The following is a 63,724-nucleotide window of genomic DNA, read 5'->3' as shown; positions in this document are numbered from 1 at the left end:
CGATTCTTGTGGCGAGTAAAGCTTGTTTCCATCACTAAAAAAGCATTACAGTCATTTCGTACCAGGAGTGCTTATCAATATGTTTTTATGTCAGAATTATGTTCAAGGTGCTCTCAACAGCTTCTTGCGGCCTGTAAAGCTTGTTTTGATCACTAAAATAGCATTACAGTCATTTCCTTCAAGAATCTCTTGTAAAGGAAGTTTCTATGGCAGAATCATGTGTAAGTTGCTCCAAACGTCTTCTTGGGGCGTGTAATGCTTGTTTTCATCGCTAAAATAGCTTTACAGTCATTTCATTGAAGAATCTCTTAAAAAGGAAGTTTTTATGTCAGAATCATGTTCAAGGTGCTCTAAACAGCATCTTGCGGCGTGTAAAGCTTGTTTCCATCACTAAATTAGCTTTACAGTCATTTACTTCAAGAATCTCTTATAAAGGAAGTTTCTATGTCAGAATCATGTGTAAGGTGCTCCATACTGCTTCTTGTGGCGTGTAAAGCTTGTTTCCATCACTAAAATAGCTTTACAGTCATTTCCTTCAAGAATCTCTTATAGAGATGTTTCTGTTTCAGAATCATGTTCAAGGTGCTGTAAACAGATTCTTGTGGCGAGTAAAGCTTGTTTCCATCACAATAAAAGCATTACAGTCATTTCGTACCATGAGTGCTTATCAAGATGTTTTTATGTCAGAATCATGTTTAGATTCTTGTGGCGAGTAAAGCTTGTTTCCGTCACTAAAAAAGCATTACAGTCATTTCGTACCATGAGTGCTTATCAAGATGTTTTTATGTCAGAATCATGTTCAGATTCTTGTGGCGAGTAGAGCTTCTTTCCATCACTAAAAAAGCATTACAGTCATTTCGTACCATGAGTGCTTATCAAGCTGTTTTTATGTCAGAATCATGTTCAAGGTGCTCTAAACAGCTTCTTGCGGCCTGTAAAGTTTGTTTCCATATCTGAAATAGCTTGTCCGTCATTTAGCAGAAGTGCTTATCAAGATGTTTTTATGTCAGAATCATGTTCAGATTCTTGTGGCGAGTAGAGCTTGTTTCCATCACTAAAAAAGCATTACAGTCATTTCGTACCATGAGTGCTTATCAAGATGTTTTTATGTCAGAATCATGTTCAAGGTGCTCTAAACAGCTTCTTGCGGCCTGTAAAGCTTGTTTTCATCACTAAAATAGCATTACAGTCATTTCCTTCAAGAATCTCTTGTAAAGAAAGTTTCTATGGCAGAATCATGTGTAAGGTGCTCCAAACGTCTTCTTGTGGCGTGTAATGCTTGTTTTCATCACTAAAATAGCTTTACAGTCATTTCATTGAAGAATCTCTTATAAAGGAAGTTTTTATGTCAGAATCATGTTCAAGGTGCTCTAAACAGCATCTTGCGGCGTGTAAAGCTTGTTTCCATCACTAAAATAGCTTTAAATTCATTTCCTTCAAGAATCTCTTATAAAGAAGTTTCTATGTCAGAATCATGTGTAACCTTACACACCTTACACACGCTCCAAATTGCTTCTTGTGGCGTGTAATGCTTGTTTCCATCGCTAAAAAAGCTTTACAGTCATTTTCTTCAAAAAACTCCTCTAAAGATGTTTCTGTTTCAGAATCATGTTCAAGGTGCTGTAAACAGCTTCTTGCGGCGAGTAAAGCTTTGTTTCCATCACTAAAATAGCTTTACAGTAATTTTCTTCAAGAATCTCTTATAATGGAAGTTTCTGTTTCAGAATCATGTCCAAGGTGCTCTAAACAGCTTCTTGCGGCGAGTAAAGCTTGTTTCCATCACTAAATCAGCTTTACAGTCATTTTCTTAAAGAATCTCTTATAAAGATAGTTTTTATGTCAGAATCATGTTCAAGGTGCTCTAAATAGCTTCTTGTGGCGTGTAAAGCTTGTTTCTATCACTAAAATAGCTTTAAATTCATTTCCTTCAAGAATCTCTTGTAAAGAAAGTTTCTATGGCAGAATCATGTGTAAGGTGCTCCAAACGTCTTCTTGTGGCGTGTAATGCTTGTTTCCATCGCTAAAAAAGCTTTACAGTCATTTTCTTCAAAAAACTCCTATAAAGATGTTTCTGTTTCAGAATCATGTTCAAGGTGCTCTAAACAGCTTCTTGCGGCGAGTAAAGCTTTGTTTCCATCACTAAAATAGCTTTACAGTAATTTCCTTCAAGAATCTCTTGTAAAGAAAGTTTCTATGGCAGAATCATGTGTAAGGTGCTCCAAACGTCTTCTTGTGGCGTGTAATGCTTGTTTCCATCGCTAAAAAAGCTTTACAGTCATTTTCTTCAAAAAACTCCTCTAAAGATGTTTCTGTTTCAGAATCATGTTCAAGGTGCTCTAAACAGCTTCTTGCGGCGAGTAAAGCTTTGTTTCCATCACTAAATAGCTTTACAGTAATTTTCTTCAAGAATCTCTTATAATGGAAGTTTCTGTTTCAGAATCATGTCCAAGGTGCTCTAAACAGCTTCTTGCGGCGAGTAAAGCTTGTTTCCATCACTAAATCAGCTTTACAGTCATTTTCTTAAAGAATCTCTTATAAAGATAGTTTTTATGTCAGAATCATGTTCAAGGTGCTCTAAATAGCTTCTTGCGGCGTGTAAAGCTTTTTTCTATCACTAAAATAGCTTTAAATTCATTTCCTTCAAGAATCTCTTGTAAAGAAAGTTTCTATGGCAGAATCATGTGTAAGGTGCTCCAAACGTCTTCTTGTGGCGTGTAATGCTTGTTTCCATCGCTAAAAAAGCTTTACAGTCATTTTCTTCAAAAAACTCCTCTAAAGATGTTTCTGTTTCAGAATCATGTTCAAGGTGCTCTAAACAGCTTCTTGCGGCGAGTAAAGCTTTGTTTCCATCACTAAAATAGCTTTACAGTAATTTCCTTCAAGAATCTCTTATAATGGAAGTTTCTGTTTCAGAATCATGTCCAAGGTGCTCTAAACAGCTTCTTGCGGCGAGTAAAGCTTGTTTCCATCACTAAATCAGCTTTACAGTCATTTTCTTAAAGAATCTCTTATAAAGATAGTTTTTATGTCAGAATCATGTTCAAGGTGCTCTAAACAACTTTTTGCGGCGTGTAAGCTGGTTTCCATCACTAAAATAGCTTTACAGTCATTTCCTTAAAGAATCTCTTATAAAATAGTTTTATGTCAGAATCATGTTCAAGGTGCTCTAAACAGCTTCTTGCGGCGTATAAAGCTTGTTTCCATTGCTAAAAAAGCTTTACAGTAATGTCCTTCAAGAAACTCCTATAACATGTTTATCCATCCATCTTCGTCAGCTTATCTGGTGTCGGGTCGCGGGGGGAGCATCTCCAGCAGGGGACCCCAAACTTCCCTTTCCCGAGCAACATTAACCAGCTCCGACTGGGGGATCCCGAGGCGTTCCCAGGCCAGGTTGGAGATATAATCCCTCCACCTAGTCCTGGGTCTTCCCCGAGGCCTCCTCCCAGCTGGACGTGCCTGGAACACCTCCCTAGGGAGGCGCCCAGGTGGCATCCTTACCAGATGCCCGAACCACCTCAACTGGCTCCTTTCGACGCAAAGGAGTAGCGGCTCTACTCCGAGCTCCTCACGGATGACTGAGCTTCTCACCCTATCTCTAAGGGAGACGCCAGCCACCCTCCTGAGGAAACCCATTTCAGCCGCTTGTACCCTGGATCTCGTTCTTTCGGTCATGACCCAGCCTTCATGACCATAGGTGAGGGTAGGAACGAAAACTGACCGGTAGATCGAGAGCTTTGCCTTCTGGCTCAGCTCTCTTTTCGTCACAACGGTGCGATAGATTGAATGTAATACCACACCCGCTGCGCCGATTCTCCGACCAATCTCCCGCTCCATTGTCCCCTCACTCGCGAACAAAACCCCAAGGTACTTGAACTCCTTCACTTGGGGTAAGGACTCATTCCCTACCTGGAGAAGGCATTCCATCGGTTTCCTGCTGAGAACCATGGCCTCCGATTTAGAGGTGCTGATCCTCATCCCAACCGCTTCACTTTCGGCTGCGAACCGACCCAGTGAGTGCTGAAAGTCACAGGTCGATGATGCCATCAGGACCACATCATCTGCAAAGAGCAGCGATGAGATCCCCAGCCCACCGAACTGCAACCCCTCCCCACCCCGACTACGCCTCGATATCCTGTCCATAAATATTACAAACAGGATTGGTGACAAAGCGCAGCCCTGGCGGAGGCCAACCCTCACCGAAACGAGTCCGACTTACTGCAGAGAACCCGGACACAGCTCTCGCTTTGGTCGTACAGAGATTGGATGGCCCTGAGTAGAGACCCCCTCACCCCATACTCCTGCAGCACCTCCCACAGTATCTCCCGGGGGACCCGGTCATACGCCTTCTCCAAATCCACAAAACACATGTAGACCCGGTTGGGCATACTCCCAGGCTCCCTCCAGGATCCTTGCGAGTGAAGAGCTGGTCCGTTGTTCCACGACCAGGACGGAATCCGCATTGCTCCTCCTCAACCCGAGGTTCGACTATCGGCCGAACCCTCCTTTCCAGCACCTTGGAGTAGACTTTACCAGGGAGGCTGAGAAGTGTGATACCCCTGTAATTGGCACACACCCTCTGGTCCACCTTTTTAAAAAGGGGAACCACCACCCCAGTCTGCCACTCCCTTGGCACTGCTCCAGACTTCCACGCAATGTTGAAGAGTCGTGTCAACCAGGACAGCCCCTCCACACCCAGAGCCTTGAGCATTTCTGGACGGATCTCTTCAATCCCCGGGGCTTTGCCACTGTGGAGTTGTTTGACTACATCAGTGACTTCCGCTTGGGAAATCGACGACAATCGCCAGTCATCCTCCAGCTCTGCCTCTAACATAGAGGGCGTATTAGTCGGATTCAGGAGTTCCTCAAAGTGCTCCTTCCACCGCCCTATTACCTCCTCAGTTGAGGTCAACAGTGTCCCATCCTTACTGTACACAGCTTGGATGGTTCCCCGCCCCTCCTGAGGTGGCGAACAGTTTTCCAGAAGCACTTTGGTGCCGACCGAAAGTCCTTCTCCATGTCTTCTCCAAACTTCTCCCACACCCGCTGCTTTGCCTCTTTCACGGCAGAGGCTGCAGCCCTTCGGACCCTTTGGTACCCTGCAACTGCCTCCGGAGTCCTCCGAGATAACATATCCCGGAAAGACGCCTTCAGTCGGACGGCTTCCCTGACCACCGGTGTCCACCACGGTGTTCGTGGGTTACCGCCCCTTGAGGCACCTAAGACCCTAAGACCACAGCTCCTCGCCGCAGCTTCAGCAATGGAAACTTTGAACATTGTCCACTCGGGTTCAATGCCCCCAGCCTCCACAGGGATGCACGAAAAGCTCCGCCGGAGGTGTGAGTTGAAAGTCTGTCGGACAGGGGCCTCCTCCAGACGTTCCCAATTTACCCGCATTACACGTTTGGACTTACCAGGTCTGTCCAGAGTCTTCCCCCACCCCCTGACCCAACTCACCACCAGATGGTGATCGGTTGACAGCTCTGCCCCTCTCTTCACCCGAGTGTCCAAAACATATGGCCTCAGATCAGATGAAACGATTACAAAATCGATCATTGACCTTCGGCATAGGGTGCTCTGGTACCAGGTACACTTATGAGCATCCCTATGTTCGAACATGGTGTTCGTTATAGACATGACTAGCACAGAAGTCCAACAACAAACAACCACTCTGGTTTAGATCAGGGAGGCCGTTCTTCCCAATCACGCCTCTCCAGTTGTCTCCATCATTGCCCACGTGTGCGTTGAAGTCCCCCAGCAGAACAATGGAGTCCCCCACTGGCGCCCCATGCAGGACTCCATTCAAGATCTCCAAGAAGGCAGAATACTCCGAACTCCTGTTTGGTGCATATGCACAAACAACAGTCAGAGTCTTCCCCCCCTCAACCCGCAGGCGTAGGGAGGCGACCCTCTCGTCCACCGGGGTAAACTCCAACGTAGCGGCGCTCAGTCGGGGGCTTGTTAGTATCCCCACACCGGCCCGGCGCCTCACACCCTGGGCAACTCCAGAGAAGAAAAGAGTCCAACCCCTATCCAGGAGTACGGTTCCAGAACCGAGACTGTGCGTAGAGGTAAGGCCCACCAGATCTAACCGGTAGCGCTCCACCTCCCGCACTAGTTCCGGCTCCTTCCCCCACAGAGAGGTGACGTTCCACGTCCCCAGAGCCAGCGTCTGCTGCCCGGGTCTGGTCCGTCGAGGCCCCTGACCTTCACTGCCACCCATGTGGCAGCGCACCCGACCCCAGCGGTTCCTCCGAGCTCCGAGCATGCAAACGTAGCAGCTATCAGTGTTACTCGCTCCTCATTCACGCGTTCAACCAGCAAGGTGAATGACAGCCCGCCAACCGAAGTTCTAAAAGCGTTCAGTACAAAATAAATAACGAGTTTACAGCAAAAATGAATGAGTGTGGAGGCAACCAAGCCGCTACCCTACGTGTAGCACAGCAGAGCACCTACACGGAGTGAGCGACGCGGAAGTATGATGCACTTCCGTCACCAGCAGGCAAGAGAGGGTGGAAGGGGGAAACTAGCAGTTTTTATACGGGGCCCTGAGGCAGTAGCCGTTTCTCAATGTCAAGGATCCTTCCTTGGTAGGACTAGTCCTTCCAAGGAAGGATCCTTCAGAGGCTTGGCCAGGCTCCTCCTGAGCATTCGGAGAGCATGTACATTGGAACAGGCTAGCAAGTGCACGTCATTGCGTGCTTGCGTCATTGAAAATGTTTCGCCGCCTTCACTTCCGCGCTGCATTTCAAAACAGTGGACAAAATGTCAATGCAAAATGGATGTGGAACTGTGAAGTTAAATTTTTTTGTTGAGAAGGTGAATCAGCGTCAGTCTGCTTGCAGGAGGAGAATATTCTGTCGGCAACTTTGCCGCAACGTGCCAAGGTAGGTAACGTTACAATACAACGTGGTAATAGTCGTTTTCTCTTATTTATCACATGTCAATAAAATAAAAAATTCGTGGGAGTTCATGTTTGTAGTTGTCATAACACTTAACTGGTAAGGAGAATTGCATTAATGAATCTTAATTACATTAAGCTTACAGTAGTTGTTTACAATAGCTTGTAGTTTACTGCATGTAACATTAGCTCATTGTCCAGTAGCTTCTAGCTTTCAAACAAATGCAGTGCAAAATATGATCAGGCATTTAATTTTTTTAAACAAGCTGGCAAAGCCGCGCGCAAAGGATTGTGGGTGATATGGGAGCGCGAAGGATACACATATGCATCCTTTGCCGTCTATGGGGATTTCTCCGAACGAAGGACTCAGTCCTTGGTAGAATTCGGCGGATCCTCGACATCGGAACGGTCCTTTGACGGACGTCGATGACGTAGCATCCTCGAAATTCTGGCTTCGAAGGATCCTTCCTTGACATTGAGAAACACCTTGTGATTGGTCAACAGAGCACCAGGTAGTTAGGAGTTCAACTCATACTGCTACAATCGTTTCCATATCTGAAATAGCTTGTCAGTCATTTCCTAGCAGAAGTGCTTATAAAGATAGTTTCTATGTCAGATTCATAATCAAGGTGCTCTGAACATCTTCTTGCGGCGTGGCGTGTAAAGCTTGTTTCCATCGCTAAAATAGCTTTACAGTCATTTCCTTCCAGAAACTCCTATAAAGATGTTTCTGTTTCAGAATCATGTTCAAGTTGCTCTAAACAGCTTCTTGCGGTGTGTAAAGCTTGTTTCCATATCTGAAATAGCTTGTCAGTCATTTCCTAGCAGAAGTGCTTATCAAGATGTTTTTATGTCAGAATCATGTTCAAGGTGCTCTAAACAGCTTGTTGCGTGTAAAGCTTGTTTCCATCCCTAAAAAATCTTTACAGTAATTTCCTTCGAGAAACTCCTATAACGTGTTTCTGTTTTCAGAATCATGTAAACAGCTTCTTGCGGCTTGGAAGAAAGTTTCCATCGCTAAAATAGCATTACAGTAATTTCCTTCAAGAATCTCTTATAAAGGAACTTTCTATGTCCGAATCATGTTCAAGGTGTTCTGAACAGCTTCTTGCGGCGTGTAAAGCTTGTTTCCATCGCTAAAAAAGCTTTACAGTAATTTCCTTCAAGAAACTCTATAAAGATGTTTCTGTTTCAGAATCATGTTCAAGGTGCTCTAAACAGCTTCTTGCGGCTTGGAAAAAAATTTCCATCGCTAAAAAAAGCTTTACAGTAATTTCCTTCAAGAAACTCCTACAAAGGAAGTTTCTATGTCAGAATCATGTGTAAGTTGCTGTAAACAGCTTCTTGCGCCGTGTAAAGCTTTTTTCCATCACTAAAATAGCTTTACAGTCATGTCCTTCAAGAAACTCCTATAACATGTTTCTGTTTCAGAATCATGTTCAAGGTGCTCTAAACAACTTCTTGCGGCTTGGAAAAAAGTTTCCATCGCTAAAATAGCATTACAGTAATTTCCTTCAAGAACCTCTTATAAAGGAAGTTTCTATGTCCGAATCATGTTCAAGGTGCTCTGAACAGCTTCTTGCGGCGTGTAAAGCTTGTTTCCATCGCTAAAAAAGCTTTACAGTAATTTCCTTGATGAATCTCTTATAAAGATAGTTTCTATGTCAGATTCATAATCAAGGTGCTCTGAACAGCTTCTTGCGGCATGGCGTGTAAAGCTTGTTTTCATCACTAAAATAGCTTTACAGTCATGTCCTTCAAGAAACTCCTATAAAGATGTTTCTGTTTCAGAATCATGTTCAAGGTGCTCTAAACAGCTTCTTGCGGCTTGGAAAAAAATTTCCATCGCTAAAAAAAGCTTTACAGTAATTTCCTTCAAGAAACTCCTATAAAGGAAGTTTCTATGTCAGAATCATGTGTAAGTTGCTGTAAACAGCTTCTTGCGGCGTGTAAAGCTTGTTTCCATCGCTAAAAAAGCTTTACAGTAATTTCCTTCAAGAAACTCCTATAAAGATGTTTCTGTTTCAGAATCATGTTTAAGGTGCTCTAAACAGCTTCTTGCGGCTTGAAAAAATAATTTCCATCGCTAAAAAAAGCTTTACAGTAATTTCCTTCAAGAAACTCCTATAAAGGAAGTTTCTATGTCAGAATCATGTGTAAGTTGCTCTAAACAGCTTCTTGTGGCGTGTAAAGCTTGTTTCCATCAGTAAAATAGCTTTACAGTGATGTCCTTCAAGAATCTCTTATAAAGATAGTTTCTATGTCAGAATCATCTTCACTTTGCTCTAAACAGCTTCTTGCGGCGTGTAAAGCTGTTCCATCGCTAAAAAAGCTTTACAGTCATTTCCTTCAATAATCTCTTATAAAGGAAGTTTCTATGTCAGAATCATGTTCAAGGTGCTCTAAAGAGGTTCTTGCGGCTTGTAAAGCTTGTGTGGCGGCACGAGAGCGGACAAAACCAAACACCGACAACGCCACCCTGGGAATTTCACTTACTAATGAATGATTTTTCTTCCAATTGCAAAATTATTGATATATTTAAGGTCACACAGGTCAGTATACAAAGGCGCCAAATACGAGGTTCAACTTACAAAAAGGATACAATTTTATTTCAATTAAAATCAATAAAGTTAAAAACAATCAATTTAAAACACATTCACACCAAAAATGGGGGAAAAATAATTGTTCTGAGGCTTACCAGTGGCGAAGAAGGGGGTACGAGGGGGTAAGGTGGATCCCAGGGAAAGTCACCCGTGAACACACAAAAAAAAAACACAACAGTGAACACAGCAAATGAAAACGGGGAAACACAGCACACCGGGAAGGAGATACCACCACCCGGACACCAACACCACCACCTTCGGCTCTCAGTCAACTAAAAATGGGGAAAGAAATGGGACACACACACACACACACAAAATTAAAGGGTTTCACTCCAAAAAAAGAAATATCAAAAATCAATAACAGATTATAAAGAAACAAATTGAAAGGAATCAAACACAATATAAATACAATATAATGGCCAGAACTAAAATAGCTGGTTCCAGAAAGCCATACAAAGCAAGAAACAAAACAAAACAAAACACTTATAATTGACACAACATAACCAAGAAAAATCAATGTTTAAATAAAAAAAAAAGACTAACTAAAGAAAACTAAACAAAATATAAGTACAACTTTTAATTAAATTGAAAACAAAATAGAAAGAAAATAAAGAAAGAAACAACTAAATCAACCAAATTAAAGTAGGGAGTTAAACCCCTCAAATATAAAACAATGGCTTGATAAAACAGGTGACTCATTTTGGCCCAATAGCCGTGAAGTCCGCTACGATATTCAATTTTCAATAACAGCGGCAGCCTCGGCAAAACAGCAGTGTCAGCAAAACAGCAGTCTCTCAGCAAAACAGCAGCGTCAGCAAAACAGCAGCGTCTCGGCAAAACAGCAGCCAGTAGTGGAAGTACTAAGCAGCTACAAGGATCTCCGGTGGCTTCAGCCCAGTTCCTAGCATTTACAGAAAATAATAATTAACACCAAATAAATTTAAAGAATAAATCCGACCCCATTTAGCCCACATACCGCTCAAGCAGAGTTTTGGTAAGCCCAGAGGGAGGAAGCTCCGAGCATGCAAACGTAGCAGCTATCAGTGTTACTCGCTCCTCATTCACGCGTTCAACCAGCAAGGTGAATGACAGCCCGCCAACCGAAGTTCTAAAAGCGTTCAGTACAAAATAAATAACGAGTTTACAGCAAAAATGAATGAGTGTGGAGGCAACCAAGCCGCTACCCTCACGTAGCACACAGCAGAGCACCTACACGGAGTGAGCGACGCGGAAGTATGATGCACTTCCGTCACCAGCAGGCAAGAGAGGGTGGAAGGGGGAAACTAGCAGTTTTTATACGGGGCCCTGAGGCAGTAGCCGTTTCTCAATGTCAAGGATCCTTCCTTGGTAGGACTAGTCCTTCCAAGGAAGGATCCTTCAGAGGCTTGGCCAGGCTCCTCCTGAGCATTCGGAGAGCATGTACATTGGAACAGGCTAGCAAGTGCACGTCATTGCGTGCTTGCGTCATTGAAAATGTTTCGCCGCCTTCACTTCCGCGCTGCATTTCAAAACAGGGGACAAAATGTCAATGCAAAATGGATGTGGAACTGTGAAGTTAAATTTTTTTGTTGAGAAGGTGAATCAGCGTCAGTCTGCTTGCAGGAGGAGAATATTCTGTCGGCAACTTTGCCGCAACGTGCCAAGGTAGGTAACGTTACAATACAACGTGGTAATAGTCGTTTTCTCTTATTTATCACATGTCAATAAAATAAAAAATTCGTGGGAGTTCATGTTTGTAGTTGTCATAACACTTAACTGGTAAGGAGAATTGCATTAATGAATCTTAATTACATTAAGCTTACAGTAGTTGTTTACAATAGCTTGTAGTTTACTGCATGTAACATTAGCTCATTGTCCAGTAGCTTCTAGCTTTCAAACAAATGCAGAGCAAAATATGATCAGGCATTTAATTTTTTTAAACAAGCTGGCAAAGCCGCGCGCAAAGGATTGTGGGTGATATGGGAGCGCGAAGGATACACATATGCATCCTTTGCCGTCTATGGGGATTTCTCCGAACGAAGGACTCAGTCCTTGGTAGAATTCGGCGGATCCTCGACATCGGAACGGTCCTTTGACGGACGTCGATGACGTAGCATCCTCGAAATTCTGGCTTCGAAGGATCCTTCCTTGACATTGAGAAACACCTTGTGATTGGTCAACAGAGCACCAGGTAGTTAGGAGTTCAACTCATACTGCTACAATCGTTTCCATATCTGAAATAGCTTGTCAGTCATTTCCTAGCAGAAGTGCTTATCAAGATGTTTTTATGTCAGAATCATGTTCAAGGTGCTCTAAACAGCTTCTTGCGGCATGTAGAGCTTGTTTCCATCACTAAAATAGCTTTACAGTCATTTCCTTGAAGAAACTCCTATAAAGATGTTTCTATTTCAGAATCATGTTCAAGGTACTCTAAACAGCTTTTTGCTTGCCTGTTTCCATTACTAAAATAGCTTAACAGTCATTTCCTTAAAGAATCTCTTTTAAAGGAAGTTTCTATGTCAGAATCATGTGTAAGGTGCTCTAAACAGCTTCTTGCGGCGTGTAAAGCTTGTTTCCATCGCTAAAAAAGCTTTACAGTAATTTCCTTCAAGAAACTCCTATAAAGATGTTTCTGTTTCAGAATCATGTTCAAGGTACTCTAAACAGCTTCTTGGGGCATGTAAAGTTGTTTCCATCGCTAAAATAGCATTACAGTAATTTCCTTCAAGAAACTCCTTAAAGGAAGTTTCTATGTCAGAATCATTTTCAAGGCGCTCTGAACAGCTTCTTGCGGCGTGTAAAGCTTGTTTCCATCGCTAAAAAAGCTTTACAGTAATTTCCTTCAAGAAACTCCTATAAAGATGTTTCTGTTTCAGAATCATGTTCAAGGTGCTCTAAACAGCTTCTTGCGGCTTGGAAAAAAGTTTCCATCGCTAAAATAGCATTACAGTAATTTCCTTCAAGAATCTCTTATAAAGGAAGTTTCTATGTCAGAATCATGTGTAATGTGCTCTAAACAGCTTCTTGCGGCGTGTCAAGCTTGTTTCCATCACTAAAATACCTTTACAGTCATTTCCTTCAAGAAACTCCTATAAAGATGTTTCTATTTCAGAATCATGTTCAAGGTTCTCTAAACAGCTTTTTGCACATGTAAAGTTGTTTCCATCGCTAAAAAAGCTTTACAGTAATTTCCTTCAAGAAACTCCTATAAAGATGTTTCTGTTTCAGAATCATGTTCAAGGCGCTCTAAACAACTTCTTGCGGCTTGGAAAAAAGTTTCCATCGCTAAAATAGCATTACAGTAATTTCCTTCAAGAATCTCTTATAAAGGAAGTTTCTATGTCAGAATCATGTGTTATGTGCTCTAAACAGCTTCTTGCTTGTTTCCATGTCTGAAATAGCTTGTCAGTCATTTCCTAGCAGAAGTGCTTATCAAGATGTTTTTATGTCAGAATCAAGTTCAAGGTGCTCTAAACAGCTTCTTGCGGCGTGTAAAGCTTGTTTCCATCGCTAAAATAGCTTTACAGTCATTTCCTTCAAGAATCTCTTGCAAAAAAGTTTATATGTCAGAATCCTGTTCAAGGTGCTCTAAACAGCTTCTTGCGGCGTGTAAAGCTTGTTTCCATCGCTAAAATAGCTTGTCAGTCATTTCCTACCAGAAGTGCTTATCAAGATGTTTTTATGTCAGAATTATCATGTTCAAGGTGATCAAAATAGCTTCGTTTGGGGATAGAAACCTCGTTTCCATCACTAAAATAGTTTTACAGTAATCTCCTTCAAGAATCTCTTATAAAGAAATGTCTATGTCAGAATCATGTTCAAGGTGCTCTACACAGCTTCTTGCGGTGTGTAAAGCTTGTTTCCATATCTGAATTAGCTTGTCAGTCATTTCCTACCAGAAGTGTTTATCAATATGTTTTTATGTCAGAATCATGTTCAAGGTGCTCAACACAGCTTCTTGCGGCGTGTAAAGCTTGTTTCCATCGCTAAAATAGCTTTACAGTCATTTCCTTCAAGAATCTTTTATAAAGAAATTTCTATGTCAGAATCATGTTCAAGGTGCTCCAAACAGCTTCGTGTGGCGATGGAAACCTTGTTTCCATCACTAAAACAGCTTTACTGCAACAGCTTCTTATGGTGTGTAAAGCTTGATTCCATTACTAAGGCAAGCAAAAGCAAGAAGCTTTTTAGAGCACCTTGTAAAGCTGACTGTAAAGACTGTAAAGCTATTGTAGGGATGGAAACAAGCTTTACACGCTGCAAGAAGCTGTTTAGAACACCTCACACATGATCTTGACATAGAAACTTCTTTATAAGAGATTCTTGAAGGAAATGACTGTAAAGCTATTTTAGCAATGGAAACAAACTTAACACGCCACAATAAGCTGTTTAGAGCACCTTGAACATGATTCCTAAACAGAAACATCTTTATAGGAGTTTCTTTAAGGAAATTACCGTAAAGCTTTTTTAGTGATGGAAACAAGGTTGCTATCCCCAAAAGAAGCTGTTTTAAGCACCTTTCACATGATTCTGACATAGAAACTTTTATAAGAGATTCTGGTAGGAATTGACTGTAAAGCCTTAGTAATAGAATCAAGCTTTACACGCCATAAGAAGCTGTTCCAAACAGCTTCTTGCGGCTTGTAAAGCTAGTTTCCATCACTAAAACAGCTGTTGGATTCCCTTAGGGTACAGATTTGAACATTGGCAAATTATCAAAAGATGTTTTATCAATATTAATAAAGTTATGAATATGGTTATTAATAACTGTATCAAATCAACAAACAATCAAAACGGGGCACCACCCTGCAAGTCAGGGACCAATAGTCAAACTGTGGAACAGTCTCATTTCTGTGAAAATCCTTTAAAAGGAAACAAAGGAAGGGGTGATTTCGAGCACGGACCTTTTTAACCAGCAATTATTACAACAAGTACACAAATAATCACAAGCAACTGCTAATTAAGTACAATAAGATTTATTAACGTCACAATTATCAGTAGCTAATCAATAATCCTTCAATAATAAACTTCTATACCTTTTTACAATATCACAACCAAAAAACAAAGCAAAAACAAGGCAGCATGGACATGTCTGTGTCCGTGTGTGTGTGTGTGTGCGTGTGTGTGAGAGAGTGAGTGAAAGAAGAGGGGCGGTGTTGAAATGTAGTTCTAACACAAAAGTACAAAATGGCTGCTCTGGTGAGCTGCACATAACTATTCAGCCTCAAGAGGGCGGTAGCGTACATAAAAAGAAGACTGGCCATGAGCTCCAGAAAGCTTGGCCGAACACGAGTAGCAGTTAAAATGATGAGAGATTTAATGATGGCACGGAGAGGGGCTGAAGAAGCCGAGGTGGGGGTTGCTAGGCAACGCGCACGTTTATACCATATGCTAGATTACCTATTAGCTCTATACAGACTCCACGTGGTTAAAGTAGCAGCGTTAGCTCGGGAGCTACGTGGCTAGCTTATATGTCCGTGTGTGTGTTAGTAAAAGGAACAGAATAAAGAGGAAAAGAAAAGAAACACTCTGATCTTAGATATTGATAACGGCCAGCTCAGTGGCTAACAGCTGATTCATCGCGATTATCTCGCGGACAGTAACTAAACTCCGTGAAAGGAGTGATTTAGCAGGTAGCGATTACAGTTATACCCAGCTACTTAACACAACATAATCAACGGTATCATGATCTATTGATACATTCACAGAAAACAGATTCATATATGGACCATTACATGATTACAATCAGATCACATTAATGATTTGGGATTCACATGTAGGCCAAGATCCTTTGTCTCTGCAGTTAGCTCAGTCTGAGCCATTTTTGGTTAAGAGCTTCTTGGTCCCCAACACAGCTTGACAGTCATTTCCTTCCTACGTCTCTGGCTTTGTGCAAAAGTCGAACCTGTGTGCTTTCTGTATTTGGTGGTTTAACTATTGAGCTAGTCAAAGCCTATTCTCGGGGTGAAATTCCCCGGGTGGCGTTGCCGGTGTTTTCCTTGGGTCTGGGCGTTGAGCGGGCCAAAAAGGCGCTCCACACCAAAAAGTCACACTCGCCACACAGTGTTGGTTGTAGGCGAAAAGTACCCATCTCTATGGCCGAGGTTAAAGCTTGTAAAATGATAGGTCCTAATATGTCAAAGTACTGTAGGATGGATGGAATCCCATCCAACCCCGTAACTGTTTTTAATGCTGATTTAAGTTCCTCTAACGTTATAAGTTGTTATAGATAGTTATATAAGATCGTTTGATCGGCCTGTTTAGCCCCAACCAACTGACCTTCCTGAATGAGACACAAAAGGGGACATATATACTGACTTGGCCAAACCAAATAACACACGGGGGGAGAAACCAAAATGGCCATAATTGCAACTAATACAAATAAACCCAAACTAAACCTAAATCCCTCCTCCAGCATGGTATCTGATGTTACGGCCCAATTGGCAGGCCATAGTCCTTTTCTCCACTGGGAAGGACCTCAGCACCAGCATGGTAACAAAGATGGAAGATAATGATTAATATAACAGAAAACCTTACAATGTAGAAAAGAGTGCATTCCATCCATGTAAAGTTGAAGGAAATAAACATGGATTATGAATTAACCAAACAGTGTAATGTGTTTATTATGGTGCCTGAATTGTTTGGGGTGTGGCTGACTGCACAATAAATTAATATGTACTAAAAAGCATGGGGTGAAATTGTGTACCATATTACCATTGCTGGCTGTTTTTAACCTGTGTGGTTTAGGCCATCACAGGGTCCCTACAGGTAAACCGAAGCATTGAGAACTTTATAAGTGTACGGACAGTTTATTATAAAGATAGTTTAGAAAGACAGTACCTTTTGGGGGGCGCTGTTATTAAGTGTGTTATTAAGTTTTTAAAATTGTTATTATTGACTGGTGCTGAGGGAGTGCTAAGGCACATTGTATTTCATTGCTGTGGTACTTTGTACTAATATGCATATGACAATAAACTTGAACTTGAACTTGAACTTGTTGCGCAAGCTAGAATGTAGACTCTTGCAAGCTCCTACAAGGTCGATTTTTAAAACTTAATATAACTCTGTCAAAACAAGTGCCGAGACCTAACATATGTCTTAAAGTAATTTTCGCGTTGAACAACAAGTCAAACCAGTCGGCGAAACAACAACGTAGCACTCATTCAGGCTGCTACGGCTTGCTCGGCTACCCCGAGGCCTCGACTAGCAGCAATACGCTAACACCAAAGATGCTCTCTGACTCGCTCAACTCGCTCCAGGATTCTGTCTGTGCAAAGATTGGGGCGGCCATTCAGACACTGCAGGATGATATCAAACTGGATATTGACTCGGTGAGGGGCGAGATATCGGCGGCGGTCACTAGCCTGCGGGCCTTGTTATAGCTGAGACACACCAACCAGATGGCCGACCGTCAACAGAAAAGCCAGTCGGAATGATCAGTTGGGTCCCCGAGGTCCAAAAAACTGCCTCGGAACACACTGAGGCGACACCGACTTCAGCATCACATGATACCTGACTGAAGGAGACTGCACTACCGCTCCGTAGAATGGATTTCAAGGACTTTGTGCGCCGCTTAATGGCCTCCAACGTTTATATTTTTTCTGCGAATCTTTGAGTTAACATGTAGCCTACTAAACATGAGTTGAATTTGCACCGCAGCACCACAACATTTGGTGTGGTGGTGAAATGCCATAGTCATATCAAACCACTCCCCCCTTATAGCCACTTTTAGGTTTGCGCACAACACTCGCTGGAGACTTAGTTCCATTACATTATCCCAGGAGGAATTTGTGCACTTTGTAGCTGACGAAATAGGATTTTTTGTCGAGGTTAATTCCTCTCCGGAAATCTCTTTTACAACTCTGTGGGAGTCACTAAAAGCTTACCTGAGAAGCCAGATCATTTCACATATATCTTATAATAAAAAGCAAGCTAATCAAAAATTGTCAGACATAACTGCCCGAATCTCACAATTAGAACTGGCATACACAAGCTCCCCCTCACCTAGTCAGGTGCTCCTTCATAAAGTCTATTGAAGGAGCTTCTGCTTGAGAAAAATAAATTGACACCTTATCAACCAGTGTAGCAGAGAACATGCTCTGGAGATCCCGACATACATATTATGAATTTGGCGACAAAGCTAGTAAGATTCTTGCCCATCAATTTAAACAAGCAGCTGCCTCACAACTTATCACAAAGATTGAAACAGCTGAGGGCTATACATATGATTAAAATAATAAATGATATGTTCAGGGATTTCTATAGTTCAGTTTATTCTTCTGAGCATGATTCTTGTCCCACATTAGACAGTTTTTTTCCAAAATTTGAACATGCCCACTATTAGTGAAGAGTCCAAGAACATATTAGAAAATTCTGAAGAACTAAATGTGGCAATTAAAACACTTCAGAATGGCAAGAGTCCGGGGCCGGACGATTTCCCATCTCAGTTCTTTAAGAAATGTTCCACCCACCTAATCCCTCACATGCTGAACATGTACAATGAGTCACTTTAGTTAGAGTTAGTTAACTATATCCTTAATCTTGAAAAAGAATAAGGATCCTACCCATTGTGAATCTTACCGTCCAATATCACTGCTGAATGTTGATGTCAAGATTTTAGCCAAGGTGATAGCACTGAGATTAGAGAGGTTTTTACCACAGATAATTTCCCCTGATCAAACAGGATTTATAAAAAATAGATTTTCTTTTTTTAATATCAGGTGACTCTTAAATATAATTTATCATGATTCAGATCCTACCACCCCAGAGCTTATCATGTCCATGGAGGCTGAAAAAGCTTTCGATAGGCTGGAGTGGGGGTATTTGTTTTATGTGTTAGATAAGTTCGGCTTTGGGAAACAATATATTAAAGGTGCTCTAAGTGATGTGATGTGTTTTTTAGGGTACAACATTTTTTGTCACATACAGCAAACATCTGCTCACTATCCGCTAGCTGCCCCCTGAACACACTGGTCTCTGTAGACAGCCCAGGCTCCACAAACGGCAACATAAACAAATTGCGCCAACCTGCACCAAATCTTTTTCAATGTCTCCCAGTGTATGTGCATGTCATACTTTAAACTTATATCCAGCTTCATCTGGAATAATAAAGGTCTGCAACTGAGCAGAGCCTTTTTACAATGCCCAAAGGTGCTAGGTGGTATGGCTCTGCCCAATTTTCAGTTGTATTATTGGGCTGCTAATATTCAACCTATTCTCCATTGGCTATATGAGGATCCAGGTGCCGACGCTCCCTCATGGTGCACTCTTGAAGCTAGATCCTGTGCCCTGTCCACATTGTCAGCATTAATCTATGCACCTCTAGCCTCAGACACCGCCCCGTATACAAAAAATATTTTGGTCAGAACAACACTTGAGATAGGCTATGGAAGCAGGTCCGTCGGCACTATGGATGGCATAGTTTCTCATTGAAATCCCCAATCCATGCAAATCACATGTTTCCTCCCTCCCTTCAGGACAATGTGTTTTGCAGTGGCAAATCAGGGGACTGCGCACACAGCATGACCTTTTCATAGATGGTTTCTTTGCCTCTTTTCAACAACTGCGCACTAAATTTCTCATCCCACATACACACTTCTTTCGATACTTACAGTTGCGTGATTTTATGTAAACAGCTGCCTCACTTTCCAGAAATTCCCCCAAGCTCTGATATTGACTCTCTATTGGCGCCTGTCCAGTCGTTTAAAGGTATAATATCTAACCTATAGTGCACTTTCATCCCAAAAAACCCTGTCTCTTGCCACTATTAGACATAGATGGGAGCAGGATATAGGTGATACATGATGAAACTTAGGATGCAATACTAAAAAGAGTCCACACCTCCTCTATGCAACGCACGGACTACTACAGTGTAAAATATTGCATCGGGCTCACTGGACCAAAGAGAAGTTATCAGAGAGATTCTCAGACCACGATCCAGCATGCAATCGTTGTACAATGACCCCATCCTCATATTTTCACACATTTTGGAGCTGCTCCAAGCTGTCGACTTTCGGATCCAGAGGTCCTAGAGGTGTCTATAGCACCCTGTCCCGTCATAGCCCTTTTTGGAGTACCTTCTGCTGTCTACAGTTTGAACAACTCTCAGTGTGACTTTCAGGCTTTCTGTATGTTGCTTTCCTAATCCTTCTGAAATGGACAGATGCCACCCCTCCGTCCCACACACAATGGCTCAGGAGTACTTTATTTTATATGAAATTGGAAAAAATAAGACATACACTTAGAGGTTCATCTGGAAAATGTTATGAGATCTGGCAACCCTTTTTGCGATATGTGGAACAGAAATCAGAGCTGCATGAAACAATCTAATTACGACAACCGGTGACTTCACTTTATTTAGGTGACAACCCGCTTGGATTTTACTCTGTATGTACTGTACTTTTCTAATGTTTTTTTTTCTTTTCTTGTAAGATTCTTTCTGTCATCATGTGTATATGTCTTCTCTCAAAATGTTCATTGTCTTAGACTTACTCATTAGTTCATTTATTTATTTTTATTATTATTTATTTATCTACTTCTTGAGGTTGGAACTCTGTTCTGAGTGTTTCTGTATGTCTTTGTTCTGTTGTGAAAAAATCTCAATAAACAAAGTAAAAAAAAAATAAAAAAAAGAAAGAACCAGGACAGTACCAAAGAATTTCTAATATAGGTAGACCGTAGACCGGCTTTGACAGTACCTTTTGTCGGTAAACGATCCGTTCTGCCTGCACAATCCGTTCTGCACTTGCGCGATACGTTCTGCACATGCTCAAAATGTTCGCGCATGTGCTGTTGTACGAGGATTTACAACACTGCACGATCTGTTCCACGTTAGCTTAGCTAACGTTAGTTTAGCTAACAGCTAATTCGGCTAACCGCTAGCTGAGACAGCATGAAATAACTTTAAAAGACCCTCAAAATAAAACTTGAAAATAAACGTTAACATATATAACAGCTGTTACGTCAGTTCTACTTTACTTGTGCTCATTTAAAATACAATCACTCAATATTTGTCTTTATTGTTATTACTGTAAAGTCTTAATTTAGCTGTATTTTAGACTGAATCTAGCTGTCAGCTAGCGGTTAGCCAAATTAGCTAACGTTAGCTTCCCGGTGGAGGCTAGCCATAGGCTAGTGTGGAACAGATCGTGCAGGTCGTATCCTTGGTAAAACAGTATTATCTTGTGCATGTGCAGAACGGATCGTGCAGGCAGAACGGATCGTGTACCGACCATGGATGTGTAACGTGAGGGTTCGGTATGTGGTGGTGGATCAATCTTTATGAGAATAAACAGCAGGATGGAGACGGATAACTTTCTCAAGCCGTACTTTACTGCACACTGCTCACAACAACAACACTTCCTTGTTCGGACCTCACACGTGACTTCACTAATCAATCAGAAGCGAGAACAGACTGAGGTAAACGTGATGGAATCAGAGAGGCAGATTCAACAGAATATCCTGTATTAAATGTGTAAACATGTAAATATGTAACTAATAATTGTGTAACATAAATATGTAAATGATTAACTGACTAAACATTGTAAATACATTTCTAGTAAATGAACTCAAATATAAATTATATTAAATTCTATGCCTTACAGCTTTCAAATATGAATTAACTCCACTTCTAAACCTTACATTTCCTCCCCCTCCCACAAAAGAAACATCCCTGTTTCTCGTCAAATACATAAGTAAATAAACAAGCAACTGTAAACAACGACAATAAAGCAACTGAGTCACTTCAGAACATAGTCCTCAAGGAATCTGAGAGGCCTATCTGGACGTTTCCCAGGGCGTAGCGAAGAAACAGCACCTTGAGGCGTGGAAGAGGGGACAGTGTCAAACTGGCGTACTGGGCCAGAGGGGGGGGCAGACCAAGACTGAGTCAGGGGAGAGCGGAATTGGGGCTGCGGTCGGGGTTGCGGATGGCCAGTAGGAAGGGCTAATTAGGGAGTACTGCTGTGGCCAGATAAGTTGTAGCTCTTCGTGGTTGCCAACTTTGAAGGCTTAAAGGGCAAAGCACCTGACAATGCAGTCAAACAAGGGAGTTTAGGCTGCAAAGAATCACATGTAAGTGCCTCATGTCCACAATCTGGCACAGGAGCATGGTAGGGTCTGAGACGGTTGTAGTGGACAATCTGGGACTTATCAGACTGATCCAGGAGGTATTGAATCCTATATGTCACTCCAGGAGAATCCACATCAGATCCAAGGCACTCCAATATTTCAAAGGGGCCTTTCCAGAGAGGAGCAAGTTTTTGCTTTGCTGTAGTGGGGTCATTTAACCAGACAAGGTCTCCAGCAACATAGGGAGTGTGCTTAACACTCTTGTCATACTGTTGTTTCTGCTGATTGTGGGCCCGATCTCTGTTCCATGCAGCCGAACGGAAAGCGGACTGAAGTTTCTGCGTCAATTGTGCAACATAGTCAGCAGGGGAACCTGTAGTAGACGAAGATGGTGTGTTGTTAGGTAACAGCATGTCGGCAGGCATCCTGGCTTCATGACCATGTGTGAGGAAGAATGGTGTAAAACCTGTTGTAGAGTGAGGATTGGTATTGTAAGCTAAAGCAACTTGATTGAGGCAGTTATCCCATTCACAAGGCTGTTGAAGAAGTGTCTTAGCTAACTGATCAATAAGTGTCCTGTTGAACCTCTCAATCATGCCGTCACACTGAGGATGATATGAGCTGGTTCGTGTTTTCTGCACGCCCAGCAGTTCACACAGATGTTTCACCAGGTCAGACTCAAACTGACGTCCCTGATCGGTGTGGAGCATCTCCGGGATGCCATGTTCACAGATGAAGTTGTCAAACAGACATTTCGCAACTGTTATGGAGCGCTGGTCTGGAATGGCATAGAGGTTGACATACTTGGAGAAATAATCTTGGACAACAAGCACATACCTGTTTCCACGACTTGTGATGGGTAGCTCAAGTATGTCAGCTGCAACCTTTTGGAATGGCTCAGTAGCAACAATTGTTCTCATTGGAGCTCTCTGATGAGGTGTGAAGGTGCTCTGCTCAGCTGACCGTGGAATAGGCCAGTCTTTAACACTTTTCAAATTTCGCGGGTCTGGCTGAATGCCGTCTTTGGATACAACATGGCCAGAAACTATAACTGATCTCTGGCAAAACAGCATTTTGAGGGATTAAGCTTCAGGCCACTTGACTGAAATCTGTGTCGTCGACTCTTGGAAGAGGGTGGGAATCCTTGATGGTCACTGCATTGAGTTTTCTGTAGTCCAGGCAAAAACGCCATGTGCCATTTTTCTTGCGCACCAAAACAACTGGCACAGCCCAGGGACTGTATCTTTCTTCAATGACATCTGCTTTTAGCAGGTTTTCAACTTGAGTCTGTATTTCAGCTCTCTGTTCTGGTGTCACTCTGTAGGCTCTCTGTTTAATTGGTATGGCATCACCGGTGCGGATTTGATGCCTGATGATGCTAGTGCGACCTCTGTCCTCTGAGTGTTTACTGAATACTGCTGAGTATTTCTGAAGCAGTGATTTCAGAGACTGAACTTGGGAAGGTGACAGGTCGCTGCGATTTATCTGGACAGATGGAGCTAAATCATGTACGTGGGAGGTAGCACAACATGTCCCACCATCTGATATGATGTCAACAGATGAAGCCGAATGAAACTCACCCAGGTGTTGACCGGAATGCAGCTCAATGTCATCTCTGGAGGGATTTAAGATTCGAACAGTTGTGCCATTTTGAACCTCACTGAGAGAATGTGCCACAATGATGTCACACGATGGGTTGGGCATGAGAACACCATAGTAGTCAGTTGGCATGGGAGAAGCAAGTGTGGCTCCCGACACACAGGCTGTGATGAGGGTTTCACTCATAGCTGGAATCTTAGTGGGCGTTAGCACAGACACATTACAGTAGGCGGCCACTTCATGTCCTTTGGGCAGGAGAGGAATTTTCATGTCCCAAAGTTGCATCACTTTGTTTTTGATGTCAAGGAGGGCATGGTGCGTCCGCAGAAAATCAAAACCAAGAATGACTGGCTGGCAAGCACCTCTGAGAATTTCAAAGTCCTGTTGCCATACCTGATTTCCAAGTCTGATCCCAATCATTAACTTGCCTAAAATGTCCAGGTTCTGTCCATTCACTGAGCGAGCTGGCAGAGAGGAGGGTGCCATGGGGCGTTTTCTCAATGCTGGGTGAGAGTTACAAAAATCTTCGCTCACAATGGAGACAGTAGAACCAGAGTCAATTAAAGTGCACACCTCAATGCTCTCAAGAATAGCCAAGATCGTAGAAGAGACAGAATCGTCATGTTGTGAGTTATCCTTGTCAGGCATTAACTTGGGGGAATCAGTCCGGGGCTGTGAGACAGTAGCTGATGTTTGCCCCTCAACAGCAGCTAAGGGAAGTTTCCCTGATGGTTGGAGCCAGAATGTGGATATCTTTCAGGAGACTGGAAGCGAACACTGCCTCTAGTGTGCGGACTTGAATCTCTGTTTCTCTGTGGAGCAGGACTAGGGCTGCGTCTGTATCTGTTTGTGTCATCATTGTCATGGCGACCATACCTGGAGTGCTGATAGGACTGGCGTGAGGGAGAGCGATGCTGATCACGTCTGTCTTTGTCATGCCACTGAAGGTCTCTCTGAGCAACAGGTGAAGGAGGACAACGTTCATAGCAGGACCCTGGATCACGACCATGATGCTGCTCAGGTAAGTAATTGTCTCTGCGGTGTTGTCTGTTATGGTAGGGTTGTAGAGAGACACTGCGCGCACTGTATCGAGCATCGTTGGAGGAAAACCCTTCAGGTTTGGAGTCTACACGCTGAGCCAGGTAACTGTGTTCCTCTCGTAACAGGTGTTCTTCACTTTGTAAGCTGTTGACAGTAAGAGTCAGCAGCTCGACTGCACGCAGAAGCTTGTCATCAGTAGGTTTAGGACGAACCATAGCTACCTGCTCTGAAGATTGAGTGTGTGGAGACCCTACAGTCGTCAGTTGGAGCGCTGCACAGGCCCTCTCACAGCGGCTGGCGATACGCAGGGCTTCCTCAAGATCCCCAGCACCCATCTCATGGACTTTTGACTGAAGATGTGGGTCCAAGCCAGCAACAAAGCGGCAAAATCTTTCACCCTCTAGTGCATTGTGGTCATAGTTGTGAAAGGCTTCTAGTACAAGACGAGTGATGTCTGCACTGTACACATCCAAACTTTCACCTGGTTTACGAGGTCGAGCATTCACATGTGTCTGGAAGAATGGCAGGGAGTATATTGGTCCAAAAACGTCCCTGAGTTTCTCCTTCACTGAATCATAGTCCCTCTGGGTTGAAGAAGGAAGGCTGTCCCAATACAGAAATGCAGCTAGGCGAGTAGGGAGGACGGAGGCCATCACTGCAGGCAGATCCGCATCAGCTGAACTCATAGCCTGCACTGCCACTTCAAAGCGTCGAGACCAACTTGTGAATGATTCAGTCCCATCTCCTTTAAAAGCAGGCGGAAGATCAATTTTCAGGGCACTGGAGACAGCAAGTGTGCCTAGAGAAGCAGCACCTGTCCCTATGACATCTTGCCGTCGTTGTGAGGGAGGAGACTGCAGCACAGCTTCGCTTTCACCAGCCGACATGGTAACAAAACGTCCAGTCCAAAAATCACAAAAAGCACGTAAAACAGAAAAAAAAGTCCCGTAATATCTCCAAACTACGTTGTAGTTAATCCACTCAAAGAGTGTAAAATCCAGACGGCACAAAAAGGGACTACATCCACAGTCCGTAGGAATAAAACTCACCGAATGCGCAAAGACCACCAAAATAACACCACGCTGCCACCAAATGTAACGTGAGGGTTCGGTATGTGGTGGTGGATCACTCTTTATGAAAATAAACAGCAGGATGGAGATGGATAACTTTCTCAAGCCGTACTTTACTGCACACTGTTCACAACAACACTTCCTTGTTCGGACCTCACACGTGACTTCACTAACCAATCAGAAGCGAGAACAGACTGAGGTAAACGTGATGGAATCAGAGAGGCAGATTCAACAGAATATTCTGTATTAAATGTGTAAACATGTAAATATGTAACTAATAATTGTGTAACATAAATATGTAAATGATTAACTGACTAAACATTGTAAATACATTTCTAGTAAATTAACTAACAAATATATATAACAAATATAAATTATATTAAATTCTATGCCTTACAGCTTTCAAATATGAATTACTATAAATTACTCCACTTCTAAACCTTACAGATGTATTAAGAGAACGGTACCGACACCTTTCACGTATACAGCCAAGCCCCCAGGAAGAGCGCCATGTCTATATGCCAACATGGGCTTAGTGGATAACGGTGGTACTGCACCCATGGCCCAGAAAGACTTTTCACATAGACATTACATGGCGAAAGAAATAATTTGTTTCGGGGTATATCAACTTACCAGCTTGAACAATGAAAGGGTCCTTGTTTAAAACATCACGTTTTTAACATTTTTAACATTCACTAGAAGCGAATCCAGAATTATTAAATTTGAAATGATGAACGCGCATAATGGACGCAAGCAGACCCACGGGACTGCCCGGGACGCCCGCTCACATGACTGTTCTCCCGAGCTCATGTAGCTAGCTGTAATAATGGATATAGCTAATGGTTGTAATTCACCATGTGTTCTATTAATATGTCCATGGTATTATCTTATGAAGTTATGATACATCCGAGGGATCTATGTATGTTGTAAAGCCTGTTACGTGGATGTAACGTCATTAGCGTTTCCCAAACTGGCGGGACTATCGGCTAGCTAGCTAGTTGCTAACATCAGGGTTGGCTAGCATGGCTGTATTAAGATCATGCCTACATAATGTTACTAGCTACAGACATAGTGATTACATGGTCTTGGTTCTCTCCTATGATACATCAGAGGGCTGTATGCTGTAAAGCTTGTAACGTGGATGAGAGATAAAGCCATGGATGAGCTCTGTTCCCGAAACTGCAGGCTAACTGCTAGCGCTAGCTAGTAGCTAGCTAGCTAGTTGCACGACATAATGATTAAATCTCCTTGGTTGTCTAGCTAAATAAATCGTTTATTTAGCTAAGCATTTAAACGATCGGGAACAACGAAAACACAATGTTTAACGTTAGTGAATATTTTAGACAATGAAAACGGCGAGTTCATGAGTTCGCCACTTGTAAGAGACATGAGATATAACCTAATGAACGAGCATGTTGCTCCCGGTTGCTAAGACAACACAAACAAATTGTTGCTAGTGCGCGTGTCCACCGTGATGTCATGGGCCAAGAATGCGGAAAAGCCGAGCTCCATGTTGTCTTAATGCGCTTTTGAGCACTCTCATTGGAACGTACGGGGCTTCCCGCCGAACACTGTATCCAGTTCTCTTAATACATCCATACAGGCGGGCGCCATCTTGGGAAAACCGTCACAACCAGTCGAACGACGAATGCCATGCAACGTGCATTCAGCTCACGTTGCACGGCGTTTATCTATTTTCCCAAGATGGCGACTGCCTGTATATGCGAAAGGCATTGACATAATATATGAAAGGTACTTTCAAAGAATTTCTAATATAGGAAGAAGTTCCACTCCCTCGTTACTTCCGGCTTCTGAACTGGTTGCAGTTCCACCAGAGTTCCATATAGGGGGCGCTCACAGGCCAGTGCAGAATTAATGGGACTCTATGGAGCTATAACCCTCAAAATCCACTTTTCTCAGGATATAATTTTTTGTTTAGTAATTTGAATGTTGCATTCGAAAGGGGAGGCAAAACAAATACACAATGCTGGGTGTTAGATTTTTTAAAGTCGTTTTTTTGTTCTAAAAAGCCTTTTAAAATGTCAATAACGTCATACACATATACGGCCGGAGATACTGCTTTACGGCAAGCTCTGAGTCGCTTCCTTTTTTCTCTCGAGTCATCGACAACACAGCTGACAGTTTAGGCTCTCCCTGTTAATACACGTGCTAGAAAGAGGTTTGCTGATGTTTTAAAGACCAAAGCTTCCATTTGCAAGGGATACTGCACCATGACTGCAATTTGCCATTTGTGCGTGTGAACCACCAATGTTCCGCACACACATGCACGCACATACAGAAACACACATACCCACACACACACACACACACACACACACACACAAGCAGACACAAATACACACATACACACACATGTACACCCACTCACACACACACACACACACACACACACACTTTCACTCACACACACACACACGTCATGTTGCCACTTGTGCGTGTGAACCACCAATGTTCGCACACACATGCATGCACACACACACACACACACACACACACACACAACACACACACACTCTCACACACACATACTTCATGTTGTCAGTTCATGTTGTCATGTTGCCACTTGTGCATGTGAACCACCAATGTTCGCACACGCTTGTTCGCACACGCTTACGCACACACGCAGTTCATGTGTCATTTTGCCACTTGTGCATGTGAACCACCAATGTTCACACACACATGCATGCACGCACACAAAGAAACACACACACCCAGAAAGAAAGACACACACACACACACACACACACACACACACACACACACACACACACACTTTTACAATAAATGTTCTATTAAAAATACTTTTTGTCATTTTTATTGGCATCTATAATAAAATTAAAGCTGCGAGCAGCGATGGACAGGCCCTTGCGCCTCGGCGCGCGTCGGGGTTACCAGCTGACGCCGCTCTTTGCGACCGTGCATTTGCGCATCGTGAGCTACTCAGACGCCGCAAATCGTCAATTTGAAAAGGGAACTCCCTGCCGAATTCAACGATACCTCACACAAGACTCTACGTCATACGGTTCATTAGCTGTGAAAAGGGGCGTGGCTAAAGCATAGGGGGTGGGTCAAACATCACCAATTAAAAAGGAAGTCTCTGCTGAGTTCAATGATACCTCACACAAGAATCTACCTTAGATGGGTCAGAATGTATGAAAGGGGGCGTGGCTTTAACATAGGGGGCGGGCCAAACCATCACCAATGAAGAAGGAAGTCTCTGCTGAGTTCAATGATACCTCACACAAGGGTATACCTTAAACGGTTCAAATGTTATGAAATGGGGCGTGGCTTAAGCATAGGGGGCGGGCCAAACCATGACCAATGAAGAAGGAACTCTCTGCTGAGTTCAATGACACCTCACACAAGACTCTACCTTAAATGGTTCAAATGTTATGAAAGGGGGCGTGGCCTGAGTAAGTGGGTGTGGCCATATTATAGGGGGCGGCTCAGTATCACATGTAGACCACACATTCTGAGTTTCATGCAAATTGGATGATGTTTGTCATATAAGGCGCATTTAATGTTGCGCTATGATCAAAAGTCAATTTTGGCCTGTGGGTGTCCTCAGGCCTGGACCCTTGTCAATCATGAGAAATTTCGGGCAGATACGACAACGTACACTCAAGTTACAACAACTTCTATGTTCATCTCTAAACACTCAAAATGGCCGGCACGCCACGCCCACACCGTCTGACAGAAAGTTTTTCTTTTAATAACTTTTCATCGTTAAGGTGTTGGGATGGTACAGACCATGTTTGAAGTCCATCGGATGAAAACTCTAAGAGGAGTTCGTTAAATGGGCTATAACTTTAAGTAAATATCGGCCTTTATTTGTCCTCAGGGTTGGACTCTTATGAATCCTGAAAAGTTTCGACCCAGTTGGACAACGTACACTCGAGTTACACCCACTTCCTGTTTCGGCGGCGAAACGCACAAAATGGCTGTCCCGGCATGGCCACGCCCTATGACGAAAAGTTTTTTAACAACTTTTCATCTTTAACGTCTTAAGATGGCACAGACCGAGTTTGAAGTTGATCGGATGAAATCTCTAGGAGGAGTTCGTCGACTTGATGCGACCGCCAAATTTGGTGAGTTTTTGAATATGTTAAGCCCCTCAAAAAGGCAATTCATTTGACGGGAAAAAGAATAGAAAGAAAGAATAGAATAGAAACAATAATTCCTTCAGTTTCAATAGGGCCTTCGCCGCTGTCCCTAATAAGAGCAGTTAAAACTGTCCGGTCAAATTTGACCAAAAACAGTAAATTAAGGGGGGTAGCAACAAACAGTGTTTAAAGCAGGGGTCACCAACACGGTGCCCGCGGGCACCAGGTAGCCCCCAAGGACCACATGAGTAGCCCTCAGGCCTGTTCTAAAAATGAAAATTGAATATTGATATTATCTGTTTCCCACCTTGGTAAGTCATTGTTGATAATTATTGTGAGAAATCATTAACATGATCAGTGTCTTCACATAGATGAGTATCATTAATCATTAATAATCATATATAACTAAAGGCAAACTGAGCAAATTTGTTATTTCAGAAGAGTGTATGAAACTGGTAGCCCTTCATATGACTCAATACCCATGAAGTAGCTCTCAGTTTCAAAAAGGTTGGTGACCCCTGGTTTAAAGGTTAAGTAGTAGTAGGATAATGTGTAATTCCTCACAGCAATGGAGGATTTCCAACGAGGTAACATGTCTGTGAACTTCTAGCTGATTGACAGAACTGTTTGGATCATTTCCTGTTTCTAAAATGTGAGGATTTTCTTTTCATTGAGTACTTTAACATTTTCCTGATGATGAAACAGTATTTTTACAGTGTGGTATTACTACTTTTACTTAAGTACAGGATCTTAATACTTTTCCCACCACTGGCTAAGTTGCACAGCATTGTACAGAGTAGAATGTGTTGTAGAAATGGGTAATTCCTCACAGCAACGGAGGATTTCCAATGAGACAAAGCGCGCTTTCCGTTGTCCTGAGATGAGCACTGTTATACTTCTTTGTAAATGCAGAGGATGAATAAACTGGCTGTTATCCAACCTGACCGACTCCGGGTGATACACATTAGACAGAAGACATCTCACATAGGTCACATATACAGACAGCTCTTGTATTGGCTTCACATTATCTATTATATGCACTGATTTTAGGATGTTAAACTGTAACGTAATTTGAATGATCATTTTAACTATTAATGCCAAGGGACTGGTGTTGGAAATTGCTTTAGCTATATAATGTTACAAGTGTACATCAGACACTGCCTCTGCAAAAAATAAGTACTCCACTACATTAATCTGATGTTTTATTATAAATTAAACTATCCAACAATATAGGCTTACAAGTACAGCCGAAATGATTAGCCACTTAAACACTTGATTTGGATTGTTTCTAAAATATGAGGATTTTTCCTGCATTGACTACTTTCACTTTTAATACTTAAGTAGGCTACAATATCCTGATGATAACTACTTACATACTTTTACTTAAGTAACATTTTCAATGCAGTATTTGTAACATAGTATTTTTACAGGGTGGTACTTTTACTTAAAATACTTCTTCCACCACTGACATTACCGTAACATTCATTCACTTAGATTCTATCGATCTACACTCCAGTGCTACAGGGGGCAGTAATGTAGCTGTAAATTGGATGGTAAACCGCACAAACAAAAAGAAGAAAGGTATTATGGGACGGCCGCAAGCAGGAAGTCCTCACATTTAGCAAACACACCATGGATATATAATAAACGAGAGACACTAATCAATGAGTAAGATAAAATTCTAATCTTTTACGTTTTTAAGAGGTTAAAATATATTTTGGTAACATTATAGATTATACTTGTCAGATAGCGTCGGAGAATCAGTAACGTTACTAGGGAATGTCAGTCAGTAATTTCTAATTTTAACTAATTTCAGCCAGTGTCAATGCTAGGCTCTCACGCCAAACTAATGAACGTTACTAGCTAAAAATTGTCAATTTAATACAGCTTCATATTATTAGAGTTGCACATATTATACTGTAAATACCGCTCAGTTAAAATATGATATAGCCATTCTTTCTGCACCAACAAATGAACAATAATTGTATCCGTTAACGTTTTCTAATGCCAATAATTAAGTCATTTGTTCGTCTCCTGGCTGTGTTTTTTTCTTTCACTTCAGAGCTGTGAAGGTTGTGTGTGGAAATAGGTACACGTTTTTTTTAAATGTTTAGAATCTTGCTGTCTTTAATTTGACTGACCGCGCAAACGCCCCACATGCTCGCTTTGACGTGGAAGAAATACGCCACCTTTGGACTTTGCTGATTAACTGTTTTAGCTAACGTTATTTAAGCCAGTTGTACTACATAATTACATTATATAATACGGTATTACAGTTGCACCTCTACAAAAGATCTGTATACAAGTATTTAAAGTGCTCAATGGGTGCATGTGAAATGATAGGCTACAATTGCAATGGTGAAACAAAGCATATTGTCCCCTCTCTCTCTCTCCTTAAAGGTAATAAGATGGATAACATGGTGACAGACAACAGGGGTGAACCACAGACAGACTTTATCTACTGCTGTGGAGCCATCACAGAGGTTCTTAAATTTGGCTCCTGTCAGTTACACTCTGGACTCAAGGTGCTTTTTCTTATCATTCCAGGTGAGTTGAAGTAATTATTCTGTATTCATAAGTGTGCACCACTTAAAGCAGGGGTGTCCAAACTTTCTGAGGGCCACATACAGGAAATTTACAAAGGGCTGGGCCATTCACAATAGATGAGGTATATCGGGGCGCTAGTGCACATGTGAAGGATGTAGACGTGTTTAGTCAGCGCTCCTCTCCGCTACTTACAAAATCATCTTTATACCGTGTCCTTTTTTTGCCCATAGACCGCAAGTGTATATATACCTCCCTAAGAACTTGATCAAATTGGAAGTCCAAAATTCCGAAGCCGAACGTCAAAGCCAAATCCGCCTGCAGCCTGGAGCTGGAGCTAGCACCATCGGTAGCTGCAACCTTGCTAAGGATTTTCCCACCAGGCCGGACATACCTCCAGATAAAACTTATATGTGTAAGGAGCTGTGCAAAGAGGTGTCAGATTCAGTCCTACGCTGCATTAATTCATTTAATTTCGATGTCTTTGAGACTAAGTTTCAGTCACTCGCAGCTTCGCTGGCCAAACTGCAAGCCCGTGTGGCTAACCAGGAACAAGCTACTGGTGACCTTGACGTCCGCATATTAGAGCTTGAAGCTAAATACACTGAGCTGGCGGGACGCAACATCCAGCTTCATACCAAGGTGCTTGACCTGGAGGCCCGCTCTCGGAGGCACAACATCAAAATTGTGGGAATACAAGAGGGTGAGGAGGAAGGTAGACCCATTGAATTTGTCTCCAGACTAATCCCCAAACTGCTCGGTGGCGCACGTTTTCCGCATCCAGTCAAAATCGACCAGGCGCACCGCTCCCTCCAACCAAAACCGGCTGCCGGCGCCAGACCGCGTACCATCCTGACGCGCATCCATCACTTTCAGGAGAAGTAGTTTTCTTCACCTCGGCAGACAACAGTCGATGGAGTACAAGGAAGGCAAGGTCCTTATCTTCCTGGATTACACCAGCGAGGTCATGGCTCAGCGCCGTGCCTTCAGAGAAGTGCAACAGGCCCTGCGTGACGAAGGAATAAAACACACACTGCGATACCCGGCCAAGCTCTATGTTGGAGAGCCCAAGATCTCGGCGAAATCCCCGTAAAGGAATAATGTACGAGAGGGGGAGTAGATCCATACACTGACATTTTTCATTTAACTCACAGTTGCATTGAGGTGAGGCAACTATTTGTTCAAAGTAGCTTATAGCTGCTCGCAGCACTGGGGCCCCTCTGCATTTTGTTTTATATACACTATATTACAATGGCCAACTTTGAACTGCTGCCATGTTCACACAGCCTGAGGTGCTAATACTGCTCATATTTCCACTGCTTTGATTGCTTCCTATCACGGTATCATATAATTCATGTTACTACAATGTTGCGGGGGGGGAGGGGGGAGCCCAGTAGCTCCTTACAAGATGAATACGGGATGCTATGTGCAAGGTTTGGAGAGGCACAAGGCAGGATGGGAGGGAAGGGATGTTATTGCTCTCTTTTTTGTTGTCTTTTGCTGTTTTTCATTTTCATCATCTTTACTTTACACTACTTGGTTGTAAGGGACACATTTGTCTTATGGAAGGGGCAATATTTCTGTAAAATTATCTGCTATTGATGAACAGGGTGGTGAAATTCGTGAGCTTTAATGTGAATGGACCTGTTAAATGAAAAAGAGTCTTAACACATTTGAAAAAACTGAAAATAGACATTGCCTTTATACAGGAAACCCATCTGACACCCATGGAACATAAAAAATTGAAAAGGAATTGGATAGGACATGTAATATCATCATCCTAACTCTAACGCCAGGGGAGTTGCCACCTCAAATGAGGTTCATCTCATGAGGGCAGTGACACACGCCCCCTCTTGGACACAAATCAGACTCAAACCTGAGATTATTCTTTCTATTCTGGGCACCACAACTCTTTTACTCTGATTGATTTTTTTCCTGTTGTCAGCACAGCTGATTCACAGAGCAGTAGAATCTGAGTACTTATCTAGAACATTATCAGATCACTCACCTCTGACCCTATCCATTTATAGGCGTCTGAACCTTACTCTCCTTCAAAAGCCAGATTTCTGCAAATTTATAAGAGATCAGATTCTGTGAGACAAACTGTGCCTCTTCTCCCAATAGTTTTATATTATGGGATACACTCTTTTCCGAGTTGGTGTCCCTCTTGGACACCAATCGGACTGCACCCCTTGAAAGAAAAGGTCTGCAGTGACTTCATCTATAAGCATAATTCTGGAACTGTACACAACAGGACATCCATCCATCCATCCATCCATCCATCCATCCATCCATCCATCCATCTTCGTCCGCTTATCTGGTGTTGGGTCGCGGGGGGAGCAGCTCCAGCAGGGGACCCCAAACTTCCCTTTCCCGAGCCACATTAACCAGCTCTGACTGGGGGATCCCGAGGCGTTCCCAGGCCAGGTTGGAGATATAATCCCTTCACCTAGTCCTGGGTCTTCCCCGAGGCCTCCTCCCAGCTGGACGTGCCTGGAACACCTCCTTAGGGAGGCGTCCATGGGGCATCCTTACAGATGCCCGAACCACCTCAACTGGCTCCTTTCGACGCAAAGGAGCAGCGGCTCTACTTAGAGCTGGGCGATTTTTTTCCCCTTCCATTTAAAACAAAATAACTGCGAACTGTAAATATATTTTAAAAATATATATTTATTGTATTTAATTAAAGTGCATCAACATAAACAAAATTGCTAAGGCAAACATTTTCTCTAACTGAAAAGTCACTGTGCAGTGTGCAACATAGATTGTTAAACATCCAAATTATTTATACTGTATAATGAACCGACATATGTAAGGCTGCATGGTTTGGCTCGACCACAGGTCAGTAGTGGCAGCGTAAAAGTCAATTCCCTTCAACTCGCTTATTATCTTTTGCCGAGTGTTGTTATACAGCTGAGGAAGAGCAACGTCAGAGAAATACTTGCGGCTAGGTACTGTGTATCGAGCGTCCAAAACTTTCAGCATGTTGTTAAACCCTCTAATCTCAACAGAGGAAACTGGCAGCATATCCGTAGCTATGTAGAGGGCACACTGTTTGAAAAGCTTTGTTGAAGAGTTGTTTGCTTTGCAAACGAGGTGCTAACGCCACTAGAGTGGTTTTCTTTTCGAAGAAGGCAACACTTCTCCCACTCAGCCGCATGTCTTCGCTTTAAATGCTGAAACAGATTTGTCGTACTACATAGGGCAGGGAGCGTGCTACGGAAACCCTGAAGGAAGATTTGGCGAATGCAAAATGTATGTACGCTATACTGAAGAGGGGGAGAAAAATTTGATTTTTTGAAAATATGAATCGATTTGACCTACCAACTCAATTTTTAAATCAAATAAATTTTTTTTCCCAGCCCTAGCTCTACTCCGAGCTCTTCACGGATGACTGTGCTTCTCACCCTATCTCTAAGGGAGACGCCAGCCACCCTCCTGAGGAAACCCATTTTGGCCGCTTGGCTTGGATCTCGTTCTTTCGGTCATGACCCAGCCTTCATGACCATAGGTGAGGATATGAACAAAAACTGACCGGTAGATCGAGAGCTTTTCCTTCTGGCTCAGCTCTCTTTTCGTCACAACGGTGCGATAAATTGAATGTAAAACTGCACCCGCTGCGCCGATTCTCCAACCAATCTCCCGCTCCATTGCCCCCTCACTCGCGAACAAGACCCCAAGGTATTTGAACTCCTTCACTTGGGGTAAGGAGTCATTCCCCACCTGGAGTAGGCACTCCATCGGTTTCCTGCTGAGAACCATGGCCTCAGATTTAGAGGTGCTGATCCTCATCCCAGCCGCTTCACATTTGGCGGCAAACCGATCCAGTAAGTGCTGAAGGTCAAAGGCCGATGATGCAATCAGGCCAACCCTCACCTGAAACGAGTCCGACTTACTGCCGAGAACCCGGACACAGCTCTCAATTTGGTCGTACAGAGATTGGATGGCGCTGAGAAGAGACCCCCTCACCCCATACTCCTGCAGCACCTCCCACAGTATCTCCCGGGGGACCCAGTCATACGCCTTCTCCAAATCCACGAAACACACGTAGACCGGATGGGCATACTCCCAGACTGCCTCCAGGATCCTTGCGAGAGTAAAGATCTGGTCCATTGTTCCACGACCAAGACGGAATACACATTGTTCCTCTTCGATCTGAGGTTTGATTATCGGCTGAACCCTCCTTTCCAGCACCTTGGAGTAGACTTTACAAGGGAGGCTGAGACGTGTGATACCCCTGTAATTGGCACACACCCTCTGGTCCCCCTTTTTGAAAAGGGGAATCACCACCCCGGTCTGCCACTCCTTTGGCATTGTCCCAGACTTCCACGCAATGTTGAAGAGGCGTGTCAACCAAGACTGCCCCTCCACACCCAGAGCCTTGAGCATTTCTGGACGGATCTCATCAATCCCAGGCGCTTTGCCACTGTGGGGTTGTTTGACTACATCAGTGACTTGGGAAATTGACAACGATCCCCCATCATCCTCCAGCTCTGCCTCTACCATAGAGGGCGTATTAGTCGGATTCAGGAGTTCCTCAAAGTGCTCTTCCACCGCCCTATTACCTCCTCAGTTGAGGTCAACCGTGTCCCATCCTTACTGTACACAGCTTGGATGGTTCCCCGCTTCCCCCTCCTGAGGTGGTGAACGGTTTTCCAGAAGCACCTTGGTGCCGACCTAAAGTCCTTCTCCATGTCTTCACTAAAATAAAAAGTAAAATACCACAGGAGTTCACTGGAGTTGATGTTCCTGTGGACGTTGAACTTTGTCTATTGGGGAACTTTACAGGTATTCGCCGTTCTCTAAACAATGCACAACTCAAATTCATTGAAATTGTTTTATGTGTGGCTAAGAAGTGCATTGCAGTGTCATGGACATCTGACTCCCCTCTTCTTATTGATAGATTGACTGTTGAGATGAATAGCTGCATTCCCCTGGAAAAAATCACTTATCTCAGGAAACGATATGACACCTTTTTAAAAAATTGGCAGCCATATTTAGACCATATTGGTACATCTCTTACTCCAAGTACTTAATGTAGTAGTTTACACACTGACCTTTTTTTTGATGGGGGAGGTTATAAGGTAGGGGGGTCTATCCTCCATGTTTTGCCCTTTATGTTGCTATACTGTTGGTGTACTGACATGTTTGTATGCATTACATATATAAAACTGAAAATAAGATATTAAAAAAAACGAGATGAGGTATATCTTCTCACTTCCAATGGATTAAAGTTAGTAAAATTAATCAAATGTAGGTAAATTATGCTTAATAATTGATATACTTAAATAAATAAAAAATGGCCTACATCAGAGCTCCATTAATTCACTTTCATCACATACAATCAAGTAAAAATCACTGACACTTGATGTTTTAGGTTTACTGACAAATCTTTGATTCGCTGCACAACTGTCTTCTTACATATGCTAACGTTGTTGAATTCCTGCATTTTCTCCGGGCACATTATTCCTGCAACTTTGGTGAGACACTGTTTTATGAAGTCACCATCTGAGAAAGGTTTCCCATGTCGGGCAATCAGTTGAGCTACCTCGTTACTGGCTATTGTGGCATTTTCTTTTTTGTTAGCATGAACATTTTTTGTTGTTGAGTTTGCAAGCTAGATGCCATTTGCTTAACTTTCTGTTCTCACTCGGCACCAGTATAGAATGTGTACATTGCAAATCAAGCAGACAAACTTTCCCTTGACCTCTATGAAGAAGTTTTTTTTTTTTTTATTTGTGTATGAAATTTTCTGCACTCGTTGCTACATTTTTCTTTGATTTCTCTTTTTTTGTGGAGAAGCTGCCTTGTTCAAGACAGTAGCTCCACCTGGAATTGCAATACAGTCAAGCGCCAGTTTCATGTGTGGGCCATATTCCATTATATTTTTTGAATTTGCCGCTTGCCAATTAAAAATAGACCATGGGCCGCCGTTTGGACGCCCCTGACTTAAAGGGTAACCACTGTTTTTTTCAACCTGGACCCTATTTTCCTATGTTTTTGTGTCTAAGTGACTGATGGGAACAACAATCTTTGAAATTGGTCCAGTACTAAGAAAGATAGCTGCAGTCGGCAGCGGTGGAACAAGCTACAATGTAAGTTAATAGGGCAATTGTCCAGCTTGTATTTACCTTTACAAAAGTGCTTGTTTTGCCACTGTCAGGCTCAGATTAATATTCAAAGTGTCTGACAACATTATGGAAAGGATTTCTAAGGAGGTCGACCTTTCTGTTAAGGAGTAAGATCCTTTCGTAAACATAAAAACATCCGCGAAATTACGTTCGCTAAACCCACCAGACTCCATGTAAATAAACAGTAATTTTAGCATCGTAAAATACACTTCATTCAAAGTCAACAGAAACAAACTAGAAAGAAACGCATAGTTTACCGATTTACATGTGAAATGTAAATATAAAGATGGCGCCGGCGTGGCTGGCTCGCCGTTTGGCTCTCCTGGCTGTTGCAAGTTTTATACTGTTTTTATTGAATAACATCAGGACCACTGACTCTCTACGGACGTATGATCGTATAGAGCTTCTAAATATTAAAGTGTTGGATTTGTGTGCGGAATACAACTACAAGGGATCTTCAAAGTCGCGTCCCTCTTTATTGGCTGACATATCAGAGCACCTGCTCCACCTGAAGGCTCTGCTTCCCAGGAAACGCCGCAGAGGAGTGCGCAGTGGTAGGCTAGTCAGGCTGAAATCCTGGCTAGCACTTTCTCCAAATTTGTATCCCTAAAGAGTATGAAGCTTGCTTTTTTCGCCTTATATCTCGGCGCATCTTCGCTCCTGCTGGCAGCTATCTGGTCCCTGTAGTTGGTATACTGGATGAGTATCCTGCTGTGTGCCATTGTCAATCTCTGCTACGTGGAGTGAACCCAGGCCATCTTCAGCCGCTGAGCCGGGGAGTTTCGGCAGCTAACCAGGTCCAGGCTTCAACTAGGTGTGCGCTTGTGAATGCAAGATCAGTGATGAATAAGACTTTCATCATTAAGGACTTCTTCAACACGCATTCATTGGATTTATTGTTTATTACGGAAACATGGATTAATCTGGGTGAGTCCACTGCTTTTTCGGAACTGTTACCTCCCGAGTGTACTTTTATTAATACACCGCGTATGACTGGACGTGGAGGAGGAATTGCTACAATACTAAAGAGTCGCCTACATTGTAAGCCATTGTCGATGGCTTTTACTTCATTTGAGCTAAGCTGCTTTGAATTGGGTGTGCGAAATCCTGTTTTGTGCGCGGTGATGTACCGGCCGCCAAAGTATAATCATGACTTTATTAAGGATTTTTCTGATTTTATTGCTGCTATAAGGACAAATTATGATAAGATTCTAATTGTTGGTGATTTTAATGTACAAGTTTGTTGCCCTTCAAAAGCTATGGCGAAAGAATTTTTAGATTTGATTGATGGTTTAAACTTAATTCAACATGTTACAGGATCCACACAAATACATGGGCATTTATTGGATCTTGTATTGTCTTATGGGCTGCCTATTGATAATGTATTAGTGTCTGATGCTATTTTTTCGGATCATTGTCCTGTCATGTTTGTTTTCGTTTTTAACGATTTAGTAAAACCACCTGCTCTCGTGCGTTATGGTCGCACTCTTAAACCCAACACCTCCTCGTGTGTTTCTTCTTCTTTTGCTGCTCATGTGCAAGCAAACAGTAGCTCCGCTGCCTCTGATACAGAGCAATTAACAAATGGTTTTTTTGTCCACCTGTTCTGAGGTTCTGGACACTGTAGCTCCAATATAAGGATGGGCTGCAGGTCTCTTATCAGATTTTACAGGACAGCTGGAGAAACTATCAAAAAATTTTCAAGATTAAATAAATACAATATTTTTCAGAAATAGTTTCTCAAAATGTCAACAATCCATGTGTTCTTTTTAAAATCACTTTAAATCCACTTCTATTGAATCTTCACCTGATACTTGTGAAAACGTTTTGGTCTTTTTTAACAAGAAAGTTGCAGATATTAGAGCCAATATATTGCCCCAATCTTTGAACCTTTCTGTAAACATGCATTGTTCAGCTACTTTTTGTCAGTTTGAGCCAGTTTCAATGCTATTTCTTACAAAGATTATCAATCAAATTAAATCCTCCACATCCCATATGGACCCTGTCCCTACACACTTTTAAGGATGTATGGGAAACGATTGGCTCTCATGTTGAGGAAATTACAAATAGTAGCCTATCTTCTGGAGTTGTGCCTGCATTTTGTAAAAAAGCAGTAATTGAGCCACTGATTAAGAAAGCAGGACTTGAGTCCGGAAATGTTGCAAATTATCGTCCTATTTCAAAGCTTCCTTTTTTATCGAACATTTTGGAAAAATGTGTATTTGTGCAGCTGCAGTCTTTTCTGGAGGCACATGGCATCTTAGATACTTTTCAGTCAGGTTTTAAAGTGTTTCATAGCACTGAGTCGGCACTTTTAAAGGTTTTTAATGACCTATTTTTAATGACAGATTTTGGTGATTCAGCCATTTTAGTGCTTTTAGAACTCGCTGCAGCTTTCGACACAGACAGCTTTCGGACTGCCCTAAAGTGGTTTGAGTCATATCTTTCAGGGAGATGCTTTTTTGTTAAAATGGGGGACTCCACTTCATCAACTGCGCCTTTGAACTGTGGGGTCCCCCAGGGATCAATTAAAAATTAGTCTTTAAAAAGCATGGCATCTCATATCATCTTTATGCTGATGACTGTCAAATTTATATGCCAATCGGAAAACATGAGGGCAGCCCCCTGACATCCCTACTTGACTGTTTAAATGACGTCAAAGAGTGGTTCGCCTTTCAGCCAAAGTTAAACCGTTTTTGTCTTTTAGCAGTTTTGAACAAGCTATACATGCTTTTATTTCTTCTCGTTTTGACTATTGTAATGCACTTTATATTGGTATAAATCAAAACGCACTCTCACGCTTACAGTTAGTCCAAAACTCTGCAGCCCGACTTTTAACAGGAACCAAAAAGCATGCGCATTTAACTCCAATTCTTGCCTCATTGCATTGGCTCCCTGTTAGTTTTATGATTGATTTCAAGATTTTATTGTTTGTTTTTAAAGCTGTGAATGGACTGGCCCCAACATATATTTCGGACCTCATCCAAATTTATACGCCAGCGCGGACACTGAGATCAGAGGACCAGCACCAGCTTATGGTCCCTAAGTCAAGACTTAAGACTTGGGGGGACACGGCCTTTTCTGTGGTTGGACCTAAACTCTGGAATGCCCTGCCCCTCCATGTCCGAACTGCCGCTATAGTTGAGTGTTTTAAGGCATGTCTAAAGACACACTTTTATTCTTTGGCTTTTAACTCTGTGTGAGTTATGTGGTCCACTGTGGTGTTTATTCTTTCTTTTATTCTTTCTATATTTTATATATATATTTTTATGTTCTGAGTCTTCTGTGCAGCACTTTGGAAACTTGTGTTTGTAAAATGTGTTATAGAAATAAAGTGGATTGGATTGGATTATGTTGGCACTATATGTTGCTTTTTTAAAGGGGTGATAGAATGCAAAACCGATTTTACCTTGTCATAGTTGAATAATGACAGTTTAGTGGGTAACTACGAAATACATAGAACCTCAAAATCCCAATGACACCTCTTTCCTCAGCAAATCTCACAATTTGAAACTGCCTCTGAAAACGGGCAAATCTCAACGAGCCGCCTAGTTGACGTCAACTCGGCGGCTCCTCCTCATTTGGCTCTAATTTCTATGTTTGACACGCCCCAACATTTACATATGCTACACAACTGATCTGAGGTCAGCTTATTTTTTTGAATAGGTCACGCAGATCTCAAGGAGTTCAGCGGCCGGTGCTGCCTCGCCGCCCGGCCTGCCTTCCTTCCTTCACAGACCCCGGCCTGCTGTCACGGCTGGCAGCCCACAGCACTCCATACCTGCGCAAAGTCACCGTTTTATAGGTTAGTTACCAAACGCCGCTGCTCTGACAGAGCTCCATGGCCTGCAACTCCCCTCTTCCTGCTAAATGCCCGGTGTTTGTATGAGTGAGAGCGCGGTCAGCGAGGTTGTTATGCCAACAATCTCTTACCACAAGTTCCAGTTAATCTTTTAATGTGTGTAATTATAATGTGTTGAGTTATTTAAACAAACGATTGGGGAAATAAACGCCGTGAGTCTCATTCATAGAGCCTGCGGCTGAATGGAGCTCTATCAATGAGAGCTAGCTAGCCTCCTCTTAGAATTCCTCTAAAATTCACAAATATTCATTAACTTGGAATCGGACAGCGTTGTTAGGTTTATAAGACCTTTAGGTAGATGTTGTATAAGTGGCGTGACGAAATTCAAACTGTAAATATACTCAAATTACGACCAAAAATGAAGCTAACTATCCGTGATTTGTAGCTACACATAGCTAGGATTGAAGGGACAGTCGCAGCTAACAAAACCCTAATCTTCACAAATATTCATTAACTTGAAATCGGACACCGTTTTTAGCTTTATAAGACCTTTAGGTAGATGTTGTATAAGTGGCGTGACGAAATTCAAACTGGAAATATACTCGAATTACGCCGAAAATGAAGCTAACTATCCGTGATTTGTAACTACACATAGCTAGGATTGAAGGGACAGTCGCAGCTAACGAAACCCCTAATCTTCACAAATATTCATTAACTTGAAATCGGACACAGTTGTTAGCTTTATAAGACCTTTAGGTAGATATTGTATAAGTGGCGTGACGAAATTCTAACTGTAAATATAGCTACTCTAGTTATGCCGGCAGCTGGCAGCCAGCCAAGATTAACTAGAACTGTGGTAAGAGATTGCTGGTGTAACAAGCTCGCTGACCGCGCTCTCACTCTCACACACGGGCCATTTAGCTAGCAGGAAGAGGGGAGTTGCAGGCCCTGGAGCTCTGTCAGGGCAGCGGCGTTTGGTAGTCCATTAGCCCAAAAAACTGTGACTTTGCTCGGGTATGGAGTGCTGTGGGCTGCCAGCCTTGACGGAGCTCAATCGAGCTCACAGCAGGCCGGGGTTTGTGAAGGAAGGCAGGCCTTCACAGACGAAATAGCACGACAAACAATGTATCACTTTGCAGTGTCTGAAATATGAGACCTGCTGTCGAGTCTCCAATGTGTTTCTATTTGGTTTGCTCAAACCAATCAGCGTGCAGCTCATTCTAAATATTCATGAGCATACCATATTTGGAAGAAAAGCTCTTGTTCCAAATAGAGCCATATTCACAGGGTAGTTAAGGGCCTAATAAAATATCATTCGGGCAATTTTCAGCCCAACCAATGTTACATACCCTATTAGGAGACATTAAGGAACAGTGTAAAATACCCTATATAATCATTCTATCACCCCTTTAAATAGAGTCTGGTGGGTTTAGCGCTAGCAACATCAGAGCTGTTTCTGGTTAAAGAGAAAGGTCTCAAATCTCTGAAGGGATCCTTTCCATAATGTTGTCAGACACTTTAGACAATATTAATCTGAGCATGTCAGTGGCAAACGAGCACTTTTGTAAAGGTAAATACAAGCTGGACAATTGCCCTATTAACTTACATCGTAGCGTGTTCGCCGCTGCCGACTGCAGCGTTCTTGCTTAATACTTGACCAGTGTCAAAGATTGTTGTTCCCATCAGTCACTTAGACACAAAAAACATAGCAACATAGGGTCCAGGTTGAAAAAAAAACGGTGGTTACCCTTCAACAAAGACAGGTCCTGCATTACCAGCTATGTGTTGTGACCCTGTCTTGAAAAGGAGACCTGCAACAAAATCTAAATTTAAGACCTTAATTAGGGCCCGAGCAAGGCGAAGGCCCTATTGAAATTCAAATGTTTGTTCTTCTTTCTATTATTAGGGCCCGAGCACCGATAGACTAGCTAACATTACTGTTAGGTGATGCTACGCCGGTATTGCAAACGCTTTTGATGAAACCAAAATATAGTGTGACCAATCTCATTAAAAAATGCTCTAATGATTTAATTGCGGTTATACAAAGTAACCCAGATTACGTAAAAAAAAATTGCGTTTAGACAATTATTTAATAATTGTTACAGGCCTACTCAGGATGCATGCTATGTTGACTGCTTAGTGCTAATGGTGTGTAAAAGTCCAAGAGCTGAGATAGCATTAGCATCTGATGATATATACAAAGCGGTTATCATGACCACCATAAACTCCCAGGGAAGATATATGGACCTGCTTAATAGTCACATACTCCAGGTCTGGGGAGCAGTGACTATGTACAGTCTTAGTATTCGTACACCAGCTGTAGTCGACATACTGCCTGTTGGACCTTATCATAAACAACAACCATTTTAAATATTTTTTTTTTCATGTATTTTTTGTTAGTTTTTCGAAGTCCTCCTAGGGGATTTATCGGATTTGTTTTATATTACGTTGGTTTAATCCTTTTGACCAAAGTAACCATAAATTGCGAAGGAATAGTCTATTGTGGGGAACTATGCTGATCTTTTGCTGTCTTCCATACAGGTAACCCAGGTGTAGTGGGCTTCTATAGAACCTTCATGCAAACACTTCACAGTATGTTTGAATACCGCCATCCAGTGTGGGCTGTAAGTCATGCTGGCCACTGTGTACCACCAGACTCCATGGATATGGTAGAAGGTAAGGATTATTCTCAAATTCTTTTAATTTTAATCACTCTAAGTACATTGGAATGAATGAATTATCATGCTATGTGAAATAGTAAATGTTTATCACATCACTAACATATTTAGAAATTGGGATTTGTTAGCCTAGTAATTCCTAGTTGAACATGGACACCAACAAAAGTATAAAGAAATTGGAAAGATTCTGGCAAGACATTTTAGATTTTGATTTTTAACTTTTTTTTTATACAGATGCCTTCTCAGCAGCAGAAGGTGACGTGTTTGGCCTGAACGGCCAGATTGAACACAAGTTGTCCTTCCTCAGGCAACATGTTCCCAGAGAAACCAGCCTGGTCCTGGTGGGACACTCCATCGGCTGCTACATTATTCTCAACATGATGAAGAGAAATCCTGAACTCAAGGTTAGTCACTCTCTTATATCTCCCAGTTTTATTTGGGGGGGGCACACATTACAGGGGGACAACAATAAACCATTTAACCCTCTGTGGTCAAGAGCTCCAGAAGGATTAGGATAAGGGATAATAAATCACATTCCTAACATCAAAATACTAAGTGAAGTTTAGAAAGAATAAAGAATGCAGACATCATAGTCAAGTTCTGATATATGTCATTGCATAATAATTAGCCATGTGAATTTACCGTTGGTAGAGAAGAGAGGATGTTTTGTTTCAGCCAGCAGCTAAGTTTAACTAAAAGAATTTGACAAATTTCAGATTCGTGGCAAACTAAGATAACAGTTAGACTTCATTCAGAAAGCTTTCGTTTTTAGCTTGTTTGTAACAATTAGCTATTTGCAGAGTAGCAGCGGCGGTGGATGATCGAGAGACTGCATTCAGACAGAGCAGATTGAAATATTGCTTTTTACATATTTATGCCTGTTGATCAGATTGATCAAGATTGATAGTTTTTTCATGAAGATTTTATTGCACAGTAATGTGCGTAATGTTAGTTGTCATCTGCACCATGGGCTGTTTGCTAATCTTCTCTCTATCGGTCTCAGTTTATTACATGTGCTACATCTTGAAACACTACACAGTTTAGTATGTACTACATCTTGTAACACACTACACCTCTCAGCTCTGTGGAGCATCGCCGTTCAGAATGTCGTCCATTTTTTCAAAATTCAAAGGTATTCAAATGAATTATGCTTGAAGCTGCATGACATACAGTGGGGGAAATAAGTATTTGACCCCTTGCTGAGTTTGCAGGTTTGCCCACTTACAAAGAATGCAAAAATCTACAATTTTAATCATATGTACATTCTAACAGTGAAAGACAGAATCCCAAAGAAAATTCCAGAAAATCACATCATATGAATTTATTAAAATTGATAACCATCTGATGAGGAAAAACAAGTATTTGACCCCCTGGACAAACAGCAAGTATTCTGGCTCCTACAAGCCAGTTAGTCTTTCTTTAAGACACAGCCCCAATCCGAACCAATTATCTACATCAAATACACCTGCCTCACCTCGTTACCTGTATAAAAGACACCTGTCAACACCCAAACAACCAGCATCCAACATCACCACCATGGGCAAGACCAAAGAGCTTTCTACGGACATCAGGGACAAGATTGTTGATCTGCACAAGGCTGGGATGGGCTACAAGAGAATCGGAAAGCAACTTGGAGAGAAAAGATCAACTGTCGGTGCAGTTATCAGGAAATGGAAGAAGCACCACAACACCGCCAACCTCCCTCGGTCTGGGCCTCCACACAAGATCTTGCCTCGTGGGGTGTCCCTGATCATGCGAACGGTGAGGAATCATCCCAAAACCACAAGGGGGTAACTGATGAATCAACTGAAGGCAGCTGGGACCACAGTTACAAAAGAAACGGTTGGTAACACACTACGCCGTCATGGATTGAAATCCTGCAGCGCACGCAAGGTCCCCCTGCTCAAGAAGAAACATGTACAGGCCCGCATGAAGTTCGCCATTCACCACCTGGACGACTCAGAAGAGGCCTGGAAGAAGCTGATGTGGTCAGATGAGACCAAAATAGAACTTTTTGGCCTCAACTCAACTCGTCGTGTTTGGAGGGCAAAGAACACCGAGTACAACCCAAAGAACACCATCCCCACCGTCAAGCATGGTGGTGGCAACATCATGCTTTGGGGGTGCTTTTCAGCCAAGGGGACGGAACAACTCCATCGTATTGAGGGGAGGATGGACGGGGCCATGTATCGTGGAATTCTGGACCGACATCTCCTTCCCTCAGTAGATGGGTCGAGGATGGGTGTTTCAGCACGACAACGACCCTAAGCACACCGCCAAAGCAACAAAAGAGTGGCTGAAGAAGAAGCACATCAAGGTTCTGGAGTGGCCTAACCAGTCTCCAGACATGAATCCGATTGAAAATCTTTGGAGAGGGAGCTTAAAATTCGAGTTGCCAGGCGACAACCTCGAACCTGAATGATTTGGAGGCTGTCTGCAGGAGGAGGGCCAACATCCCTGCCGAAATGTGCACAAACCTTGTCACCAACTATAAAAACCGTTTGACATCTGTGCTGGCCAATAATGGCTTTTCTACAAAATATTAACATGCTGTTTGTCCAGGGGGTCAAATACTTGTTTTTCCTTATCAGATGGTTATCAATTTTAATAAATTCATATGATGTGATTTTCTGGAATTTTCTTTGGGATTCTGTCTTTCACTGTTAGAATGTACATATGATTAAAATTGTAGATTTTTGCATTCTTTGTAAGTGGGCAAACCTGCAAAATCAGCAAGGGGTCAAATACTTATTTCCCCCACTGTATCTGGTTTTCCATGGGTGTTGGCCAGATCCTCCCACAATACTGAACTAATTGGCATGAATAGAAAGTGAATATAAATGCAATGTTTTAGCTAATTGACATAATTAAAAAAAATCACATATTATCTGGCAGTGTTAATCTAAGTCAATTGAAGTGTCCTTTGTAATGTCTTTTTTTATTTTTATTTTTTATTTTTTTATAAAGATTATAAAGGCCATTGCGTTGTTTCCCACCATCGAGCGCATGGCTCAGACTCCTCAGGGGAAGGTCATGACCCCTGTGCTGTGTCACATGCGTTATGTGGCCTACCTGCCTCTCTTCCTGCTGTCTCTGCTGCCGGAGGAACTTAAAGCCAGCCTGATCAAGCTAGTGTTTGGTGGCATCCGCTCTCTGGACAACACTGTAGTCCAACCTACTGTAGGTCTACTCAGCGGAGATTGTGCAGGTTGGTTATGCTTTGTTCTTTACTACTTTGATGCCTATAATGTTCACTTTTTGTTGAGACTGTGCCAGTTCTACATTTTTGGCTGCATCGCACCACAGGGCCAGCCCTACAACCTCAAAACTTGGTGCCTCTGTCCCTGTGTTACTTTGTCACTGAGTAATGAAGTTCCAACATTGAACGCAGTAAGTGAGGACGTGTTTCAGTTGCTCTTTCAAAATGAATAGGCGCGACCGTTCTTAAAGGGCATTCATGTGGTGCTGGAATAATCTGAAAAAAATAGTATTTAAAACAATATTTCTTTTGTGATTAACAAAACTATATGTTACTTTTAAATGTTTCTGAAACTATTTAATTTTTCATCTGATGATCATAAATGACCTGTAATAGCAAACGAGACTAACAGTGAAAAGAACGCTATTTCTGATATAGTTTTTCCTTTGCCCTGGTCCTATTTTTCTCGCAAAGTCACAAAATGATTTACGGCAGGTAGACCGGCTCTACAGTCACACATTCTGATTGGTCACAGATTTTGGTGTAACACCGGAAAAGGGTAGCAGGAGATTTATAGGCCTAATTATATTTTAATTTTATTTTAAAAGATATCTTTTGTAGTTATGGCTGATACTGGGGAAGGACCATCACAGAAAAAAAAGGAAATTAAACAAAGAACAAATAAAATCTAAAAGGTAAAGTTATAGACGACGGATGAAAACCTGAGTCAATCTTAGTCAGGCTTTCATCTGAGCAGAACATTAATCGCAGCATGACCTCCTGGTCGGTAACGCTAACTCAGTAATACAGTGGGCAATACAACACCGTAAAGAAAAGCCCTTTACGACAGCAGGTGTGGTAGAACAGTACCGCTTTTGTCTAAAGCCCCCGCTAGAATCAACACAAATGGGAGCTGTGAAAGATAACACTTCTGTAGGGTTGGGTACTGTTCACATTTTTCCCGGTACTTTGTTTTCGGTACTTTCCCAAAGTAATAACAAAAAATGTATTTCAGTTATGAAAATAATTCCAAACCTATTTATCCTATGTCCTACTTAGAACATTTTAAGGCCTTAAATGCCCCAAAAATAATCAAAAAAAAGAAAAGAAGTGGAGCCAGTTCAGTTGCAAAACTATTAAGGAATTCTGCTGTGAAGCCATCGGGCCCTGGGGCCTTCCCCCCCTTACCTCTTTAATTTTAAAGGACTATTGTTCCCGTGATCACAGCCTTTAAGTCCTCCCATGCCACCCCTGAAGACAACAGCAAAGACCAGTTGATCGCCAGGTACTCTTAGTTAGGTCCTGAGCCATTCTTTTTTTTTTATAATATTTTTATTACATTTTCTGATATAAACACAGACCACAAACAACAAAACAACATGGCCACAAAAAGAAATCTCCGACTACCTGTTATGTGATATACACAGTACAATACACTCAGAGAAAATCGTCTCCCTACAAAACTATGAAAGTATAACTGGGAAGACATGGGATCTAAGTAAATGTACATACACATTTACACACTGACATAAGGAAATGCTCAGACCCATTACAATAGACAGCGATGTAGCAAATACATATCTGGAAAGAAAGAAGAGTAATAAAGAAAATAACAATGGTATCAATTTGAGAGAAAATGCTATGTATAAAAAACAAAAAAAAGAACCTAAAAAATTAATGTCCAACCTTAAACCAAAAACATCAGTAAGCCAGTTTTCCTCATTGCCATCTATCATCCCTTTTAATACAATAGTTGTAGGTCTTTTACCCGCATATTTAAAGAAAGGGGTCCAGATCCTAAAAAAATCATCCACCCTACATTTGAATCTGTATGTTAGATATTCCATTGGTAGTAAGGCAAGGCAAGGCAGCTTTATTTGTATAGCACATTTCAGCAACAGGGCAATTCAAAGTGCTTTACATAAAACATTAAAGAGCAATTAAAAACAATTAAAAAACAAATTAAAACATTAAAGTGCAGGTAAAAATGATAAAAAAATAAATAAAAAGTGACTTGGTGTTTTCGTTACCCATTACAAGATTGCAGTAGTTCTACTTTTCATTACGATGTAGCCGTCGCTACAAAGCTTAGTTTAATCTCTGTAAACCTTGCTAAATCCGGGACAGTTCACAGTCTGTCTCTTGATAAGTTCACAGAAATATCTGACAAGTTTACAGACGTTGTCCTTCTTATTGACCTAGTTCACAGACTAAATCTGACCAGTTCATGACCGTTATCTGTTCAAGAATACCACTAGATAAAAGACAAGAATAAAATTGACAGTGCAGTATAAGAACTGAGAGATAAAATACGTGAATAAAAGTTACAGTGCAAAGACACCGTTGCAGTAGTCAAGTCTGCTGAAGATAAAAGCATGGACAAGTTTTTCCAAATCCCGTTGAGACATAAGTCCTTTAACCCTTGATATATTTTTAAGGTGGTAATAGGCTGACTTTGTAATTGTCTTAATGTGGCTGTTAAAATTCAGGTCTGAGTCCATGACTACACCAAGATTTCTGGCTTTGTCTGTTGTTTTTAACATTGTCGTTTGAAGCTGAGTGCTTACTTTTAATCGTTCCTCTTTTGCTCCAAAAACAACCACCTTAGTTTTTTCATCATTTAATTTAAGAAAATTCTGGCACATCCAGTCGTTAATTTGTTCAATGCACTTAGTCAGTTGTTGTATTGGACTATAGTCCCCTGGCGATAAGGTTATATAAATTTGTGTGTCATCCGCATAACTATGGTAACTTATTTTATTGTTTTCCATAATCTGAGCCAGTGAAAACATGTAGATGTTAAACAGGAGATGCCCCAGAACTGAGCCTTGGGGAACTCCGCACGTCATATTTGTGTGCTCAGATGTATAATTCCCTATAGACCAGAGATGGCAAAAGTACTCACTTCCTGTACTCAAGTAGAAGTACAGATATTTGTGTTAAAAAATACTCTGGTAAAAGTAGAAGTACTGATTTAACTTCTTTACTCAAGTAAAAGTAACAAAGTACAGGCTTGGAAATTTACTTAAAGTATAAAAGTAAAAGTAGCCTTGCGAATGAATACCATTTTTTATGACAAGCTGCCTGGACCACACAAATCTAACTAGAGTGGTAGCTGAGAAACTTCAGTGGACTCTTTTTATGCCATTGCCTACATTTTAAATGGATGTCTGCCAATCGGCCTAAAACATCACATATATGATTATTGTGACAGAGACTGGGACTCCAGGTTAATAAGATTCTGACTGAGTAGTAAGATAGAATTCACAGATCCAGTTTCTCTTTTTTAATCTTCCCCTTAACATTTAAAGGAATCTACATGTATGTGTGTGTAATGGCTTCTGGAATGAAATTAAAGGATTCAGTATGAATTACTAAACGGACAACAAACATCCATCCATACTACTAGTGCTAACGTTACCACCATCAAGCCACAATGATTTGCTGCAAATGAATGCCGCCAAATCTGTCGAGTCGTTGCATCAAGTGCAACGTACAGTATATTCCCATCCAATTAGATTGAATTCGGTATTGATGATGCGAAAAATAATAACACTGACGGAGACAACTTCTCTCTTTTGATGCTTTAATAAGATCAAGCAACGTGCAACCTAGCTAACAGGTGAAGAACACAAACAACAAAATCACTAGCTAACTTACTTTAAGTTTGCAAGAAATATAGACCAATACAACAGGCTTAAATGAACTGACAACATAAGTTATACGACTTACAGTTCTCAAGGACGCACACACACGATCTCAACTGATTTATCCTCTTTTCTCTCACTTTTTTCTCTGTGTGCTGCGTGCGCCCGCTCGCGGTGTAAGGTCTGCGCTATTTTCCGACATGCACTCACAATCACTCCTGATAGACGACCTTTTGTACAAAACTAAAGTAACGAGTCGATTTTCGAAAATGTAAGGAGTAGAAAGTACCGATATTCTTGTTAAAACGTAAGGAGTAAAAGTAAAAAGTCGCCACAAAAAATAAATAGTAAAGTAAAAATATCTGAAAAATCTACTTGAGTACAGTAACGAAGTATTTGTACTTCGTTACTTCCCATCTCTACTATAGACACAAATTAGTCCCTATTCTTTAAATAAGACTCAAACCACTTTAGTACTGAGCCAGAAATGCCAACCCAGTTAGTAAGTCAAATATCACTTTGTGCCAACCCCCAATTGTAGGTGGTGCATTATCAATCCATCTGAGCAACATATTTTTGCGAGCAGCAAATGTGAGAATACTGAGCAGCCTTCTTTGATGAGACCCTTTTAATGTGAGGACTGGGCAAGCCAAGAAGCAGAACCTGAGGATCCGCATCCAGCTGGACATTAAAAATCAAATTCAGTTTACTAACAATTTTATCCCAGTACTCCTCAACGTGGATACATGTCCACATACATTGCCTATAGCTTCCCACCTCTACTTGACATTTGGAACACTTTTCAGACAAACTTGAGTTCATCCTGTGTCAGAGCTGTGGTGTGATCTGCAAGCGATGCAATATTCTAAACTGAGTCTCTCTGGTTTTGTTACATATGGAGATCTCTCTAGCTAACCGCCATATTTCCAACCATGTTTATTCATCTATTGTAAGATTGAGATCAGCATTCCATTTGCATTGAAGATATTCTAAATTAATATTGCTAGCAGAGTTGAGCTCAGCATACCCCCGACCGAGAACTGCTTTCTTGCCTCTACCAAGAAGTAAACGTTCCATCTGTGAAGTCTGACAGTCAAAGTCATACCTGCTTTGGTTCTGAATGAAGCTGTGAATTTGCAGATTCCTGAAGAAGTGGTTTCTCGGGAGGCCATATTTCTGTTGGATTTGTTCAATTGTAAGCATCACTCCTCCACACTATGAAATAAATGTCCCAGAGTTAAAATCCCCCTCTCCTCCCACATCTTAAATCCCATATCTGAGCAGGCTGGGGCAATGTTTTAGAACAACCCTCTAGCTTCCTTATGGCTTGCCAAGCTTGCAGACTTGTTGTAATTAGAATGTTATTGTCCCTCACATTCTTTTCCTAGAGTCCAAGGCAAATAAAAGACTTGAGAGGCCATTACCTGCATTCACAGATTCCAGATCTAGCCACACCGATTCTGGGTCATTATTAATCCCCTCGGCTATGTATCGAAGCTGTGCAGCCAGTTGATAAAGCCTAATATTTGGGAGGGCTAAGCCTTCCTGCTCTACCGACATATGCAACTTAGCCATTTTTAGTCGTGGTTTCTTTCTGTTCCAAATAAATGAGTGGATCCAGCCATTTACCCTTCTAATTGTTTTATTATTAAATAAAATAGGGACCATTTGAAAGTGATAAAGAAGTCTTGGTAGAATATTCATTTTGAGTAAGGCAATTCTACCCACCATTGACAGTGGAAGAGATATCCATCTGTCCAAGTCATCACATATACGCTTTAAGAGAGGTTCAAAGTTTGCCTTGTACATTGCCTCCAAAGATGGGGTGATGAAAATTCCAAGATAAGTAAAGCCTGTGGGTGAGAAAAAAAGAAAAAGAGTTGCCTAGCGGCATGACTTCAGACTTAGAAAAATGTATTTTAAACCCTATAAATTTACTAAATTGATTTATTACTTCCAAAACAGCTGGTATAGATTTTGTTGGATTAGTTATAAAAAGCAATATATCATCCACATATAAGGCTATTTTATGATCTTTTCCACCAACTGAAATTCCAGTGATATCTGGGCTATTCCTTATAGCTTCTGCAAGGGGCTCGATCGCTATAGCAAACAACAATGGGGATAAAGGGCACCCCTGCCTGGTTCCCCTGCCCAAAGGAAAGTAGGATGAAAGCTGGATCCGAACAGCAGCCAGTGGTCTGTTATACAACAACCTAACCCAGTTGTTGAAAGCATCTCCAAATCCAAAGGTACTTAAGGTGGAAAAAAGAAAGTGCCATTCAACTCAGTCAAAGGCTTTTTCGGCATCTAGACTTATCACCATACTGGGCAGCTTCTGCTGCTGATACAACTGAATTACATTTAACAGCCTTCTCATATTGTTACAGGAGTTCCTGCCAATAATGAACCCTGTCTGATTAGTGTTGATAATGGAGGGCAAAACCTTCTCAAGGCGCTAGTGTTTTAGATAATATTTTAAAATCAACATTTAGAAGACTAATAGGTCGATATGAAGGACATTCATCAGCTGGTTTCCCTTTTTTAAGTATAAGATTAATTTTGGCCTCTGTAAGTGATCTAGGTAAAGAGCGTTTATTAAATGATTCGTTTAGCATCTCCAAAAAAAGTCCCATAAACTCTGATTTAAAATCTTTATAGAATTCACTGCTAAGGCTGTCTGAGCCTGGAGATTTCCCTGATTTGTAAGGTCTGCCTCTAAAACCTCCTGCTTCGTGATTGGTCCATTTAGCCCGTTTTTGTTCCACCGTTAGTATAGGTAAAGTAAGCTTCGACACAAATCTATCAATCAAGTCCTGCACCTACTATACTACTATCACTACTATACACTGTAATACCTGATAAGTTAACATAACTCAAAACATTTGGTGAAACTTTTTAAGTTTTGCTTACTCAGATTTGTAAGTTAAACAAACGTTCTCCAATAAGTATCTCTTACTATGTTCATTTAAATGACATTAACATAAATTCGTAAGTAAAACAAACTTTCCTGTTCAAGTACATTTACTAGGTACTTTGTTTTAATAGTACAAATAATATGAAGTTTATCAAACTTAAATATTGTTATTACCATTAACATAAAATGTCACATTTTATTTACGAAAATATTTACTTTATGTGTAACTGTTTAAGTTCAATAGAACTAAACACTAACGCTTAATTTAAACTTAAAAACGCAAGACGGAGTACTTTAATTATTTGTTGAAACTGATTACATAAAATGTTTTAAGTAGCTTTAACTCAAAATCCCCAAATACACATATTTTGTGTAAACATTAAGAAAGAGATGTTAACAGACACTTTAAATGCAAGTCACTATTTATTAAGCGACCATAAAAGATTTGCTGGCACATGTAAAATATTTAAAACAGTAATTTAAAACATTAAACAGTGCAAGGGCCTTGGAAAATGGGCAAAGGGCTTCTATCACTGAAGTGGACAATATAAAATCCTGTTATGGTATATGCTCACATTTAAGGATATACATCATACCACCATCATTTCCATGCATTAAAACATCCGTAAACACTTGTCAAACAGTGACATCAGTGCACAGTGTATATATATATATATATATATATATATATATATATATATATATATATATATATATATATAAACACCTACAAAACCTAGGGCTGGGTACCAAATTCAATACTTTTTTATTGCCTTCTTACTGACTATCAAAAGACGCCTCGCCATTCTTCCAAATTTCAATACCCAAGGAGTAAATCTCATCAGCGTCAGTGAGCCAATAAGCATGCAGCATGCCTCTACCAAGATCTAATAATGTCTGCGATTGGCTGCCTAACGCTGCACGTCATAGAGATACGCAGGAAAACTTTACATTACACTGAGACGCTCACGTGGTAGCTGAAAAATAAATCAAAAAATGTGTACCGTAATGTGTAATTTAGTTTTGCTATGATGGATTTTATAAAATTGATATCAAAAAAAGTATTGTTCAGAAACTGGTATTGAAGACACTGTATTGGCATGGGTACCCAAATAAGAAACATTTTGAATGATACCCAGCCCTAACAGAACATGGCCTGAGGAAAATCTTAACGTAAGTGAACAAAGGCTTGGTACCCATAAGGTCATTTTTAAGGCTCAACACCTTGGGCCTCAACTTCCCATCATCCAGGCCCATCAACACTTTCTGGATAAAGTCAAATGTGTTGGCCAAGTCTTTTGGGTAACTTAAATGCAGAGCATAAATCAGTGCAAAAAGCATCACAAATGCGTTAGCCAATGTGGGGAAATTGATAACTATGTTACCCTCAAGCACAACTGCAGTCCTGTCTGGGCAGAAGAACGTGGCATCTGTTGAATTGGCACTGATCAAGAGAAGCCCAACCGGTAGGTCATCAATGTTAGGTTCATCTGACTGCGCCTCCTAAACACAAGAAGAGAGAACTGTCACCCCAGATTGTCTAAACTATCTCAAAAGCATTATGTTGCTTTAAGGGCAGCCTGAACAGAGCTTGTGAAAGTGTAGTACAATTTACAGAATATGAATGATTCAGAGTTACACATTTTTTTTTACTTAGAAACCTGAAATGCTTAATTTCAAAGAGGACCTATTCAAAACTTCAAACCGTGAAAATACAACAGTTCTGGAATATGTGGATGCATGTGTTGTTTTTTTCTGACTTGCCCTTTTTTTATACCCTACAATAACTACAATTATTATCGTTCTAGTCAAAACCTGCAACTAGAACCTGAACGATGTCTGAGCAGGAGAAGAAGATACAATCTTTGAGGACTTATTCCTCACACAATCAAGCTCCATTTATGATGACCCCAGGACAATTTTACACAATTTCATTACACAATTTATTCTAAGTTTTATACAACTGAAACAATATAAATTTTTGACAAAAATTAACAATTTTATTCTATGATTAACTGTCATAGACTAATTTCTAAACAATTAATATGACTTACATCCCACAGCTTCAGAAATCCAGAGTCATCCTCATTTAGATAGGCAGGGAGAGCACGGAGAACAGCAGCACGTCTAACACGGACATCAACTTGTTCCTGGAGTGTGAGAACATATTTCTTCACTTTAGATGTTAAACAGCATAGCCACATAATACTTTTACAATAAAGACCTTTCTCAAGTCTAAGGAGTTGAGGGTTTCTAAAAAGCTTACACCAAAATCTACTTTAGTATCACTATGCAAAACCAAGAAGCAATACTAACTAACCTGGAGGTCATAAGCTCTAAAGAGCTGACCCAGAACGTCGGCAACTTTTCCTGTGCGAGCAGCTTTCTTCCTGAACAAGTTCTGAAGATGATGGGCATGACTGTCCAACTCCGCAAAGAAGTGGTTCTTCAGGTTCATGTTTGCAATTCTGTGAAACTCAGCACAGACCTGCCGAAATGTAAAAAACTAAAATCTGTTCAAGTCTGACTGTATACATAAATATATAGCAACAAAATATTAGGGTTGGGCATTGTTGGGATATTAACGATTCTGATTCCAATTCTTCCTTTCGATTCCGGTTCTTATCGATTCCGATTCTTTTCGTGGAGTTGAAACAGGTCACATGCTTATTTCACAAATAAGAGGAAAGTTTTATTTTGATTCAAAGGTGGGGTTGCAGTTTGATGTTATGGAAACCAAAACTTGCGCATGTTAAATTTGGAACCCCATGATCAGATTTGAAACCAAATCCTCCAAACAATTCCAAAAAAAAAAAAACAATTCCGATGGAATCGTAATTTTTGAAACGATTCCAAGTAGGAATCGGTTCTCGATGCCCAACCCTACAAAATATGCCAATAATGGCAAAACATTGATCTTGTTCTGTGTCAGATTTGGTGAAAAACATGCAGATCCTTAAACCATATTATATGCTATAGTTGATGTAAATCAGAGTCAAATTGTTGAATTTACTGACACAGTCACACAAAAGAATTAAAATGAATACTCATCAATACTCTGCTAGAATAGGTCTACATGGGAAAATAATTTTACCTGTGACTCCATTTTAAGGGCAGGCCAGCGTTCCAGGATTTCTCCAACAGGTAGGTCATCATTGATGACCTCTTTGCGCTGCAGAGCGAAGGTGGTCTGCATTAACTTGGCAATGAGGGGAAAGTTTTTGTCACTCATTTTAACTTCATCCACAATTTGGAGTCTCAATTGCTCAAGGCTTGCACCATCTTTGCCTCTTGGGAAATTAGGGAGAAAATTTACTTCTGCCCTCTTTGGTCGTTTGATGTTAGTGTGAGGAGCTTGTTTCTCTGGGTTGTTTCTACTCTTCTTCCCAGAATTTACAGCTACCTCGTTAAATCCTGCCCGGCTCAACTTAGAGCGGTAGTTCCCCATCTTTAAACTTTAGACTATTTTTCCAACCGTACCATCCTGTCCGAGATCCTGGCTCTTTTAGACAAGGATGCTTAGTGACAAGCGCTTCAGCTACCATTGAAATGTCCCTATCATTGGGATATGCTTTGAAGCTATGCATTTTGGCTGCAAGGGTCTCAAGGATGCCGTGCTTTTGTCCCCTAGATAGCTTAAGGTTCTCTCATATGTAACATTTCCCTCACCAAGAATGAGCTCTACCTCGTAGGAAAAAGCGGGCACTGGAAATACATCAGGCCATCTCTCAGTCCTGTCTGGTGTAAGGGCATGAGGCAATATTATTGTGTCATCTGATGCTACTGAACTGACATCACTCTCAGACCTTATAACTTTTAGTACAGCCTTATGTGGAAGATCCTCAATCTCTACAAGGGAACACAACTGCCCATCAAAGTCTGGATCTTGGTATGATAAGCTAAAGTCAAAGTCTAGCTTACATTTTTCCTTTATCATTGTTTTTAGCTCATCAACAGATTCTGGACGGGAAGATAAAGTCATCTTCCTAACAATGTCCGTGGAGGTATGGACATGAAGTAGGAAGTTTTGAGCTGCCATTTCCTATGCGAGAAAGGATGAATAAATTACCATTAGTTTGGCAACACACAATCAGGATTTGTTCCAGACAAACTCAAGCAATTTCCAGCAAATTGTAAATGAAAAATATCATTGCTTTGGATTAGTATCATAAACTCAAATTTATACAGTTCATTAACAACGGTGTCACTAATGGCAAATTGATTGAGATATTACACCAGAGTTCATTTTCTCCACAATGTTCGATGAAACTGTACAGTTCCCCACTTCCAAAAACATTTTAATCCTGTAAATCTCTGATAGAAGTAAATCTTTTTTGTGTCAATAGCAAATGCCCGTCAATATGGTATGCTGTGAGACTTACTGTGTCATTTAGTTCTGACAGCTGATGCACGGAGAAATTGTCTGAGGATGTCCGCTCAAATGAACTTGAATGCTCACTGTACCAGCACTCGTAGTTCCTGCATAGAAAGGAAACAGAGTTGTTCACAAGCAGTATGTGCTCAATCTTGCTGAATTTTGGAAGTCCTCCAGTGTGGCCTGCAGAAACAACATGCCCTTTGCATAGTCTGTGCCATCTATGGAGACCTTTGATGTTTTGGCTATCTGTCTTTGTCTCTATGAAATCTTTTGCCACTTGAGGCAGTGTGGTAACTTGGACAGAGGTGACACTTGAGGCTTGTGTGTGGGGTCTGAAAAATGATGGCGCACTAAAGTGATATGCCATGTGCTGATGCTTGGTAGCCAGAGTTTTTAAGACATTCTTGAAATTGTGTGTGTCATGTACCACCCATTTGAAAAAGCGGTGTTTTCCCTCAAACCTCATGGTTCATAAGTGAACAAGAGGTCCGAAACGCCGCGTCAGTTCAGGGTAGTGCTCAACATAATGATGCTTTGGTCGAAGCTTAAAGTCTGGAAACACCGCTTGGAGACCCTGTCTGTGATCACTTATTTTAGTTTGCATGTACTGGATGGATTCTTCAGTGAAAGATGGAGACAACACCAGCTGCACGATTTCTTTAAGGTCCATCAATATGGCCCATACTTCATCCCCTTCAGGTACTTTACTTCCTACCATAAGTGGTAACAAACGTAGCAAAGTGGAATTTTCATGCCCATTCCCGCCAATACTTACTTTGGCTGCAAAAGTCTTTGGGATAGGTTGTGGTTTATCAAGCCTATCGAAGTGCTCATAAGGAAATGTGCGAATTTTTGTGTTTAGATATTCAAGAGTGAAATATTTCAGACGAATCATCTCACGGATGCACAAGGCCAACTCAACTAGCACAATACCCTCAAACAGGTCATGAAGTATATCAGGTGGGAAACCAGTAATGGGATGGAAATGCTGCAATGTCTTGCTGAGAGCACACTCACCCGTAACACCAAAGTGAGATGCATTTTCTCCTTGCACAACATTCTGCACATGAAGATCATGGCAGGCCCTCGTTCTCATGCTAAATTCTCCTTCTGAAACTTCACCAGACTGTATCTGGTCTTGAGTACAGCAACAGAATCTGCATACATATTGTCCTCGGAAACCCTGCACAAAGCCTGCAAGCCCATGGGCAGCCAAATTATCCGCTGCGACACACAACACAGTGCCCCTGATACACTGACCAAAACTTTCAATGAAAATGCCATCCTCCTCAAGAGTGCACAAGTCTTTCAACAAAGGTGAAAGAGCACTTTGAAAACCACAGCTCTGTAGATCAGGGACTTTGCACAGCAGAGCTAGCTGTATGACATACAGGCTGGACCTATACTGACTGGGAACATTGGCCAGCAACCAGTATACTGCACAAAGCTTGTGGATCTTTCTAGATGTGCCTAAAGGATTAGCTATTTCAATGTCATCGACATACAAAATCAGTGACAATTTCATCTCTCCTGCTTCTGACAAAAACTGATTTTCTTTGAAATATGTTCCATCTTCATGAGACATGAACATTCCAGGTGGTGATGGTTTAGTTTCTTGAATCTTGTCAAGGACATCAGTATTTTTAAACATAGTTTCAAGCATCTGTAGTATTGGAACATACACTGCTGTGTGTCCACTGGAATCTACAGTATATTGCACTGGCATTACCAGAGGGTAGTTACTCCTTACATATGTTTTCCTCCTCTTGGCAGTGGAAAGTTCTGCACCTTCCAAAGTAGCACTGACAAAAACATTACTTTTCATGATAGCTTCAACTAATTCATGAAGAAGGGCATCACTGATTGACTGATCATGCTCTCGAAAAATACTGATGACAGAGTCTTTCACAAGAGGTTTGGACAATGAGAATATTTGTGACAAATTTTCAACTATGTCCTGTATAGCCATCTCTGATACATGAAGAACACTGTTCATTTTCAAGAACAAAGAAGCAAAATTGTTTCTCAATTGATTGCGAAATTCACCAATGTCATCGGTAGACTCAGGAGGATTACACTCAAGGGCATCTAGCTCAGGAGAAAGAGAACCCTGATCAGAGTCAGCTTGACTAGGCATCGGTTGGCCGTTTCTGTCAGTTTCTGTCAAGACAATCTCATCCTTAAAATCTGAGACATCACAGTCTGGATTATTCCTACTTTTATGGGCATTGAAGGAAGAGCACACATTAGTACAGTAGTGACAATTTTTGAATGGGCAATGCACCATCTCGTGTTGTTTTAAATGTGTCCTTAAATGACTTGGAAGACTTTTATCATTAAATGGTTGCTTGAATCCACACACAGGACAGATAAATGACACACATCCCACCTGACTTTCACTAGTCACAACTGTCGGACTATCTCTGATACATGAAGAACACTGTTCATTTTCAAGAACAAAGAAGCCAAATTGTTGTTGTGACGTTTTGGGATGGTACAGACCAAGTTTAAAGTCCATCGGATCAAATCTCTAGGAGGAGTTCGTTAAAGTATAGCATGTATAGGGAGGAGGAGTTCGTTAAAGTACGACATGTGGAAATGGCCAAAATTGCACTAATTTCGAACTTTGAAATCAAAATGGCGGACTTCCTTTTTGAATATGTTAAGCCCCTCACACTTGGGGGACTCAAAAAGGCAATTCATTTGACGGGAAAAAGAATAGAAACAATAATTCCTTAAGTTTCAATAGGGCCTTCGCCGCTGTCGGCGCTCGGGCCCTAAATAGTCAAGCATTAAACTAGGTGTGATGTACTTATGCCAACTAAACAAACAACTATTTAGGGTTTTTACCTCTTTATGTCTCAAAGTAGGAAGTAGTACCATTTCCCCAAAAAATTATTTAATAATTAGGTCAGAAAACTCTCTCAGTTCACTAGCGAGCTGAACTAAAGGTTTAAACGTGTTTCAGTTCAGTGAGTAGGACTAGGCTACAACAGTCAGAGCTGCAGTCAAGCACCAAACAATTCGGTGAAAATCATTTGTATGAAGAATCTTTCTAGTGAACTGATCCTAGTGATTCAATACACTGAAAAGAAGGACTTTTCCCATCACTAGTCAGTTCTCTTTAAATTTGGTTTAGATTCGACAGACGGCCGTAGCTCTGCACAGGCCACATCAAGTCAATAATGGTGCATTCATGTGCTCCTTGGATGGTCAATTTTCCAACTTCAGTGTTTTCATGAGCTTTAAGTCTGAGTCGTGTGTATCAAAATATATATTTTACCTTATTAATGTAAACCTATGACTGGTAAATGAATTAAAGAGAAGTTTTGTAGGGTGGGCAGCAGCTTTGTTGTAGAAACATGCATGTACAAACAAACTGTCATGGAGCACTGACGCCATATTTAGCAAAAAGTATCAAAACTCCAAAGGTTCAGTTAATTTACATGTATCAACTCGAAGGAACTGATACTGTGAAAATAGTTGGTTGGTTTGGTAGTTTTGGCAGTGCACTGTGACGATAAGCGCCACTGCCAGAATCACCGCAAGGGTTGTGCCAACTGTGCCACCGCAAAGGGCCTCGTGCCTCTGGGGGCCTCACGCCTTTGGGGGACTCACTTTTTTTATTTATTTTTTTTACATTCAATATTTTTTCACGTCTGTTCTTGACTCAGTGTGCTCTAAAATGAATTGCAGTTACAAATGACACAAATTCACAAAGTGCAACGCTTGTTAGAAAATAGTGTTTTTTTCATGACGACACCACTTTTGCTGAAGATGACATGTTCTTTGGTCAGAAAAATGTCACAAATAGGGAATCTGCTTATATCTACTCTGTATCGTATTTTACAGAGGTTTGAAATGGCAAACCTGTGTTTCATTGAATATTTCTAGAATGTTTAATGTAAAGCAATAACTAGACTAGTGTCATTTGTTTTTCTTTGTAGCCAATGCTATGTATATGGGGGGTCAGGAAATGAGGAACGTTCTGGAAAGAGACAACATAACTATCAAGAAAAACCTTGAAAAGGTAAGAAAAGACCCTTAAGCCTACCCATATAATCCCATTGTAACATTTCTTTGTACTTAATAGCTACTTAGTGAATATTTGATAACCAATTTGATAACCACATCAGACATAAAGATAACATGCTTGCTTAAATTATCAGTTAGTGGTGATGTTCTTTTTATGTTATTGTGTATTAAATGTCAACTTTAACACCAGCAGTAAAATGTCTGTGTTCCCATTTTTAGCTCATATTTTATTATGGATCTACAGACCACTGGTGCCCTGTTGAATATTATTACGACATCAAGCAGGATTTCCCACATGGAAATTTCAGACTGTGTGAAAACGGGTTCCGCCACGCTTTCGTCCTGGATGCAGGAAGAGAAGTTGCCAAAATGGTGTTTGAATGGATCAATGGAGATTTGGGGACATGAGTTCAATCTTTGCTTTCTTTCAACTTCCTGCGTGTCTGACATGAACAGTGATGATGACACTCCGCATCCAGACCAGGAGTTTATTTGTATCAGCAGAGATTGTGGAATTAAATTGAGAATGCAAGCTCAATGCTCAAGAAATATAAAAAAAGATTTAAATTTTTTTTTTTTTCCCGTGCAATGGTATAATGAGGTTCATAATGTTTATCCTACATGCCTTTTTATTTTTAATTTATTGTATTTTTTATTAGTCGATTTTACTGTGCAAGTAATGTGATGGGAGAAAACGTATGGGACAGATAAAATGTTATTCATATGTGCCAAAAGTGCAGAGAAATTTGTACCCGTATTCATCCAGCCAGGCATTGTCAGTTAAGGGGGCATTTAAGTGTGAAATCACAATCAGTAATAGGACTGATAAGGTAGAGTTCATTGTGATTAAAGGCAACGGTGAACCCACTCTTGGGGAAAAGAACAGCTATGAAGCTAGGAGTGTTGAAAATAGCTGAAAATGTCTCAGCTGTTACAGACATCAAACACACACTTCAGCAGCAATATCCAAATGTGTTCAAGGGTGTAGGAAAATGTAACCCTAAGCAGAT

At 41.4% G+C, this 63,724-nt stretch overlaps 1 protein-coding gene across 3 annotated transcripts; it reads left to right on the top strand.

Moving 5' to 3' along the window:
- The first annotated feature begins 30,929 nt into the window (after positions 1–30,929).
- On the top strand, positions 30,930–63,286 carry ldah (lipid droplet associated hydrolase). 3 transcript variants are annotated; one of them, XM_028564969.1, is made up of 8 exons: positions 31,079–31,164; positions 31,446–31,472; positions 31,784–31,930; positions 44,402–44,536; positions 44,773–44,942; positions 47,506–47,746; positions 62,627–62,709; positions 62,934–63,286. In XM_028564969.1, the coding sequence occupies exons 3-8, from the start codon at positions 31,792–31,794 to the stop codon at positions 63,120–63,122; spliced, it is 957 nt and encodes a 318-aa protein (XP_028420770.1). In that variant the 5' UTR covers positions 31,079–31,164; positions 31,446–31,472; positions 31,784–31,791; the 3' UTR covers positions 63,123–63,286. The 3 variants fall into 3 exon arrangements, with proteins under 3 accessions (XP_028420768.1, XP_028420770.1, XP_028420771.1); XM_028564967.1 differs by lacking the exons at positions 31,079–31,164; positions 31,446–31,472 and adding an exon at positions 30,930–31,051; XM_028564970.1 differs by lacking the exons at positions 31,079–31,164; positions 31,446–31,472 and adding an exon at positions 31,567–31,650.
- The last annotated feature ends 438 nt before the right edge of the window (positions 63,287–63,724 follow it).

This window comes from Perca flavescens, chromosome 20, assembly GCF_004354835.1.
Source record: "Perca flavescens isolate YP-PL-M2 chromosome 20, PFLA_1.0, whole genome shotgun sequence".
Taxonomy (NCBI): Eukaryota; Metazoa; Chordata; class Actinopteri; order Perciformes; family Percidae; genus Perca; species Perca flavescens.
Note: the sequence above shows the minus strand (reverse complement) of the source record. Positions and strands in the feature narration are given on the sequence as shown.

Coding starts and splice junctions, on each gene's coding strand:
- ldah (XM_028564967.1), top strand. Junction 31,931..44,401: donor GCTTTTTCTTATCATTCCAG/GTGAGTTGAAGT, acceptor TCTTCCATACAG/GTAACCCAGGTGTAGTGGGC. Junction 47,747..62,626: donor ACTCAGCGGAGATTGTGCAG/GTTGGTTATGCT, acceptor TTTTCTTTGTAG/CCAATGCTATGTATATGGGG.